The sequence below is a fragment of the Bubalus kerabau genome, chromosome 15 (genome assembly GCF_029407905.1).
Source record: "Bubalus kerabau isolate K-KA32 ecotype Philippines breed swamp buffalo chromosome 15, PCC_UOA_SB_1v2, whole genome shotgun sequence".
In the NCBI taxonomy this organism is placed as follows: Eukaryota; Metazoa; Chordata; class Mammalia; order Artiodactyla; family Bovidae; genus Bubalus; species Bubalus kerabau.
The window spans coordinates 34,377,477-34,431,630 of NC_073638.1; the positions used below are offsets into that span (position 1 = coordinate 34,377,477).

Here is a 54,154-nt window from a genome sequence, read left to right on the forward strand (position 1 = left end):
AGTTAAAATGTATTAAATATTTTACATGTGCCCAGAACTGATCCAAGCCCCTAGAACATTAAACATTTAATCCTGAAAATAACTCTATAAGGTAGATATTATTATTTTCTTCACTTTACATTGATGGAACTGCTCATGAGTCTTTCCTTTTGTCCCTCTGAGTCTGGTACTTAGACCTCAGGTGCTATTCTGTGGGGCTTTTTTTGTTTGTTATTCTGTTTTCTGATTCTTCATAGCCTTGGTATTCTCTGCTGCTGCTGCTGCTAAGTCACTTCAGTTGTGTCTGACTGTGCGATCCCATAGACGGCAGCCTACCAGGCCCCCCGATTCCTGGGATTCTCTAGGCAAGAATACTGGAGTGGGTTGCCATTTCCTTCTCCAATGCATGTCAAAGTGAAGTCGCTCAGTCATGTCCAACTCTTAGTGACCCCATGGACTGCAGCCTACCAGGCTCCTCTGTCCATGGGATTTTCCAGGCAAGAGTACGGGAGTGGGTGCCATTGGTATTCTCTACAACTTATATTAACTGTGAGAGAAAAATGGAGATCCCTTAGGTGTCTCAATAGCCTTGTCACACACGGCTTTTAGAGTAGGGGGTACCATCTAATTTCTTATGTAACCCAGGTCAACAGTAGAACTGTTTACTAACTGTCACTATTAACACCCTGGGACCATAGGCGCTAACAGAGACCATCTATGCAAACCAGGACACAGCGATTCATGGGAGACTCTTGGGAGATCCCTTTAAAGCCTGAAGATTCTGATATGGCCGAGACAGGGTGACTTTCTTTTGCAGGAAAAACAAATGAAAAGAACTGACCACCACTGTTGTCTATTATTCTAAGCATGTCCCTGCCAGGAAGACAGAGGGCATGAAGAAACAAGGTAAAGAACTTGCAATGCTTGACTTGGTTTCTAGAGGTTGTACTTGCTTTCTCTCTAATGATTCTATCAAAGAGGAAATGACTGGAGTGGCATGAGGAAGTGGGGAGTGGATTTTCAGTAATGAATGGCTCCAAACTAAGTGAAAGAGTTGCAACAGAATGTGATCACTGGCTCATGATTTCTGCCCTGAGGAAAGTAGGAGGACAGCAGAAGTGGGGTGGACATCACAGCCCCCTCTATGGAGTAGCCCCCAGTGCATGCCCAGTGCCAATGACTGTGGATGATTGACAGCATCCCTTCTTCCCTCCATGCATACTCATATTCAGCTGAGCCAGCCCAGGGACCTGGAATACCTGGACCACAGGGAACCCCATCTTTCCCAAGGAGTATAAGTTCTGTTGGGAATATTTGAATGTTACTTAGTCTTTCCCTGGATAAGAACCAGAGGGACAGAGAAATCCTTTAGACAGCTATCTGCCTTACATGTTCATCTCATTACATCTACAAGAAATAAAATATGATCCAGACCCAGGAGGAGGCCTCATCATTATTTTGAGAGGCTCTATTCTAAGACAATGATTCCCAGACACCAGAGTCACCCTCACTTGGCTTGCTTCCTCCGGGGCCAGTGTTCTTCTGTCCAATGTCCTCCACCTATTTCCTCGAGTCTGCTATTAATAACAGATTGCAAGTTCTTCACCCTTCTTCCCTTTCTGAGGGTTACCACTTGAGCACAAGTCCCATGTCCTTCTAGACTCTTATTTACCATCTCCTAGCGTCTCAGTTCCCAAGTCTCTGTGATTTGCTTGTATCTGTCTTGGAAATCGCTTTTCTTTGTCTCCAATGCATGGCTCACACTCCTTCTCTCCTATAAACACTCCAGGCAAGAATCCTGAGGTGCTGCACCCTGCACTGGGCCTTACTTGCCCTCCTGAGGCTTCCAACTCATGGGCCCACCATCAGGAAGAGCAGTTCTGAAGTCCTCTGAATCACCGGCCATCTCTGACATATTACACATGCACCATCCCTTCTCCTCTAGGGAAATCCAGTGACCTTTGAAATTTCCCTTTTGGATGAAGAGGTAGAGACGGGGCAAGGAGTTCATCAGAGACTCTTCCTTGTGATAGCACCTGCATGAAGTTTCCTCTCAGGATTGTCTCACTAAACTCACAGAATAAAGCCCAGTCCTGTTTTATGATTGAAACAACTGTTCTCTGATATCATACCCTCCCAGCATTCTTGTACTAAGTTCCAGCTTTCTTTTCATCCTTCTCAAATCTTCTATTCTGGCCATTTAACAGCCAGTGGGTCCATCCCTGATCATTTTTATGATGTGTCATTGCTACACAACATTATGGCAAATTTCTACACTATAGCTCAACATTCCTGGGGTTACAGTGATCTCTCCACATAGCCTGTCATCATGGTCTTCAGCAGTATCTGTTCATAGATACACTCGAGTGGAGAATTCCCTTTCCCAGGCTAAGTCCACCCTATGTGGGTGTTCGAAGTTTGATTTTCCTGGGTTTCTATTTCCTTCTTTCCTACTGCTGTACCCTGGGGTCCCAGATTCATCCTGAGCTGTCCTTTGCAATGGACCTATTCTGCTGTTCCATTCACCCTGTATCCTCATATTCTTTAGGCAATCAACTCTTTTTTTCTAATATTGATTACCCTTTCACAGAAAATGTCAATACATTATTATGTGGGGGAAAAACACCTTGTCCCCACCAGGAGTGAGACTGGAAACAGACAGAAAAAGCCTAAGTTTCTACTCTCTTGAAAGCTGCAGGATTGCACAATTTAGGGAAATTAGATGTGAGTGAAGAATAATACTGCTGTTTTGAATTCTGTGTTCTGGACAAGAGGGATTTCCCAAAATTTCTCTTCTTTTTTCTTTTTTTTGCTTCAAACCCATCTTATGATTTTTCCTCTAGCTGAGTTTCAGTATATAAAGCACCAGTGCCATCTCCCAGGCAGCCACACAGGCAGCCCAGCTTCACCAGGAAGCTCAGCAGGAAGACACAGACAAAGGTGAGGTGCTAGAACTTTCCAACACTTTTCCTCCTTGAAGACTCTCTCTCTCTTCACCAGCATTCTTGTGCTACAGCCCCAGCTCTCTGCTGCCTTCCTGAATCTACTATTCTGACAGTTAGCATTCACCAGGTGTGAGTACTTCAGGGGGTAGGGCTTCCCTCATATGCTTCTCCTACTTGAAGGCAGTGATGGGGTGAGCAGGTGGTCCACAAACACCAGAGTATTGTTCACCTTGTCTCATCACCGCAGAGGCGTGGTGCCCAGACTCCTCATGCCTTTGGGTAACTTGCAGTGCAGTTGGGTTTCAGGGTTGACAGAGGATGACTGGACTGGAAAGTGGTTTATGCCCATTGCAATCCTTCATACAGGAAATCACTGGGATTTCAAGGATTCACATGAAAATGAGAACTGGATCCTTTGTAATACAATTTATCATCTGTCTATCTATTGAGATAAAATTCAGTGGCATTTATTTTTGGAATGTAAGGATGTATCAACATTACAACTCCCTCCCCAAGATCTCTCATCCTTGGTTGAGTCTGCTTATCTCTCTGCAGCAGGATGAAGCTCTCCACGGGCATCATTTTCTGCTTCCTGATCCTGGGCATCAGCAGTCAGAGATGGGGAATATTCCTCAAAGTGAGAAATGGGCCAGGGGAGGCTTGTCTGCTTCCCCCTTTCCCAGGATTCACCTGAGCAGAGGCCACATTCCCACAGGGCAAAGGTCACAAACAGGCAGAAAAGGAGCTTGCTCTTTGTGGTAGCACTTTGTCAGGCTTTTCTGACCAGCTTTGCACTCTTCTTTGGGGGTCCCCAAACCTGAAGTCACATGACGTTCGGGTCCCAACTTTCAACAGGGGTGAGGAAGAGATCTGGGTTCAGGGATGAAAATGAAAGTGAAAGTCTCTCAGTTGTGTCTGATTCTTTGTGACTCCGTGGACTATACAGTCCATGGAATTCTCCAGGCCAGAATACTGGAGTGGGTAGCCTTTCCCTTCTCCAGGGGATCTTCCCAACCCAGGGATGTAACCCAGGTCTCCCTCATTGCAGGCAGATTCTTTACCAGCTGAGCCATAAGGTAAGTCCAAGAATACTGAAGTGGGCAGCCTATCCCTTCTCCAGAGGATCTTTCTGACCCAGGAATTGAATCAGGGTCTCCTGCATTGCAGGCGGATTCTTTACCAACTGGCTACCAGGGAAGCCTTTTAAAGTCACTCAGTCGTGTCTGACTCTTTACGACCCCATGGACTATACAGTCCATGGAATTCTCTAGGCCAGAATACTGGAGTGGGTAGCCTTTCCCTTCTCCAGGGGATCTTCCTAACCCAGGGATCAAACCAGGTCTCCCACATTGCAAGTGGATTCTTAATCAACTGAGCCACGAGGGAAGCACAAGAATACTGGAGTGGGTATCCTATCCCTTCTCCAGGGTATCTTCCCAACCCAGAAATATAACCGGGGTCTCCTGCGTTGCAGGCGGGTTCTTTACCAACTAGCTATAAGGGAAGCCCCATCAGGTGTTCCTTAAATACAAGTATGGCTCTGCTGCCCCCTCGTGGGCAACCAGGGGAGAGCTCATTTCCAAGTCTCTGGTAGCCATGAGATACAGGCCTCCAATGGTTGGGGAGTGTTCACACTCTCCACCCAGTTAATGCTGCTGCTGCTGTGTCGTTTCACTCGTGTCCGACTCTGTGAGACCCCATAGACGGCAGCCCACCAGGCTCTCCCGTCCCTGGGATTCTCCAAGCAAGAACACTGGAGTGGGTTGCCATTTCCTTCTCCAATGCATGAAAGTGAAAAGTGAAAGTGAAGTCGCTCAGTCGTCTCCGACTCTAGCGACCCTATTGACTGCAGCCTAACAGGCTCCTCCCTCCATGGGATTTTCCAGGCAAAAGTACTGGAGTGGGGTGCCATTGCCTTCTCCATCACCCACTTAATACTTGTAACTAAAATAACTGAGCCTCCTCTAGGCACTGTTCTAAAAGTTTTGTATGTATAGCTGAACTCGTTTTCATCCTCAGGTTTTATTCCTTTAGCCCTGAAATGTAGGTACCATTATCCCTTAACAGAGAACCCAAGGCAACAAGAGATTAAGACACGTAACAAAGTCCTTCAACAGAGCAAGATTTAACCCTGAATGGTGAGCTCCCAGACCTTGCTTTTAACGCTGGCGCTTCTACTGCCTCCAAAACAAGAGAGTTTGTGAACACACATCCTGCTCTTTATCTGAGCAGGTGACAGATGGTGGGGATGTGATGCCTTTGGAAGGAAACTCCATAGAGTTCTCCTCCCCACAAAAAATGGCACCATGAATTACCTTGACAATGGTTCTACTGAGGCTGAGACCTGGTGAGAATCCTATAGCAAGAGATGTAGACCTCACTAGCCAGAGTGAAGTGGCCAAAATTAGTTTATTTCACAAAATTATTTTTTGTGTTTTTCTTCTGTGATAGTTTTTTACTTAACTGTTTTAAAAGTTTGCTGTTAACTTTATCGAAATTCTCATAGACCCAGCTAAAAATTTCTTTTCATCTCTGAGGTCAATGTTCTTCAAAGGGTTGTTTTAGGATCACTTGCATGAGAATCATCCATGGTCTGTGGTGCTCTGTGGAAATGCCTGGGTCCACACACAATTCCTCCTGTGAACACAAGCCCTGGGGCTGAGACTGGAAATTTGGCCTTTATTAAGCACCCCAGTTAATTTTTGTACACACCGAAGCGTGCACAGTTACCTCTGGTTTTATTGTTCTTAGGTGACAAGATATGTACGTCAAGCATTTTGGAAATATTTTTATGAGAATTCTGGATTCCAAGGAGCTATTTAAATCAGTGTGAATAATAGAGATGTCATAACTCTCAACAATACTATCTTTCCAAATGCCAAACCTAACAAATATATAAAAAAGAGATAAGTTATCTCATAGAGTCACTATATAAACCATGATTATAATTCTACATTAGATTTTTCTTGTTTTCCTGATAAGCTGTATTTTTTTTTAAGATGTTGCTATTTAATTTTAGTTGACCAGATTCCTTCTGTCCATAACTCTCTGCTCCTCATCTTCAGTTCAGTTCAGTCGCTCAGTGGTGTCTGACTCTTTGCGACCCCATGAATTGCAGCACACCAGGCCTCCCTGTCCATCACCAACTCCTGGAGTTCACTCAGACTAACGTCCATCGAGTCAGTGATGCCATCCAGCCATCTCATCCTCTGTTGTCCCCTTCTCCTCTTGCTCCCAATCCCTCCCAGCATCAGAGTCTTTTCCAATGAGTCAACCCTTCGCATGAGGTGGCCAAAGTACTGAAGTTTCAGCTTTAGCATCAGTCCTTCCAAAGAAATCCCAGGGCTGATCTCCTTCAGAATGGACTGGTTGGATCTCCTTGCAGTCCAAGGGACTCTCAAGAGTCTTCTCCAACACCACAGTTCAAAAGCATCAATTCTTCGGTGCTCAGCTTTCTTCACAGTCCGACTCTCACATCCATACACGACCACAGGAAAAACCATAGTCTTGACTAGACAGACCTTTGTTGGCAAAGTAATGTCTCTGCTTTTGAATATGCTATCTAGGTTGGTCACAACTTTCCTTCCAAGGAGTAAGCGTCTTTTAATTTCATGGCTGCAGTCACCATCTGCAGTGATTTTGGAGCCCCCCAGAATAAATTCTGACACTGTTTTCACTGTTTCCCCATCTATTTCCCATGAAGTGATGGGACTGGATGCCATGATCTTCGTTTTCTGAATGTTGAGCTTTAAGCCAACTTTTTCACTCTCCTGTTTCACCTTCATCAAGAGGCTTTTTAGTTCCTCTTCACTTTCTTCCATAAGGGTGGTGTCATCTGCATATCTGAGGTTATTGATATTTCTCCTGGCAATCTTGATTCCAGCTTGTGCTTCTTCCAGTCCAGTGTTTCTCATGATGTACTCTGCGTATAAGTTAAATAAGCAAGGTGACAATATACAGCCTTGACGTACTCCTTTTCCTATTTGGAACCAATCTGTTGTTCCATGTCCAGTTCTAACTGTTGCTTTCTGACCTGCATACAGATTTCTCAAGAGGCAGGTCAGGTGGTCTGGTATTCCCATGTCTTTCAGAATTTTCCACAGTTTATTGTGATCCACATAGTCACAGGCTTTGGCATAGTCAATAAAGCAGAAATAGATGTTTTTCTGGAACTCTCTTGCTTTTTTCCATGATCCAGCGGATGTTGGCAATTTGATCTCTGGTTCCTCTGCCTTTTCTAAAACCAGCTTGAACATCTGGAAGTTCACGGTTCATATATTGCTGAAGCCTGGCTTGGAGAATTTTAAGCATTACTTTACTAGCGTTGAGATGAGTGCAATTGTGTGGTAGTTTGAGCATTCTTTGGCATTGCCTTTCTTTGGGATTGGAATGAAAACTGACCTTTTCCTGTCCTGTGGCCAATGCTGAGTTTTCCAAATTTGCTGGCTTATCCTTTTTCTTTTTTTATCAAACTCTTCCTAAGGACCAGAGAGTGATAGTGTACTGAGAACCTACAATGTTCTATAAACTAAACCTGTATTTCCCTCAGTTCTTCTGCATAAACCTCCCCAGGGAGGCAACACTCCTCCGTTTTACTGGCGAGGACCCAGAACTTTAGAGCTGGTGGACCAGTTGCCCTTTTACTGCATCTGATTACCCTGTTTCTTCAAACCTCTTAGGGAACTCACTTTTATCACCTGCTAATTGAATTTTCCCAGGTGCCAAATATGCCCAGACCACTCAGACTTACACTGAAGAAAGTAGGGAAAACTACTAGACCATTCAGGTATGACCTAAATCAAAACCCTTACGATTATACAGTGGAAGTGACAAATAGATTCAAGGGATTATATCTGATAGACAGAGTGCCTGAAGAACTATGGATGGAGGTTCGTGACATTGTACAGGAGGCTGTGATTAAGGTCATCCCCAAGAAAAAGAAATGCAAAAAAGCAAAATAATTGTCTCAGGACGGGTTACAAATAACTGTGAAAAGAAGAGAAGCAAAAGGCAAAGGATGAAAGGAAAGATATACCCATTTGAATGCAGAATTCCAAAGAATAGCAAGGAGAGATAAGAAAGCTTTCCTCAGTGATCAATGCAAAGAAATAGAGGAAAACAATAGAATGGGAAAGACTAGAGATCTCTTCAAGAAAATTAGGTACCAAGGGAACATTTCATGCAAAGATGGGCACAATAAAGGACAGAAAGGGTATGGACCTAACAGAAGCAGAAGGTATTAAGAAAAGGTGGCAAGAATACACAGAAGAACTATACTAAAAAGATCTTCATGACCCAGATAGCCATGATGGTGTGAGCACTCACCTAGAGCCAGACATCCTGGAATGCTAAGTCAAGTGGGTATTAGAAAGAATCACTACGAACAAAGCTAGTGGAGGTGATGGAATTCCAGTTGAGCTCTTTCAAATCCTGAAAGATGATGCTGTGAAAGTGCTGCTCTCAATATGCCAGCAAATCTGGAAAACTCAGCAGTGGCTACAGGACTGGAAAATGTTGGTTTTCATTCCAGTCCCAAAGAAAGGCAATGCCAAAGAATGTTCAAACTACTGCACAATTGCACTCATCTCACACGCTAGTAAAGTAATGCTCAAAATTCTCCAAGCCAGGCTTCAACAGTACATGAACCATGAACTTCCAGATGTTCAAGCTGGAATTAGAAAAGGCAGAGGAACTAGAGATCAAATTGCCAACATCTGTTGGATCATCAAAAAAACAAGAGAGTTCCAGACAAACATCTATTTCTGCTTTATTGACTATGCCAAAGCCTTTGACTGTGTGGATCACAACAAACTGTGGAAAATTCTTCAAGAGCTAGGAATACCAGACCACCTGACCTGCCTCTTGAGAAATCTGTATGCAAGTCAAGAAGCCACAGTTAGAACTGGACATGGAACAACAGACTGGTTCCAAATAGGAAAAGGAGTACATTAAGGCGGTATATTGTCACCCTGGTAATTTAACTTATATGCAGACTATATCATGTGAAATGCTGGGCTGAATGAAGCAAAAGCTGGAATCAAGATTGCCAGGAGAAATATCAATAACCTCAGATATGGAGCGATACCACCCTTATGGCAGAAATCGAAGAAGAACTAAAGAGCCTCTTGATGAAGGTGAAAGAGGGGAGTGAAAAAGTTAGCTTAAAACTCAATATTCAGAAAACTAAGATCATGGCATCTGGTCCCATCACTTCATGGCAAATAGATGGGGAAACAATGGAAGCAGTGAGAGACTTTATTTTGGGGGGCTCCAAAATCACTGCAGATGGTGACTGCAGCCATAAAATTAAAAGATGCTTGCTCCTTGGAAGAAAGGCTATGACCAACCTAGACAGCATGATAAAAAGCAGAGACATTACTTTACCAACAAAGGTCTGTCTAATCAAAGCTATAGTTTTTCCAATAGTCATGTATGGATGTGAGAGTTGGACTATAAAGAAAGCTGAGCACCAAAGAATTGATGCTTTTGAACTGTGGTGTTGGAGAAGACTCTTGAGAGTCCCTTGGACTGCAAGGAGATCCAACCAGTCCATCCTAAAGGAAATCAGTCCTGAATATTCATTGGAAGGACTGATGCTGAAGCTGAAACTCCAATACTTTGGCCACCTGTTGTGAAGAACTGACTCACTGGAAAAGACCCCAATGCTGGGAAAGATTGAAGACAGGAGGAGAAGGGGATGACAGAGGATGAGATGGTTGGATGGCATCACTGACTCTATGGACATGAGTTTGAGTAAGCTCCGGGAGTTGGTGACCGACAGGAAGCCTGGCATGCTGCAGTCAATGGGGTTGCAAAGATTCAGACACAATTGAGTGACTGAACTGAACTCAGATGTATGCAGAACCAAGTTGTCCTCGCTGAGTGTACAGGGATGAATATTTTCCCCTTTGCTCTGTTGGAACTATCCTGTATCTGCAGCCTCCCTCAGTATTGCCTTTGTTCTCAAGTTCTGGTCAGAGCCGTTCCTGTATTTTTCCAGGTAGAGGTTCATTGTACAAACAAATGTCCTTTAAAGAGCATCTGACCTCTTCTTGCACACATCACACCCCACCAGAAACAAAGTACCAACAGGCTTAGAATAGAATCAAACAATAAAACTTGCACCAAGTGTGATTCTCACAAGTTTAAATCAGGGAAGTGAAAAGTAAAGGAATATTTATTTCAAGCCAATATAATAATCTCCAAGGGCTTACTCAAAGGCTGAAATTTGGACTCAGTGGGAAGAAAATGTATCATTTCTCTATTTTGCCAAGATATTATCAGGTTCATCTCATCCTTTTCTGTTCCTTTCCAGGGGCTAAAGACATACGGAGGGCCTACTCTGACGTGAGAGAGTAGTAATAGTGTTAGTCGCTCAGTTGTGTCTGACTCTTTGTGGCCCCGTGGACTGTAGCCTGCCAGGCTTCCCTGTCCATGGAATTCTCCAGGCAAGAATACTGGAGTGGGTTGCCACTTCTTACTGATGTGAGAGAAGCCAACTACAAAGATTCAGACAAATACTTCCACTCCCAGGGAACTATGATGCTACCCAAAGGGGACCAGGGAGCACCTGGGCTGCTAAAGTGACCAGGTACCAGGGACGCTGGTAATGCAGGGATGGTTGAGCAGAGCTCGGCTGCCTTGGAGAATATGAAGGGGCCAGGCCCTGGAGAACTTCCCTTAGGGCTGTGGGCCCTCCTCCTCTTACCCACCCTCCTGCTCTGTGTCCAGTGTGAGGTCTGAGTGGCTGAAGAGCAGAATGAGGCTGGTGGAAACAGCGATGCTCAACCCTCTCCCTATGAGAGCTATTCACCCAGCACGGGGCTAAGTTGGGCTGAGGTGTGCTGACTCAGAGTTTTAGCCCCTCTTTCCTTGGCTCCTCTCAGAGTCATTGATTCCTTGGGAAGAGGAGAGATGGGGAGCGTGCAGCTGTGGCTCATCAGCCCTGGATTAATCTCCTCCCCACGCTTCTCCATTCCAGTGATGCCAGAGAGAATGCTCAGAGAGTCACAGGCTTGTGTAAGTATGGAGACAGTGGCTACGGGTGGGAGGACTCGAGGGCCAACCAGTTTGCCAATGAATGGGGCCGGAGCGGCGAAGACCCCAATCACTGCAGACCTGCTGGCCAGCCTCTGGCCAGTACTAAGCTGTACTGAGCTGCCTCTCACTCTGTGCAGGGTAGGGCTATGAGCCCCAAGGGAGCAGGGATGGTACAGAACTAAATTACTGCATTCTGTATCTGCAGTACTTGATAGTGTATAAGGAGCACAAAAAATAATTAATAAATGCTTGTAAAGTCAATTTGTCTTTGGTATTTAATACTCTAGGGCTTCCCGGGTGGCTCAGTGGTAAAGAGACTGCCTGCCAATGCAGGAGACTCAGGTTCAATCCCCTGGAGAAGGAAATGGCACCCAACTCCAGTATTCTTGCCTGGGAAATCCCATGGACAGAGGAGCCTGATGGGCTACAGTCCATGGAGTCGCAGAAGGGTTGGACATGATTTAATACTATGGGGATGATCAATAAACATCATTGTTTTTTAAAAGGAGATAATGTACTAATAAACAACAGTAATTATTCAGAGTAAAACTACAGTTATCCATTGATAACTGCTGGGGATGGGTTTCAGGACCCCTGCAGAAACCAAAATCCACAAATACTAAGTGCTTCATATAAAATGGCACTGTATAGTCGGCCCTCCACATGGAGGGCATGCCAGCTTTATGTTCAGAACACGGACCGTGCTATATAAACCATATATGGACCATTATATGGAGCAATTATCTGTCCACAACTCTGTGCTCCAAATCGTGGAAAGGATATTAGGAACACCATGAAAAACTTTGGCAGTAAAGCTTAAAACTTGATAAAAATCATCAAATTCTTAGAAAAACACAATTTACAAAAACTGACTCAAGAAGAAATGAAAACTTTGATTATTCTACAATTATTGTAAAAGATCAAATCTTCCTCCAAACAATACAGTAGTCCAAAAGGGGTCTATAGACAACTCTAACCCTTCAAAAAAGTGAATAATTATTTTTTTGTACAAACGATTCTGCTGAGTAGAAAATACTCCCCCAGCATAGGGAAGTTTGACACCATGAAAATGAAAGAAAAGTACAAGCAGTCAGAACTTTACAGAATATTATCAATAACAAGCTATGAAGCTGAAAGGAACTTTCAACTACCAATAATAATTTCCTAAAATACCAATAATAATTTTTAAATATTTAAACAACTATGCTAAAGACAAAATTACCAATTTTTTTGTCATAGAAAATGACCTTACAAGGCCATTGTCATACAAAAAGGTGATCAAAGAAACCATAGCAAAAACTATATTGAAAAAGGATTGCAAATATTCAGAGCACAGAGGATTTTTAGCACAGTGAAACTAACTACTCTTTATGATACTATAATGGTAAATACTTGCCATTATAAATTTGCCAGGGCCATAGAATGTACAACCCCAAGAGTGAGCCCTAATGTAAACTATGGATTCTGGATGATAAAGATGCCCCAGTGGGCTTGCATGCATGCTAAATCGCTTCAGTCATGTCTAACTCTTTGCAACCCTATGGACTGCAGCCCCCCAGGCTCCTCTGTCCATGGGATTCTCCAGGCAAGAATCCTGGAGTGGGTTACCATGCCCTCCTCCAGGGGATCTTTTCAATCCAGGGATCGAATGCCTGTCTCTTACCATCTCCTGCATTGGCAGGTGGATTCTTTACCACCACTACCACCAAATTTGCCAGATTCATAGGATGTACAACACCAAGAGTAAGCCCTAATGTAAACTATCGACTCTGGGTGATAATGATACCCCAATGTAGGTTCAACAATTGTATCAAATGTTGTTTATTGTTTTTGGTGGAGAATGTTGATAATGGTGGAGGGTATCTATGAGTAGGGGTAAGGATTCTATGGGAAATCTCTGTACCTTCTGCTTAATACTGCTGTGAACCTAAAACTGCTTGAAAAATAAAGTCTATTAAAACAAGAAAAAAGGATTGTAGAAGTGTGTCAGGCTGCTTATTAATAAAAACAGGTATTTTTCTGGATTTCACTTTAAGGTATTCGTTGGCTACTTTAAATTGGTGATTTGCTGTGATTTCTTTTTTCCCATTCTAAATAAATATTTCATATTGTAACTAATTTAATGTTTGTAATTTTGTAGTCTTTTCCCTAAAATGGGCTTCCAAAACTGAATAATTCAAATACCACAAAGTCTGCCCCTGAACAAAAGGTGAAAAAATGTGTATAATTATTTGAGCCTAAGACCCACTTGTATTTTATATATTAATGCAGAGTATTTTTTGCTCACTTTTAATATACTTTAAAATTTTCCATAAGTGCAATTGCTATGTAAATTGAAACTTTATTTTGTTAGAAATTTTACCATCATCTGTTCATAATTTTGAGAAGCAGGGTCCCTCAGGAACCACACCTATGTCATTCTCCATTTGTAAATATGAGGCTCACAGTAATCTGATATGTATGTGCCAAAATTGGAGATCTTTAGTATATTGATATCTTCTAGGACTGTTGTGCCTGAGCAGTTAAAACATTAAAATACATATTATTTTATTTTAAATTAATTTTATTTTTCCTTTCTGTAAGGGAATCATAATGCGTGTGTATGTTAGTCACTCAGCCGTGTCCGACTCTCTGTGACCCTATGGACTGCAGCCCGCCAGGCTTCTCCGTCCTTGGAATTCTCCAGGCGAGAATACTGGAATGGGTTGCCATTTCCTTCTCCAATGCGAATTTTAGTAGTAGTAGTTCAGTCGCTAAGTTGTGTCCCACTCTTGCGACCCCACAGACTGCCAGGTTCCTCTGTCTATGGGACTCTCCAGGCAAGAATACTGGAGTGGGTTGCCATTTCCTTCTCCAGGGAATCATATTGGTATTATTGAAATTACATGTTGAGGTTGGTTATATCATCTGTAAATTTCATTTCCTTAAAGGGGTGTTCTAGAATATTTGCTGTGGGGTGTGGGGGAGTGTGGGGTCTGAGGTTTAGTACCATCAGACTAAATAGCAGCAGGAGCTGAAAATACATCACCGACTCAATGGCATCACCGATTCAATGGACATGACTTTGGGTAAACTCCGGGAGTTGGTGATGGACAAGGAGGCCTGGTGTGCTGCCGTCCATGGGGTCGCAAAGAGTCGGACACGACTGACCGACTGAACTGAACTGAGTTGTAATACTGACATTCTTACTGGTGACTTTCGTCTTTCCCAGGATTCCGAACACACCTGGAAGAAGACTGATGTTTTTAAGAATGGCAACTGTGCCCAAGATCAGAGGTCGAATAGTTTAACATCTGTAGTGGATTCATCGTCCTGTTCCCTGCCCCCACACCCTGGCCATTGCAATCAAGCTAAGAGCTCCTGGAGAGATGGAATATGTGGTCCAGGGAGGGTGACAAATAACAATTATGAATATAACCGCTCTGGAGTCCTGGGTAGAGCGCTGGGGTAAGACCAAGACATTTGGGCTCCCCATCCCAGTGGGCATATGCATTGGGCGGGTATTCAGGCCGGCAGGGCTCCGGGCAGCAGGGGGCGCTGTGGCGGGAGCTGCGCTGGGCCTTCTGGCGCCTGGCAGTCTCGCCTCCTCCCGAGGCTTCCGGAGGAGCTCCCGCGCGCCAGAGGCGGCCGAATCATGGACCGCAACCCGTCGCCACCGCCGCCGAGTCGGGACGAGGACGAGGAGGCCGCGGCCGGGGGGGACTGCATAGGTAGCACGGTCTACAGCAAGCACTGGCTCTTCGGCGTCCTCAGCGGGCTCATCCAGGTGCAGAAACGCGCGCCTCGCGTGGGCTCCCCCTACTCTCCCCAGGCGACCGCCCCGCCTCGGGCAGCCCCCCCACTGCCCCGGGAAGCCAACGTCCCTTCGACGACCTCTCCCCAAGCCTCGGCGGCCGGGCCTCACCCCTGGCCTCCAGGCTGTCTACTCGCGGACCCCAAAACTGCCGGGCGCCACTCTTTGTGCCCCTCAATACAAAGGGGAAGTGTAATGGCAGAGATGCTGGAATGCTTTTGGTTAGAATGTTTTATTTTTACAAAATTTCCAAATATATGTGACCATGTAAATGCATTGCTTACATGCAATGCATGTGATGCAGTGGGTTTTTGCTCCCATTGCCGCTGTCGTTTCTGAAGCCCAGGTCGTAATTTATCTGTTTCGAGGACTTTCGCTGTAGTAGAATAAATAAATGGTTATTTGGGCTTCGTGCAGCTCTGATGTCAAAAGCGCGGTTTGCCCTCCGTGACTTCGGGCAAGTCACGTAACCGACTTCTTTCCTAGTTTCTATAAAGTGGGGTAGTATTTGTATTATTGTTAGGAACCTCTCAGTAAATGAGAACGTTCTTCTCATGTTTCCCTAACTTTTCCCTCTACTTTCAATCACTGTCCTCCCTAGTCCATCTTCTGCACAGCTGCCCGAATAATCTAAAAAAAAAAAAGTTGTCCATGGGAGTTCCTCATAGTTACTGTTGCCTGCAGTGGAAAACTCGTATTTCTTAGACTGGAAGCCAGGGCTCTTTGCAGCTTTTCCAGATTTATCTGCCCATGGCTCGCTAAACTGCTCATCATTCCCCACACATACTAGGCCTTTTCTTAACTCTGAACTCTTGTACTTTTCTCTATCTCCTCTTCTTCTTTAGAATGACAAACTCCGATTTCCCCTCAGATTTAGCTTCAGTATCCCCTCCTAAGAGAAGTTTGGGAAAACTTCTTCCAGACATAGGTCACTGATCCATCGTTTTGTTTTCATGACTCTGTCCACAGTTCAGTTGAATCACTTACCTTTTCTGTTGTGATTATCAGTTTATATGTCTTTTCCCCACTGGATCCTAAACTACTTGGAAGTAAGTGATTAAATCTTACTTACCTTTATATTTCTACCCCAGTGCCTAGCAGCAGTATTTCCCCAAGGTGCCCCAGGTACTAGTTTTTTTTAAATAAGCTTCTTGCAGAAGAAGGTACTTTGAGGATACTAATCTTTGTGACTTCTAAACGATTATGGGATATTATTACTGGAGGAGTGCTATGGACAGCCTTTATTCATCTTCTTCCTTTGTGTTTCTGAAGATGGTTAGCCCTGAAAATGCCAAATCCAGCTCAGATGACGAGGAGCAGCAGATGGAGCTTGATGAAGAAATGGAGAATGAAATTTGCAGAGTATGGGATATGTCCATGGATGAGGTATGGAATTGGAAATGAAACTGAAAAGACTGCTGAGTAAGGAGATGGTGAATGGTTCAGTCCTTAAGTCTCTGGATTTTGTCATGCTTTCACTAAATGTGTTGAGTTGGTCATGTGGTTTTTATTTTTGGTTTGTGAATATGAACTACATTGATTGATTTTCAAGTTACTAAAATGTAGTTTAGAAATTTCATGTATATTCATGAGAGATTGGTTTCTTTTCATTGTCTGGTTTGGTACCAAGGTAATGCTGTCTTCACAGAATGAGATGGGAAGTTTTTCGTCTTTGCATTTCAGGAAGAGTCTGTGTACAATTACTGTCGATGCTTCCTTAAATATTTGCTGAAATTCACCAGTGAAGCCATCTGATATTGGAGTTTTCTTTGTGGGAAAATTTTGTTTTTTGTTTGGTGTATACATATGTTACTTTTTTTTAAAAAAATGAGTTTTATTGAGATACAAATCATTACCATAAAACTCACCATTTAGTGGTTGTTAGTTGTGGGAAGACTGTAAATTCAGTTTCTTTAATAGCTGTAGGGCTGTTCTGGTTACTGTGGTAGTTTGTGTTCTTCAGGAAGTTAATCCACTTCATCCAAGTTATTGAATTTATTGGCGTAGTCGTATGTTATTATCCTTTTAGTATCTGTGGTGATGGTTCCTTAATCCTCACAGATTTTTCTTTGTTACTTTACTATTTTCTGCCTCATAGATTTCCACTTTGATCTTTTATTATTTCCTTTCTTCTGCTTACTCTGGTTTAATAGGGTCTTCTTTGTATAATTTCTTAAGGACGAAGCTGAGGTTGTTGATATGAGATCATTCTTTTTCAATATAGGCATTCAACACTGTAACTATTCCTCTAAATATTGCTTCAGAACTGTTGTACAGCTTCTGATATGTTGTGTTTCACTGCATTTAGTTCAATTAATACTTTCTAATTTTCCTTAATTTTTTTTGGTTAATGAGTTAGCAGTACATTGTTTAGGTTTCAAATATTTGGGGATTTTTCAGATATCTTTCTATTACTGTGGTTAGTGAACACTCTGAATTCTGTTAAATGTATTGAGACTCATTTTATGGCCCAGATTTGATCTGTCTTGGTAAATGTTCCATGTTCTCTTAAAAAGAATGTGTATACTCCTGTTGCTGGGTGGAGTGTCCTGTAAATGTCAGTTTGGTCAGGTTGGTTGAGAGTATTGTTCAAGTCTTCTCTGTTTGTCCTCCAATTGTTAAGAAGCTATGGTTTGAAAACATTTTTTTTAAGAAATAAAACTCATTTAAAATGAAATATTAGTGTGAAAACCTCAGATATAAAAAGGTGAAATAGAGCTACTGTTTGAGATCGTGGGTGGAGGGAGGGTCATGCTCTTGGTCTTCCCTTTGTCCTCTTGTGGTGGTTCTTGAAGTGCCTCTGGAGAACAGAGCTGCTTGCTGATTCTCTGGCATAGAGTCCTTCCAGTGAAGCTCATCCCAGCCTTATCCCCTGCGACTCAGTGTTTGAGCAGGGCCAGAGGCTTCCAGGCGCTTCCTGCATTCTCATGCGCTCATACTCTGCTCATGCAGCTCCCGGCACGGAATGTCCTCCACCCCACAAAATCTTCCCCATCTTTCATGGCCCAGCTCAGATGTCACCTCTCCTGTGATGTCTCCCCAGACACTCCAGGCAGGATTCCTCTCCTCTGCTCTTGTGGAACCTGTTCATTCTTGTTATTCAGTGATTGTTTTGAGCCTGTTTCTTCTGATGGATTTAAGTTCCTTGTCTTAAAAGCTTAACATCACTTCTTCAGAGATACCGTCTCTGATATATCTAGAGTAGGCCCCCTTACCTTGGTTTCTAGCACATATCATCTTGTTATCATACTTAGAATTTATGTATTAATAGATTAGTTGTTTGTATATTTATTATTTGTTTATCCCTCTAGAAGGAAAACTAGATGGGACTAAGACCTTATCCCTAGTATGTCTCCAGAGTTCAAAACAGTGCCTATTACTTGAGTTTTTCAGTAAATATTTTATGAGGATCGAATGAGTGGATGAATAACGAAGAGTTAGAGTTAATATGGTGTGCTGGCTAAGATGGAGAAGGCAATGGCACCCCACTCCAGTACTCTTGCCTGGAAAATCCCATGGACGGAGGAGCCTGGAAGGCTGCAGTCCATGGGGTCGCTGAAGGTCGGACACAACTGAGCGACTTCACTTTCATTTTTCACTTTCATGCATTGGAGAAGGAAATGGCAACCCACTCCAGTGTTCTTGCCTGGAGAATCCCAGGGACAGGGGAGCCTGGTGGGCTTCCATCTATGGGGTCGCACAGAGTCGGACACGATTGAAGCGACTTAGCAGCAGCAGCAGCAGCAGCAGCAGCTGGCTAAGAGCATGGGCTTGATCAGATTTCAAATTCTGACTCTGTTCTCCTACTTTTTGTATAACCTTGGGCAGGTTACTTAACCTCTTAAAACCTGAGTTTGCTTATTAGTGTAATGATCGTAACTACTTCTTAAGATTGTTTTCAGAATTAAATGAGATAGTGTGCAAACCACTTCTCTGGGATTTACTGCTTGTACAAGAAATGTTCATTGCTGTTACTATTATTGGCATTGATACTGGGCTACCTTGTGCTACTCCAGGAGTCATTAACTGTCATTAAATAAGTAAATCCCTGCGTGCTGCAGAGAGATGCCCACTTGACAGACAGCTTGATCACTTAGGGTGGAGAGCATCTGGTGCTGTGACTTTCAGTTTGGAGTATATCCTTGAAAATATTGTTCTGTCTGACCATGATCTCTGAATAAGTATAGTATTTCTCTCCTATCTAGCAGTCATGCAAGTTACCACAGTTTCAGCTGCTTTGAAGGATTACTGCCTTTCTCTTTGAGGGTGCTTTGAAGGGCATTTTTCATTTGAGCCACGTAGCATGTGTTATAAGTTAAACTATTGCAAATATACGCCATAGGTTTGGTGAATATACAAGGCAATAGGCAGCCAGAAGCTTAATTTTATTTCAGTATTTTACAAGGAAAATCTCCACAGCTAATTGATTTAGTTTTGGGGTTCACATTTCTAGTGAGGTTGGGCCACATGTCCACCCCCAGTTCATTCACCTGTGTGGTGTGTCCCTTTAGGCCCTGGGAGACTCTCTCGGCTGAACATGTGAAGCTGTTGCAATTACACTGTGATCAGAATTTTTTCTGTTCAGGATTTTGAAAACAAAAGTTCTGATTTTGGGCATGACCCAATAGGAGCTTTTATCTCTTTTCTCTGTCAGGTGTTAAGCTCTTAGAAGACAAAAATCATGACTTACTTTTTTCCCCTTTCTCCCATGTTCTAGCATGATACCTGGAATCAGCAATGTGTTTGAATGAATTAGAATTCCTGGTGGGTAGAAAGATCATAAGATAACTGCATCCAAGGCAGAGAAAGGAGGACGGTCCTCTGGAATATCACAGTCACTTCAGATTTGCCTGTGGAATTGTTCCATTGCCTTGAGACCGTATACCACAGTGCTCTAATGTTACTTTTGTCTGTGGACACAATTCCTAGCCTTATGCATTTTTTACCTTGTGCTTGAAAAGAAGTGTATATGAAATTCATTTTTTTTTAAGGTTGCCTAAGCTATTGGGTTTAAGGAGGAATATTCAGCATCCAAGTTAATAATCACTTTTATTTTCAGGATGTGGCTTTGTTTCTCCAAGAATTTAATGCTCCTGACATATTTATGGGAGTACTGGCCAAATCCAAATGTCCTCGATTAAGAGTAAGTATGTACCTTTCTAAAGCTGCCTCTTTGGAGCAGTGGCCTAAGAGTGCTGGCTAGTCTTTCATTTTTCTCACTTTACTGTCTGAAGTGGCTACAGATCAGTCTGCAGATGTTTGTCACTCTGCAAATGTTTATTGAACATTATCAGGTACCAGGTAATGTGCTATTTAAAATTATTACAGTCATAGAATTTTAGATTTGGGCTGGGCCAGGGAGATCAATACTTAGATTTAATAGCTGTAGACACTATAGATAGTCATAGCTATCATTATGCTGCTAATATGTGGCAGAACAGGGACCAATGCCTGGACTACGCGCTTCTCAGTTTATTGCCTTTTTTTTTTAAGTCATAAAGTCCTCCATTGCTTAAAAAAACCTTAATTCTAAACACAGCTATAGCTCAGTACTTTCCATAATTAGAATCTGATTTTCTTTCTTGCATAAAATCTGCCCTCCAGGTCATCTTCTGATTTAGCATGGCCTGTCTGCTCCTCACCTCAGGAGCTTACTGTGATCATTACCTTCTCCGGGCCTCCCTCTGTGTGCCTTCCATCTCCTCTCAGTATTCACATCTGTTTTCCAAGGTGGTACTTTTCTTCCAAGACTTCCCCAATAAGTAATCTCTCAGTGACCAGTGATGACAGTAAACACACTAAAACAGTTCTGTACTTCTCATTGTCTTCTGTGCTTTAGTGCCATTTAGGTTGCCCTGTGCTGTGTATGTTGTGGCTGATTCGTAAATATTTATTAAGTAATTATAATTATGAATGACTGCTATTTACTGGGTATTTTCATTTTACTATCTGTGAGGTAAGCATTTATCTCTTCTTTGTAAATAAAAGAACCAAGTCTCAGGTGAAGAAGTTTGTCTGGGGTTATACAACTAAGAAAGAATGGAGCTGGGATTTGAGCCTAATCTGCCTGACTTCCATGTAATTACTGTACTGTATTGTCTCTCTTTCTTTGAAATTATGATGCAAGTGGAGAATTCTATAGTATATTTTTACAAATTGAATGTTGGCTTAAAATTTTATTTCGTATAATGCACCACCTGAGTTAGGGCCTCTTGAAGCAATGAACCACTTTTTCCTTAGGTTGTTATATTAATATAAAGATTTGACAGTTCCATGACTTTCTCCTAGCTTTTTCAAATTTAGGTACTTAGTACTTAAAGAAAATAAGCTTATTTGATTTTAAGAAAATAAGAATTGCTTCTTTTAGGACTTAGTCCTGTTATTAATTATATATGTCTCTGAACCATAGCATGTTCATGGCAGTGATTCTCAGCCTTTGACACATGTTAGAATCACCTAAAATGTTTGCTTCCCAACTGCAGCGTGTCCCAGAATCAGTGATTATTGGGTTCACCCCCAGGGTCTGATCCAGTAGTTTTGGATAGGATTAAAGAGTTCTGACAAGTTTCCAAGTAATGTTAGGCAGGTTGTGACCAGGACGAGGGCCCAAATTTTGAGAAGCTTTGTCCTAGGAAGCTTCTTACAAATTGCAGGTCAGGCCATTCCCAGATCAAACAGTGTCACCAAATGTGAGGCTCCAGACAACTTTTAAAGTCCCCCCTGGTTATTCCAGTGAGTAGCTGAGGCTGGAAAACTGGGTGTTTGGTTGGAAGTTCAGTTATTCCCTCTAGTTTTTAAGGGCAAGGTGTGTGCTGCTCTTCTGCCCCCGTTTTGTTTACTGCTTTCCCTACATTTGACCACCCACATTTTACTGAAGCTCTTTACTCATTTAACTTTGGTGCCACCCCACTGTCCTGGTCTCTGACCTCTCCAGTCACTTCTCTGTTACTTGTTTTGTCTTTTTACTTTCTTCCTACATGCGTCTTTTAAGGTGTACATCAGATCCTTTGTCCTCTTTTTATACACTTACTTGGTGAGTTCATCTACTCGACATCTTTCTTTAAGTGGCAAATATGTGTTTGTGGGATGCCTCCCTTCTGATTTCTGGTGTTCTGTCTCTGACCTTTCATCAAGCACTGTCTGCTTGCATGCTACATTTTCCAATCCAGAATTGTATATGTTCAAACTCAGTGCTTGTTGCACTTATCCAGTTTTCAAAATCACATGATGTGCTTGATAAACAACTTCCCACACCCTACTCTGGGGATTCTGATTCAATAGATCTGAGATGGGACATGGAAATTGGTATTTTCAGTACATTCCCTGAGTGATTTTTATGTTCTAGCAAGTTTGGAAGCACTATCCTAACTGAATTCATTGTGTTCTTTCCTGTGCTTTCTTTTCTAATTGTTTTTGTCAATGGAACCAATCTGTCCTACTGGAGAAATAAAACAACTTGAAACCTAAGAGTTATGTTCAGTTGCTTCTCTTTCCTCCCATCATATTATTCTGGTTTCACTTGAGTCTTTCTCCACTTCATCCATTTCTATATCTGCCATTGCCACCCTCATCTTCCTTCACCTTGATTTCAGAGATGCAGTGTGAGATAGTAGTTAAATGCTCAGCCTCTGGAATTTTGTTGTTTTCTAGTAGGAGATCTTGGGCAAGTTGTTTAACTTCTGATGTTTTGATTTCCTCATCTGAAAAATGGGGATAATGATGGTACATACCTCATAAATTATTATATGAAATGGTACATGGAAAGTGCTTAGGGTAGTGCCTGGGAATAGTAAGTGCTAAATAAGTATTAGCTGTTACTAGTCAAGTTAGCTTCTTTAAAAAATTTTTCACTATCATGTGTTACACATTTTGCTGCCAATATAATTTTCCTAAAATATTATAGAGTGTTAACTACTTTCTTGAGGACCTTCATGACTTCAGATAACTCAGATTAAGTCTAAACTCTTCAACATGACATTTAGGGGCCTTAATCCTGATCCTTTCTATCTTCTGGGTTTATCTCAGGCTCTCCTCCCACCATGTGCTACTAATACTGGGTTGGCCAAAAAGTTTGTTTGTGTAAGATGTCGTGGAAAAACCTGAGCGGACTTTGTGTCTGACCCAGTAGTGTGCTAATACAGGCAGCTTTCTGTGTTAGCCTTTGTTCACTCTGTTGCATTATTCCTTCCTGCCTTGGCTGACGCTTTCCCTCTCATTTGAATGTCTGTCTTGTTTGTACATTCAAATCCTATCAATCAATTATGACTCAGTTCATCCATAAGATTTCTTCTTCCACAAACTCCTGCCTGCCTTTGATCTTTCTTTTTCATGTGTTTTTCATCTTCTCTCAAATACTACTGGACAGTTGTCAAATTAGGGTACAGGCAGTATGCTCCCGTGTGCTGCTTCCCTTTTTCTGTCCCCAAACTTGGCTCAGTGAAAGTTTTTTTTTTCCAAGTTGTTATTTTTGTATATGTCTTTCACCTTAGAGCCATTGTGACATGTGATATTTGATTTGGCAGGAAATCTGTGTGGGAATATTAGGTAATATGGCCTGTTTCCAGGAGATATGTGTGTCCATCAGCAGTGATAAAAATCTTGGGTAAGTTTTACTACATAATAACTATGTTTTTAAAAGATAGATTCATATTTCATATCCCTAAGGAAATCCTTATACATAAGAGGGAGGGAAACGTGGAATGTAGTACTTCCTTTCTCCTGGTGAGCATGCTCCAGGACTTCACTCTGTGTTGATGATGTATCTGAGGGCTTCCATACTATTTGTGGACACGATTCAGAATTTAAGTCTGTTTTCAGCATTGGTTGCAAAGCAGCCCGAATTGTCACCCACATGGGATAAGAACCAGTGGGGCAGAGCTTGGCGATGGAGCACCTGACCAGAGTCCAAAACAGTTCAGGCTCAGGGAATCCAGAGGCGCAGAGCTGGAGTCTAAAACAACAGGACTTGTTGACCATAGTCACCCTGAGAATTTTGACTTAGATGGTGGGTGAAATGGCTTGCCAACAGACTAAAGGATACAGGGTTGCCCCTGTGACTTCAAAGGGTCTCATACTTCTGCTTAGAGGATAGGTCTCTTCTAATTCTGTTAATCAGAATCTTAAAGAAATATGTGCCTACAGTAGGTTAAGAAAACTGTTCTAGGTTATTTTCAGGAAGAGCTGTAGGGCTTATCACAGGATTCAAGTACCTGGGGCCTCCAAAATAGAGGTTATTACCTCTTCTAGGTGTGGAAGGACTTTAAGATCCTAGTTTAAGGTATTTATTCTTCCATAACTTGTAATCATTCATGGAATAAACGATTCAGGATTATGTTTGGTGTCTAGTGATACCTATTATTTTGCCAACAAAGGTCCGTCTAGTCAAAGCTATGGTTTTTCCAGTGGTTATGTATGGATGTGAGAGTTGGACTGTGAAGAAAGCTGAGCGCTGAAGAATTGATGCTTTTGAACTACAAGGTCCTGAAAGTCAAGGACAGACTGAGGAACTATTCCAAATTGAAGGATTCTAAGGTGATTGCAGCCATGAAATTGAAAGACACTTACTCCTTGGAAGGAAGGTTATGACCAACCTAGATAGCATATTCAAAAGCAGAGATATTACTTTGCCAACAAAGGTCCATCTAGTCAAGGCTATGGTTTTTCCAGTGGTCATGTATGGATGTGAGAGTTGGACTGTGAAGCTGAGTGCCGAAAAATTGATGCTTTTGAACTGTGGTGTTGGAGAAGACTCTTGAGAGTCCCTTGGACTGCAAGGAGATCCAACCAGTCCATTCTGAAGGAGATCAGCCCTGGAATTTCTTTGGAAGGAATGATGCTAAAGCTGAAACTCCAGTACTTTGGCCACCTCATGTGAAGAGTTGACTCATTGGAAAAGACTCTGATGCTGGGAGAGATTGGGGGCAGAAGGAGAAGGGGATGACAGAGGATGAGATGGCTAGATGGCATCACCGACTCGATGCACATGAGTTTGGGTGGACTCCAGGAGTTGGTGATGGACAGGGAGGCCTGGTGTGCTGCAATTCCTGGGGTCGCAAAGAGTCGGACATGACTGACTGACTGAACTGAACTGATACCTAGTAAAAATCTGAATGAGTAATATTGACAAGTTTTATAAATTTAATTAAATATTTATCTTAAAAGTAATATGGAACAGTGTACATTGCTGATGAGATGTATATTTCTTCAGCTACTTTGGGACAGTTGGGCATTACTTAGTCAAATTAGAAGATGCACTGTGACCCAGTGATGCCGCTTATAGGTATATGGTAAGAGAAATTGCACACATAAATCAGGATACTCATACAAAAAGTATTATGACTATTGCTTGAAATAGCCCCAAATTGGAACCAACCCAAATGTTCATCAGTAGTAGGCTGGAAAAATAAATTGTTTTATATTCATTCAATGAAATGCTCCACAGCAGTGAATCTGCAGCTACAGGAACAAGATGGGTAGATTGTAAAGAGATGGTGTTGGGCAGAAGAGCTCAGATGCAAAAGAGTGCATACAATATCATTTCTTTCATATGAAGTTCAAAACCAAAATATATAAGTGAACTATAGGGTAAACCAGGAAAATGATTGCTGGAAAAGTCAGGATAGTAGTCATTTCTAGGTGGGAAGGAGAACTGTGATTCGTAAGAGACACAGAGTGGCTACAGAGATGCAGCTCTGTTCTATGTCTTGCTTTATAATTGTTGCCCAAATGTAGATTTGTGTCTTCCTGGTTTTTATGTTTGTAAGCCATATTTTCACAATTAAAATGTTTAAAAAGTTAAACATTCTGTTGTGATATTTGAAATGAGAGAAGTGAGGCATTTGGGGTTACCATTCTTTGTTTTTGTAGCCAGGTATTGCTGCACTGTTTGTATGATTCAGACCCTCCTACTCTGCTGGAAACAAGCAGGTATGCTTTCTTCTTTTTATGGATTCTTTATACTCACCCATAAGGGGACCCAGGAGAATAGAGTTGCCCTTTCCCTCTTGAATTTTCTTTACTGTTTTGAAAGATAGCTATTAAGCTCACATTTTTCACGTAGGTTGTTGCTTACTTGCCTTTCCCAGACAGAAGTGGCCAGTGTCTGGGTTGAAAGAATTCGAGAAAATCCAGCTATTTATGATAGTATTTGCTTTATCATGTCAAGTTCAACAAATGGTAAGTCACCATGTAATCTAGAAAAAAAATCTTTAAAATTATATTTAATTTTTAGGAAACCACCTAACTATTTCTAGAGGTCACTTAAAAACTAAATGTTAGGTGAGAAACTATTTCAGTTCAAGATATAAACTTTCTTCTTAAGCTCTCAAGATACTGATAAATCTCCCACTTGAAAATGAAGGAACACAAGCAAATTTAAACGAAGATAGTAAACAGATTGCGCTTGGAATAAGTAATGCTTTGATAAGATTTAGCTTTCTTGACATAGTTTTAGGAATTTTGATTAGACTTACTGCTTTAAAAATTTTGTTTCTTACTTCAATGTTGCTTTTATTCTCTGCAGTTGACTTGCTGGTAAAGGTTGGGGAGGTTGTGGACAAGCTGTTTGATTTGGATGAGAAGCTAATGTTGGAATGGATTAGAAGTGGGGCTGTTCAGGCTCTGGACCAACCCCAGGAAGATTCTGAACAGCAGCCAGTGTTTCGAATTGTGCCATGTGTACTTGAAGCTGCCAAACAAGTGCGGTAGGTGAGCTCTTCTGTGCAAAATGTTCTGGGAAAACCCCGTTGCTAGAAGCATCCTTATGTATGTCTTCTTAGTTTCCTTTCGGTGGGATGAGTAGCACATAGCTGATCTTTGACAGGTTTGATTCACTACTAATATTGGTGACAGTGTATTTGCTCTTTGCAAGAATCATAATGGTTGCAAAATACCTGTTCTGATACTAATATTACTTGCTGCTAAGTTGCTTCAGTCGTGTCCGACTCTGTGCGACCCCATAGACAGCAGCCCACCAGGCTCCCCTGTCCCTGGGATTCTCCAGGCAAGAACACTGGAGTGGGTTGCCATTTCCTTCTCCAATGCATGAAAGTGAAAAGTGAAAGTGAAGTTGCTCAGTCGTGTCCGACTCTTAGCGACCCCATGGACTGCAGCCTTCCAGGCTCCTCCATCCATGGGATTTTCCAGGCAAGAGTACTGGAGTGGGTTGCCATTGCCGTCTCCGTAATATTACTTAGAAGTAGGGTAAAATCTTCTGCAGTTTGTATAATTTTATATCAAATGGAAAAGATTTTCTTTGTGCTTTATTTTTTACTGGACATGTGACAACTTCTTCATTTAGTGTCAGATATCATTTGTTTTCTTGCTCCTTCCATATATGTGCCAGTCTCGGTAAGTGACTGCCTTTTGGGCTCTGGTATCTTCCTAAGAGTGATTACTAGATCTTGTAGCTCACTGAAACTGTTTTTTGCTAGTCACTAGAAAATTAATTTATAAATTGATCTGCCTGCTGGTCAACTCACTGTTAATGCTTCATGCCCTACTTTTTTTTTGGCTACTCCCTGTGGCTTGTAGGATCTTAGTTCCCTGACCAGGAATTGAACCTGGGCCTTCCGCAGTGACAGTGTAGAGTTTTAACAACTGGACTGCCAGGGAATTCCAAATATTCGACAATAAAACCTTTAAATTTTATGTCCTTTATCCAGGTGAGCATAAAACTCATCATTTCCCCCCAGACCTGCTTCTTCAGTATTCTCAATCTCAATAAATGAGGTAATCATTCCATTTGGATAATGTGGGAGAAATGTGGAAGCCATTACTGACACTTCCCTATCCCACCCTTTTCCCATGGCCAGTCAACCTCTAAGCCTTGTTCCTAACTTTTTAAAAATACTTATTTATTTGGCTTCAGCAGGCCTTAGTTGTGGCATGCAGGATCTTTGTTTGCAACACTCAGACTCACTTGTTGCGGTGCACCGGGCTTAGTTGCCCCTTGGCATGTGGGCATTGAACCGCCTGGGGATTGAACCTGCATCTCCCACATTGCAAGGCAAATTCTTAACTACTGGACCACCAGGGAAGTGTCTTTTCCTGACTTTTCTGGAACTTTGTCTGTGCCCCTGCCAGGCTACGATGGACAGTTGCACAGCTGGACAGCTGCACCATTCTCTTAACCTGAGTTCCCAGCCTCAAGGCTCGCTTTTCCAGGCCGAGACTATAGAGCTGTCTTTTTAGAACATACACTAATCACCTCACTTTGATGCTTCAGACTCTTCAGTTGCCTTCCTTTGAATGAGGTCCAGATTTTTCTGGCTTACAAGGCCCTATACAGTGCTTCTCCATCCTTATTCCTGTCCTCTGTTTCAGCGATAGGAAATTTCCTTCAACTGAACCAAGCCATTGTGACTCCAAGCCATTGCACACCATGTTGTCTCTGCCTCCAACATTTCTCTGCCCCTTTCAGGGCAAACTTTCTCTTAGGATACATTCCCTGACTCTCCAAACAATTAAGTCTGCTACTTGGATATCTTCTAGTGTTACATTCATATCACTTTACTGTTATTTATTATCCCTGTCATTATCATCTTTGCTTTTAGACAGTAAATTTCATGAAGGTAAGGGTGTCGTGTATGTATCTGTTTTCCCAGCCTCTAACATAGTGCCTGCAAGCTGTAGGTACTTAAGAACCATCTTTTAGTTGTTCACTATCTTTTTACTTAATTGTGTGGTTGAAGAACTAAGTCTGTGAGTTTAGGAATCCAGACTGTTTATCACAAAAATTATACTTACCAGGTTTTAGTATTCTCAGCTCGGCTGGTAAGATGATACTATGAAGTTTTAAGAACATCGTTATTGTCAGTGCTGGGTGCAGTGGGCCTTACAGTTCATCCTGTAGAAGTCTCAGTCACTTTTTGTCTGATGTTGTCTGATGATTCAGGTAAACCAGCATGGTGAAGTATCTGTCACCTGGTAGGTTTCTGCATTGTTACTTTCATGGGCCAAGGTCAAATCGAATTTTTACTTCTTGCTCAGTGTGTGTTGATTGTACTACATAATATTTGTTTTTTGACTATTTCCTCCATTAGAATGTAAGGACTTTGTCCTGTTCCCTTTTTTATCCTTAGCATGTAGGGCAGTGCCTAGTACCATAAATATTTACTGAATAAATGAATGGTCACAATTCCACAGACTGAGAGTTGATTTAATGCTTTTGCTTTTTGTATTTAGCTCTGAAAATCCAGAAGTGCTCGATGTTTACATGCATATCTTACAGCTGCTCACCACAGTAGACGATGGAATTCAAGCAATTGGTAAGATGTTGAATGGGGGAGCACAATAGGTATTCATTTAATTGTTTTCTGTTTTTTAATTATTATTTTCTTCATCATCTTTATCAAGTACAGTGTCCAGATACTGGGAAAGACACTTGGAATTTACTTTTTGACCTGGTGTGCCACGAATTCTGCCAGTCTGATGATCCGCCCATCATACTGCAGGAACAGAAAACAGTGCTGGCCTCTGTGTTTTCAGTGTTGTCTGCCATCTATGCTTCACAGACTGAACAAGAGTATCTAAAGATAGGAAAAGGCAAGTATAATTTTAGCTCACTAAGTTAAATTCTGGTTCATCAGATGTGTTTGTTGTTCATTTTATTCCTTTCTTCCATTTTTTTGGTGCTTTTATTCCTTGAATAAAAAATACCACATGCTCAATACAAAAAAAATTTAAATTTATAAAAGGAAATCTAGTGCTTGTAATTTGACCATTCAGAGATAACTACTATACACTCACATCCATACTTTTTTTTTTCTTGTTTTTTAGGCAGCTTTTTTCATTGAGAAGTAAAAATGAATATTTTCCTCTGCAAACACATGGTCTTTCACAGAATAATTTTTTATGACTAATACAATTAAATCCATGACCCATCTAGAATTTATTCTGGTGTTACATGTGAGATGTGGTTTCACATTTTTTCCAGATGGCTGCCCAGCTGTCTGAGCATTGCTGAGTGAATAAACCAGTTTACCCACACAGATTTGAAAGTTCATTGTTACTGTGTTTTATATTGCCATATATACTTGATTCATTTCTGTTGTTCTATTCATGTATCCATAGCAATAGTGTTTTAATTATTAAGACTTTATGTTTTGATACCTAGTAGGGCTAGTCCTCCTTCATTCTAATATTTCAGTGTGTTTTTGACTATTATTCTTTTTTTTAAACACTGAATTAGATTGACAAGTTCCAAACAAAACCAAACCAAATGTCTACTTGACTTTTTTGATTGAAATGTTAAATTTATAGAGTATCTGAGAACATGTGCTTTTCCATTTGTTCAAGTCTTATGTCTCTCAGTAATGTTTTATGATTTTTTTCATACAGATCTTCATATTTCTTATTAGGTTTATTTGCGAATATTTTGTGTGTTGCTATTGTCTGTGGTATCTTCCACTGATTACTGTTGGAAAATATGAGGACTGTTGGGTTTCTGTATATTAATTTTCCGTCTGTTGCTTAGTCACTAAGTCATGTCAGCTGTTTGCGAACTCATGGACTGTAGCCCGCCAGGCTTCTCTGTTCTTGGGATTTCCCAGGCAAGAATACTGGAGTGCGTTGCCATTTCCTTCTCCAGATGAATTCTCTTACTGTTTTTAGTGGTTGTTCCAGTGGTAATTTTGGACTTTATCTGACCCTCCTTTTAGTTTAACCTAGATATGTTTTTTCACTTTTCTGCCTCTTTATTATTTAATGGATTGCCTTGTACCTCTGGGGTTATGTAATAATGGTGATCTTTACCTTTTTCCTCACTTTAATCTGCCATGATTCTAGAGCTTCATTAATCATGATGCTGTTTTAGGCTTAAGCTATTTATGTTGTACCATTTGAGGAGATACTAATCTATTTCTATTTTATTCAGTTCAGTTCAGTTCAGTCCAGTTGCTCAGTCGTGTCCGACTCTTTGCGACCCCATGAATTGCAGCCAGCAGGCCTCCTTGTCCATCACCAACTCCCGGAGTCTACCCAAACCCACGTCCATCGAGTCGGTGATGCCATCCAGCCATCTCATCCTCGGTCATCCCCTTCTCCTCCTGCCCCTAATCCTTCCCATCATTAGAGTCTTTTCCAGTGAGTCAACCCTTCGCATGAGGTGGCCAAAGTATTGGAGTTTCAGCTTCAACATCAGTCCTTCCAGTGAACACACAGGACTGGTCTCCTTTAGGATGGACTGGTTGGATCTCCTTGCAGTCCAAGGGACTCTCAAGAGTCTTCTCCAACACCACAGTTCAAAAGCATCAATTCTTTGGCACTCAGCTTTCTTCACTGTCCAACTCGCACATCCATACATGACTACTGGAAAAACCATAGCCTTAACTAGACGGACCTTTGTTGGCAAAGTAATGTCTCTGCTTTTCAATATGCTTTCTAAGGTTGGTCATGACCTTCCTTCCAAGGAGTAAGCGTCTTTTAATTTCATGGCTGCAGTCACCATCTGCAGTGATTTTGGAGCCCCCAAAAATAAAGTCTGACACTGTTTCCACTGTTTCCCCATCTATTTCCCATGAAGTGATGGGACCAGATGCCATGATCTTCGTTTCTGAATGTTGAGCTTTAAGCCAACTTTTTCACTCTCCACTTTCACCTTCATCAAGAGGCTTTTTAGTTCCTCTTCACTTTCTGCCATAAGAGTGGTATCATCTGCATATCTGAGGTTATTGATATTTCTCCCAGCAATCTTGATTCCAGCTTGTGCTTCTTCCAGCCCAGCATTTCTCATGATGTACTCTGCATATAAGTTAAATAAGCAGAGTGACAATGTACAGCCTTGATGTACTCCTTTTCCTATTTGAAACCAGTCTGTTGTTCCATGTCCAGTTCTAACTGTTGCTTCCTGACCTGCATACAGGTGTCTCAAGAGACAGATCAGATGGTCTGGTATTCCCATCTCTTTCAGAATTTTCCACAGTTTATTGTGAGCCCCACAGTCAAAGGCTTTGGCATAGTCAATAAAGCAGAAATAGATGTTTTTCTGGAACTCTCTTTCTTTTTCAATGATCCAGCAGATGTTGGCAATTTGATCTCTGGTTCCTCTGCCTTTTCTAAAACCATCTTGAACATCTGGAAGTTCACGGTTCACATATTGCTGAAGCCTAGCTTTGAGAATTTTGAGCATTACTTTACTAGCATGTGAGATGAGTGCAATTGTGTGGTAGTTCGAGCATTCTTTGGCATTGCCTTTCTTTGGGATTGGAATGAAAACTGACCTTTTCCAGTCCTGTGGCCACTGGTGAGTTTTCCAGATTTAAGTGTCTTTTTTGCATTTGTGGATAAGTTACATGACTGAGGAGATGACATTGAGTACAAATGTGAGAGAAGTAATGAAGTGAGTCATGTGAATACTTGGGCAGAGAGCATTCCAGACAGAACAGCAAGTGTAAAAGCCCCGAGTTAGAAGTATGCCTGGTATGTTTGAAGAAGAGCAGTGAAGCTGTATATGCTTGGGGTGGTGACCACATGGGAAAGAGAAATAGCACCTGGGGCCAGAGAGGTAATGGGGGTTGGGTGGGGAGGGCCTGATTTTGCCTTTTGCTCTGAATGAGTTAGGGAACTGTGGGAGTTTTAAGCAGAGGATGGAGAGACATGAGCAGACTTTAACAGGCTTTCTGTGGGGGCAAAAGGGAGACTAGTTAGGAGGCTGCTGTGAACTTGAGGCAAGAGATGGTATAACTTGATTGAGGTGGTAATGGGGAGGTGGTGGGGAAAAATAGTCAGATTCTGATCATTTTTAAATAGTGCCAACAAGATTTGCTGACTAGTAGAATGAGAAGCGTGAGAAAAGTCAAGCTCTGTCTGGCATTTTTGTGCAAAAGAATTGCCATTTACTAAGGTAGAAATGGCACCCCACTCCAGTACTCTTGCCAGGAAAATCCCATGGACGGAGGAGCCTGGAAGGCTGCAGTCCATAGGGTCCCTGAGGGTCGGACACGACTGAGCGACTTCACTTTCACTTTTCACTTTCATGCATTGGAGAAGGAAATGGCAACCCCCTCCAGTGTTCTTGCCTGGAGAATCCCAGGGATGGGGGAGCCTGGTGGGCTGCCATCTATGGGGTCTCACAGCGTCGGGCACGACTGAAGTGACTTAGCAGCAGCAGCAGCAAGGTAGAAAAGACTGGTTTTTAAACCTGGTAAGGTTGAGATGTCGACTCCATATCCAGCTGGAGCAGTTGAGCTGACAGTCTTGAGTCTGGAGTGGAGAAGAGAGGCCTGAGCTGGACTGTAAATGTTGGAGTTGTCAGCTGTTACGCTTATTAGGTCTTCCATAAACCTTAGTTACTTCTTTTGACTTGATTGGGTATGAAAAGAGGGAAAATTAATATCTTTTACTGCCAATATGTTTGTCCTTTTCTTTTCATCATTTGTAGTTTAATGAATGTTGATGGTACATTGTTCAGTATATAGACATTCATTATAAATTGCCCATCTTTGTCTCCCATAATACTTATTTTTTTTTTGCTTAAATCCTTTTATATCAGATACAAAGTTCATATCCCCTGTTTTCCTTTTGTTTGCATTTGCCTCTAATACCTTTGTCTATATTATTTTTTTCAACCTTTCTGAATACTTTGCTTTAGATGTGTTGATTTCTTCTCAGTAAATGAGTTAAACCATTTAAATGTGTTGATAGTTATGTTTGATCTGAATATTGTCATATTATGTTTTTCATGATGTACATTTATATTGAACTACTTCAGTATATGATTTATTTGCTTTGTTTTGTAAGTATATCTGAGATTTAGTAAGGTTAATAACTTTATAACTCTCAAAATACAGTTATAATGCCCCTCATTTAAAAAAAAAATCCTTAAAATCTAATAACTTAAAGCATATATCTCCACGTTGACTATTTTTTATCCATTTCCTTTATAACTGTCTCAAAATACAATTATAATGCCCCCCATTTTTAAAAAATATCCTTAGAAATCTAATAACTTAAAGCATATATCTCCATGTTGACTATTTTTTATCCATTTCCCTGGTATTTTCAAACTACAAACTTAAATGTGTGTGTGGGGGGGGGCAGTTCCTGAATTATATTTTTTGATATCTGTTCTTTTTCATCATTTTGGGTTTCTTTTTCAATCTGTTTTATTCATTTGCTTATTTGAGAGTATAAAAACGTAAACCTCTTGATGTCTGAGGCCTTGACAATCTTGTTTACCGCCATATCTACAGTACCTAAAATACAGCGGTGTCTGGTATTAGTAGGTGTTAAGTACATGTGCAGGAATGAAGGAATGGTAACCAAATTTAACTGGCTGATTCCTTGATTTGTTTGTACAGTGGATCTTCCTCTAATTGACAGCCTGATTCGTGTCTTACAAAATATGGAACACTGTCAGAAGAAACCAGAGAACTCAGTGGAGTCTAACGCAGAAGAAACTAAAAAGTTTGATTTAACCCAAGAGGATTTCCACTTGAAAATATTGAAGGATATTTCATGTGAATTTCTTTCTAACATTTTCCAAGTGTTAACAAAGGTAGGAGAAGAGAAAAAAAGAAATACTTTTTTTTTATTTTCAGCAAAAGAAAGTATGGATTGCTTTCTGCTCTCAAATTTTATTGTTAGTGTTTTTATTTTTTAATTTTACATAAATTTGGGGAAATAGAGAAAGAAAAAACTTATCACTATACGTTTATACTCAAACTAACAGCTGATGTAAATTGGTATATTTATTTATGTGCTTTTCATATACTTCTCACCAGTTACACAATTTTTGGAGGCCGTTCTTTTCACTTAACATTATAAGCACTTTTCCTGACTCCACGTCAATACACTGAAAAACTTTTCACTGAGAACCAGTTTATTTAATACTCAATTTGCCAAAAAATCGGTTTTAAAAATTTACTGTAAACTTGTCTTAAGAAGTATTCTTCCTGAATATGTGCAGGATTGTTCGCATATTCTTTCTCTGAGCATATTCTTTCTCAGTTCAGTTCAGTCGCTCAGTCGTGTCCAACTCTTTGCCACCCCATGAATTGCAGCACGCCAGGCCTCCCTGTCCACCATTTCCTGGAGTTCACTCAAACTCACATCCATCCAGTCGGTGATGCCATCCAGCCGTCTCATCCTCTGTCGTCCCCTCTTCCTCCTGCCCCCAATCCCTCCCAGCATCAGAGTCTTTTCCAATGAGTCAACTCTTCGCATGAGGTGGCCAAAGTACTGGAGTTTCAGTTTTAGCATCATTCCTTCCAAAGAACACCCAGGGCTGATCTCCTTCAGAATGGACTGGTTGGATCTCCTTGCAGTCCAAGGGACTAGTCTTCTCCAACACCACAGTTCAAAAGCATCAATTCTTTGGCGCTCAGCTTTCTTCACAGTCCAACTCTCACATCCATACATGACCACTGGAAAAGCCATAGCCTTAATAATTTTTTATTATTAGTGAGATTGAATATCTTTCCATATATTTGTATATTATTTGCGTTTCCTGCTTTATAAACTTATCTATCTTGATTTTTGTATGAACTCTTTGGGTAATTCTATATCTTTTGCATATTTGTTACAAGTATTTTTCCCATTGTTTGTTGTTGTTTTTGGTTTTTTGGTGGGAGGGATGTAGTGTTACTTAATTTTTATGTGATAAGAATATAGGAAGAAAGTGGGCTGAGAATAAACCAGGGATATGTCTTGAAAATTCTGATATGCCATACTTAATGGAATTTGGACTTAATCTTTTTTTTTTTTTTGGACTTAATCTTGAGGAAACTGGGGAACTACTAGAATTTTTTTTTTAAGCATCAAGTCATATGACCTGTTTAGAAAGATTACTCCAGAAGTAGTAGAGGATTAGAATGAGTTGAAGCTGCAAGACAGGAGACAAACCAACAGGCTCTTGTGGCTGGTAATCCTCAAGGAAAAAGAGTGAGAGCTTAGACAGTGGAAGAGTGGATGGAGAGCAGGGGTGAGATGAGAGAGATGTAGTAGAGTAGAACTAAACCCTTAGCTGGAGGGACTGGCAGCAGAGGAGGACGTCTTGGCGCTCCCCTACATTTTTGGTTTGTGCAGCAGGCCTGGTGGGTGGTGGTGCCTTCAGTGGAGCACATGTTTGGGTTAGACAAGGAGGGATGATGGCGGGTTCAGTTTGGAACATTTGAAATGCCTGTAGGATCAGTGGGGAACTGGATAAACTGACTTGTGTTTATTCGCCAGATGTAGCTTTAGAAATTTTCCTTTTTTTGATAACAGATCTTTTTGTTTATTTGTTTTAGGAGACTATAACTCAAGGACTAAAGGAGGGCCAGTTAAGCAAACAGAAGTGTTCCTGTGCATTTGAAAATCTTCTTCCTTTCTATAGTCCTGTGGTGAGTATAAGTAAATGTATAGGTGGCCGAGTTTCAGGGGATTACTCTGTAAAATGTTTTAAGTAATAAGCACTTGATCTCTGAGGCCTTTGTGAAAAAAGATAGTGCATATACTACACATGGCCCAGGGCCTTTGTCAGATTGATGACTGCTGGATAATTCATGGCACTAGCCTGAGTAACAAAGGAATCAACACTGAATTTATAGTATCCTTTTCTGTTGTAGCATATATATTAATTAAAAATAAGATTCTTAGGTACAGTCAATAGGTTTTTATGGTCCTTCAAATTACATTGGATTTGCTACCATTAGAGGCAATTTCAAAATAATTTTTTTTTAGAAAAATGGAATGTGGAATGTGGGAGTGAGGGAGTGGGTCAGAAAAGAGGATGATAATATAACTCTGGTAATGGACCCTCAAGGGCAATCAGTAGGAGGAGAAATATTAGTTTAAAAATAAACGAGGGGACTTCCCTTGTGGACCAGTTGGATAAGAATCCACCTGACAATGCAGGGGACATGGGTTCGAACCCTAGTCTGGGAAGATTCCATGTGCCTCAGAGCAACTAAGCCATGTGCTGCAGCTACGGAGCCTATCCCCTGAGCCCATGAGCCATAACTGCTGAGCCTGAACGCCCTAGAGCCACATCCCGCAACTGCCGAGCTCACGCACGTAGAGCCTGTGCTCCACAACAAGAGAAGCCACTGCAGTGAGAGACCCCTGCTCGCCGCAACTGGAGAAAGCCCTCACACAGCAACAAAGTCCCAGCACAACCAAAGATAAATAAAAGTAAACAAAATGATAAGGGCTAGGCATTGCCTTGGTGTTTCAGAGGACTATCCAGGAAGTACTATTCTTGTCATCTGATCTGTTGACATTTCTTTTCCATTGGACTGTTTAGAAGACATAGGTAGAGCGTTTTTATAGACAGTAGTCAGTATCTTTTTAAGGTATCTTTTCCTCTACTTATTTTTATTTGATTTCTTTTGTTTAACTCACAGGTGGAAGACTTTCTCAAAATCCTCCGTGAAGTTGATAAGACTCTTGCTGGTAACCTGGAGGAAGGCTTCCCAAGTTTGAAGATTCAGACTTAAAAACTATTACAATCCTCTGCCCAAGAAATGGACTTGCTGACTGTTGAAATTGACAAATAGGAAGTATTACACCATAATTGTTTGGTATTATACTCATGCCCTTCTTCTCCAGCCTTATCTTGTTTTTGTTTGGCACTGAAATATTTTCACTACCATCAAACATCATCTCCCTCCCCTCCTTTTTTTTGGTGTGTGTGTGTTGGTTGTATAGTATTTGTCTTCAGGTAAAGAAAACAAAATTACCATAGAGGTCCTTTTTAGAATATTTGAGGGGTCACTGAGGATTTTCTTCATAACTCAATTTGATTTTTACTCAGAATTTTGTATTCATATCTACTGCAAGTGCATTCAGCTGCACTGGTAGAAAACCCTACTACAGTAGCTTAATCTGTTAACTTGTATGTATTTTATGCAATAAGAAGTCCAGAGGTGTGCAGTCCAGCCCTGATAAGGTGGCTCAGGGACCCTGACTCCTTTTATCTCTACGTGATCTGCCGGGTAGACCTTTGTGTTCATTATTGTTGTCTTTTGGTTAAAGGGACTGTAATATCTCTGGTCCTTTCTTCCACATTCATGGAAGGAAAAAGAGAAAGAGGCCCAGGGGCTTTCTCAACAAATCTTTACTTTTTATTTTGAAAAGATAGCCCTCCCTGGCCAGAACTGTGTCTTATTTCTGTCCCTAATTGCAGGTATTTGAAATCAGGTACTTTTTTTCTTTCTGGCCTCTCTAGGAGAGAAAGGCAACAGAGAAGGGAGATAGGAATGGCTTTTGAGTATACCCAGTTCATGGTGTTTGCCACAGTATGCAAACCTTTCTGTCCATTTTAATTGTATTGATTCTATGCTAGGTTGTTAGTAACAATCAAAAGCAACTAGTAGTTTAGCTTTGTTACAGTTCAGGTTTTTTCCAGTGTTTTACGTATGAAGATGAAAATGCTAACATTCTGATGAAAGCACATTAGCAAAATTCTCTGGTTTAATTTCAGAAAATGATTTTCTTGAGTGACTTCAGATTTTTAAAGTTAAGATTGAGGAAGTTTCATAACTTCTGGTTGTTTACAGACTGTTACACGTGATTTTCCTGTCACACTGTATCATTCATTAGTGCTTCCTAATGAAACGTATTCTGGGAATCAACCAGGTACACTTATAGGAAGTACCCAGTTTGTATTGTTTCAGTTACTGAAAGTGGACTTTTAGTAGATTTTCAGAAAATAGCAGTTATGAATGAAAAAGCCAGCTTTTTAAGCCTCTTTTCTTGTATACCCTCTTCTCAGTCTATTGTAGAATCTTTTAAATTTTTAATCTTTAAAGCATTAGTCTTGCCTCACCCTTTGTATTCTTTCCTTGAATGACTTTTGCTGATAAAACACAGGGTTTTCCTGTGTTGTTTGTAAGAGATATATAATTTCCAGTTTGGGGGCAATTTTAGTGTTGAAAGTACCCTGCCAAAAAGAATTGAACTGTGAAATTAAAATCTCATCGATTAAACTCTAGTTGGTAGATTTGCTTTATGTATATTTGTATGTCTTTGGTGGTGACCTATCCGCCAAGTGGAATATGACTTTAACGTGCGCTTTCAAAGGCACCTATGTAATCACTCCTACCTGCTAGCCAGTGCTAAAAATTCTACTTCTGTTATCTCTTAAAGTTTAAGGTTAAAGATGCAAATAAGCCTATCAGAGTAATACTCCAAGTTACTGTCATGTTTAACATCAGCGTATAAATTCACATTCTCTTTTCCTGAGGGCACATTTTAAAAGGGGGAGTACAGGAACCTTGGGTGTCTGAACAAAAGAGTGCCATTCAGAGTGGCCAGGTTACAGAGGGAGAAGAAAGATACATCAGGGGGAGGCTCGGGATGTCCAGGTTATTTTCTACTTCCATTTCTGCCTTGAACCTGCCTTATTGATGCTTCTTGCTATTGTAACATTATGAAGTGGTGCATATTTTCATAGTACTTCGATATGTTTGAAAACTTCCTAAATCTGTAAATTATAATAAATAGTTTTTTTTAAGTGAGCAATGTTAAAACTTTTTTTGTTTTTAATGCTACACAGTTTGAAGAGTTTACCAAAAATTAACGCTTGTATCAATTACAGTGATATTTTAAAATGGTGCTTTCTGCAGAAGCAGGTTCAGGAGTGCTGGACTCTGAAAATCATGTAACTTGCAAGGCTGAAGACCCTATTTGGGGCAGCCAGTCATATTTATTGTCTACTATGTACCAGGTGTTGTTCTAAGTACTAGGAAGACAGCAGCCAACTAAACGGACAGGATATGCATACTGGAAATTTTGTAGTGGACAAAGAGACATGAATCTGGCCAAGTGGAGCTTACATTCTAGAGTCTTCTGTAGAGTAACAGGGGAAGAAATTGGCCTGCATAGAAGAACAGAAGAGGTCACTCAACCTGGAGCAGAACAGATTATTGTTCTCAGTTCTTCACCTCTCTGTGTCCATTCTCTTGCCATGGCTTCTTGGTGACTGGAGTGTATTTCCCTGCCCTTTGATTTTGAGCTTGGCCAAGTCATTTTGCTTCAGCCAATTGAACATTAATTAAGTTAATATAAGCAGTCTAAATACACTAGTCTTTTTAAAGGCTGAATAGTATTCCACTGTGTGTACATGCCATGTTCTCTTCCCCTGTCAGTGGGCATTTAGGTCGCTTCTGGGTCTTGGCTTTGTGAAGAGTGCTGCAGTGAACACGAGAGTGAAGATCTCTCTTCGAGACCCTGATTTCAGTTCCTTTGGTTAGATACCCAGAAGTGAGATTGCTGAAGTGTAAGTAACTTAGCTAAGAGAATGGTTAATTCATCCCCTCCCCCAACTCTTTTTTCCCAAAATAATGATTTTTTTCCATCTTTGTCAGGATAAGGCTGATCTGCAGCATACTAACCCTGATCACCTTGCCGCAGTATTATTGAGATTTCACTCTCAGTTTACATTCCTACCAACAGTGTACAAGGGTTCCTTTTTCTCCACATGCTCAGTAACACTTATCTTTCATTACCAACACTTGTGTATGTAGATTATAGCCACCCTAACTGGTGTGAAGTGATAATCTCATTTTGGTTTTGATTTGTGTTTCCCTGGTAATTAGTGGCGTTGAGCACTTTTTCATATACGTGTCAGCCATTCACATCTTCATTGGTGAAATGTCTATTCAGTTCCTTGGCCAAATTTTAATCAGGTTGTTTGTGAAGTTTTTTTGCTAGTGAGTTGCAGAGTTCCCATTATATTTGAATATTAACTCTTTCTCAGATATATGGCTTGGAAATATTTTTTCCCATTCCATAGGCTGCCTTTTCATTTTGTTGATTGCTTCCTTTGCTATGCAGAATAGTTTGATGTAGGCCCACTTGTCTGTTTTTGGCTGTGCTCTTGGTATCATATCTAAGAAATGATTGCAAAGACTACTATCAAGAAATTTCCCTCCATGTTTTCTTCTCAGAGTTTTTACACTCTAAGTTTTACATTTAAGTTTTTATCCATTTTGAGTTAATTTTTATGTATGATGTAAGAGAGAGGTACATTTTCATTCTTACACACATGAACATCCAGTTTTCCCCAGCATTACTTATTGAAGAGACTGTCCTTCCCCCACGGTATATACTTGCCACCTTTGTCAAAGATTGGTTGTGTGTGTATGGGTTTCTTTCTGGGCTCTGTTCTATTTCTTTGGTCTATATGTCTGTTCTTAAAACAATCCCACTTATGGTAGCATCAAAAAGGTGGTGAAAGACTTACTAAAAAATTATAAAACACTGACAAGAAATTAAGGCAGACACAAATGAAAAGATATCCATGAATTGTAAGAATTAATATTGTTAAATTGGCCATACTATCCAACATAATCTTCAGGCTCATTGTAGCACTTATAAAAATCCTGGTTTTTTTACAGAAATAGAAAAAAAAACCCTAAAATTTGTGTGGAAGCATAAAAGACACCTAATAGCCAAAGCAGTTTTGAGCCAAAAAAAAAACAAAGCTGGAGACATCATGCTTCATGATTTCAGAATATATTGCAAAGCCTTTTAAGTTTTCTTGAATGAGATCTGAAAAGTCTCAAATGTCTGAAAATTCTGCAACCACATTTATTTTTCACTAGGGCTATATTAAGTGAAATATACCATATTTGAAATTTCACTGCAAATATGATTTGTACTAGAACATCAAGAGCTCTTTAGCGGCAGTCTTAACTATGTGCCTCTTGCTGCCTCTAAATAGGTTTCCTTGTGAAATGATTTTAAATTAACTTTTAAACACCAGGTTCCTTCTTCCACTGCTAAGGCTACAGCATGTATTTATAAAAACATTTCTGCTCACTAGGACACCTAGTTAATTACATACTGAGCTTGTATCAATATTGGGCTTGGTGACCTGCAGGCTGTTTAGAAGTGGGAGGCTTAGAAGACCATCTGCCAATCTCTGCCATTGGAAATGCTTTTCTCTATTACTGTAATGAAATCACTAAAATCATTTCCTGTTTCCAGTCCTTGTTCAGTTCTTCTATCTATTGTCAATAAGAGGATATTAAAATACTCAGGAAAGTCCACATGTCCTTTTCATCCTGGTCCATAATGTAGCAAGTGTCTTTGTGTTTTAGTATTGGAAATAATAAATAATGACGTCAAGTCTATTGTAATAAAAGAAGCCTGCTTATTAAACTCTTTCTTTTCCTTTGACATCACGGGATCTGTTTATAATTTTATGGGTTTTCCCGCTTACCATTCAGGGTTTATATGATTACATGAGAAATAGAAACATTTTAGGGAACAGTCCCTTCATAGAACTGACAATTTCCTGCTTGGTCAGGCCCGTCGTGCATGCAGACTCCAACATTGAGATAGTGGAAGAAAGGACAAGGAGGCTTTCTATATTCTGGAGGAGCTTGACTTCCTGAAGTTTGGGCTTGCTACCATGAAGGAGTGTATGTTTTGAAAGCAAGGTGTGTGGGTTAGTGGGGAATGTATATTTATCATAGTCCACAGTTCAAGAATATATATAGAGACATATGGCTTTATTATAAGTCACTCAGTCAATGTAGGATCATGTAATTTTGTTTTGAATGGCTCTTTCTGACCCTATACCATTTGAAGAAATTGGCATCTTTGGAAGTTAACTCTCCTAGGACCTGCGTCTGGGAAGGCTGGTGGCATTTGTAAACCTATGAGTGTGCTTTCTTCAAAATGCAGCTGGTGTTAACCAGGAACAAACATCGTGGTCAGTCAGCTAGCATTCACCTGGACAGACTTACGTCCTTTAATGTCCCTTTAACCACAGAGAAGCCTTGATTCTGTCACCAGTGGTAGAAAAAAAAAATCAGTCAACGTTGTGGACCCTGGAACAAAGTCCTCAAATTGAATTCTTTAATTTTTTTTTTTTTAAAGTTTGGACAGACCAGGTAACTTTCTTTTGTGTCCTGACTAAAAGTTACTTTAATTTTTGTGATTATAGTATTCAATATTTAAAGCAATTTGGAGATTTCTTGCTCCAAATGTACCCCTTTGCTTGTTGCCCCCATAAAGTGATACCCAAATGATCTTTAAAGATCCAAATTTCACATTTTCAGATCAGTCTTGAGTAATGTGAAATCTTAGTAGATTTTTATCTTTCATTTCTATTTGAACATGTTTTAATGTGGGTTGGCTATTTAGGACTGTTGCTGAAAAGACACACAGTTTTCCAGAACAACTCACAGTTTTCCAGAACAACTCACAAGGCACTCAAGGATTATTTTATCTTTTAGGAAATTGCCACAGGTTGTGCCCTGAGCACTTACAGCCCAAAGGAAACCAGGAGGATCATGCTGCAGAAGCCCTTTGGAGGAACGTGCCAGCTGCTCCGTAACCATGACTTGGCTCTCCTTTGATGGAGAGATTAATAGTTTCCATAATCATATCATCCTGGTTGCTCTGTGCTCAGAGTTTACTCAGACTTGAAAGAAATGGAAATTAATTGAAAAGGAAAAAAAAAAATTCTTCCTCTCTTGCCTCTCCTCAAAACCTGGAAAAGTGATGAGACAGATTCAAGGGTTTGTTGCCAGCTGGAGCTGGTATTTATCTTTTTGCAATTCTGGATATAGAGAACCAGAAGGAAGCAATTGGACAGTGAGGAAGAGGTAGGTACAGGAAGAGAGTCTAATGCCCAAAGGCCTAAATAATTCCAAACAGAACAGAGTCACTGGGCATTGGACCCAAGATACACATGGAAGGTTATCTGTGCAGCCATACGCATCTGCTCCTGGAAATAAATGCAAAGGGAGCAGAAAGGGGTTTTGTAGCTTATGTGATTGTCATCAAATGAATTGGGTTGGTCTAGTGATGTTTATCTGTGTCTACTACCACAGAGGCGCTGCCATGAATTTATTTGCCACATACTGAGTTTGGGAAATACTTCGGTTAAAATCTATCCTTTTCTGCTCTGAAATTTGAGCTCAGTTCTTTTAGGCTGTACCATTGCTTTGTCCCTGGTAGCTCAGATGGTAAAGAATCTGCCTGCAATGAAGGAGACCTGGGTTCAGTCCCTGGGTTGGGACAATCCCCTAGAAAAGAAAATGGTAACCCACTCCAGTATTCTTACCTGGGAAATCCATGGACAGAGGAGCCTGGCAGGCTACAATCCATGGAGTCTCAAAGAATTGGATATGACTGAGTGACTCACACTTTTACTTTGATCACTTTGGACCAGTTCTCTCACCCTATATGCTAGTATCGATTTCTGTTAACATTGCTGTTGAGCCTTGAAGTGTTTCAGTAGCAGAGGATTTAGTCTTCTGTGGGAGAACATGGATGTTCATAGAACACAGGTCTCTTTGTCACATCTCAAACCAGGGATAAACTTCCAGTATATGATCAGTAAGTGCTTTGTTGGAGTTTACTGAACCAGGAAGAGAGAAACTGAATTGTGAATAAACACTTCTCATTGATGCATGCCATTTTATGAAAGTTGTAGTGTGTTGAACTTGCCATGTGTTTAGCACGATGCTCAGTGGGATTAAGAAGTTGACCATTCAGTACAGGAAGAAAACAAAGTTAACAGGCGTTTTATTCTATCTCCAAAAATCAGATCCATGTCTCTTCTGAAACTACTTACTTTCACTTCTCAAAGTTACATGCTAGTCAGAGATTGGAGCTCTCTTGAGGCTTACATAACTCTAAGAGATATATAGGTCTCTTTGTGGGTAGAGAGCTCCCTGCAGTTAAATGCAGGCCTAACAGCAAGCTCCCTTCCACTGTTGCCCATCCGCCATCACAGTTAAGGACATCAGATACACACTTGCCCCCCTTCTCGTGGGACCACATAAGGAAAGCATCTCCAGCCCGGGGCTTGACTCCATCCCTTCTGCAGAGGGAGGCTCTGAGAGCTAACGAATATGCCAGCAGCCCTGCTGTAGCAGGACATGGTGATGCCACAGCAGAGGCTGGAGAGGACGAGGCCTTGATCCAGGAGGTTGGAGCAATGATGTGTATGTAGGAGACTCACGGGTTTGTTGCCAGTGGGAGCTGAGATGAGGCTAGTCACTCAGGGAGCGCTGTGGAGCCTGACGCAAACCCAACAAGATAAAATGCTGAGTTTACAGAAACTAGGACACTACCTCAAGTGAGGGTGAAGCAACAAGCATACTGGAAGCCAAGAGGTCCAAGTAGAAAAGGACAATCTTCACATCTACCGTGACATCGTGGCTACACCCCTCCTCTATGTGCCTGGACAGCATCTTAGGAGGCAGCTGCGTGAGACACCAGCCTTTTTTATTTCTTTCTAATTAAAGATTGCAGTCTTGAAGGACCTCTTTAAATTATTGGACCAGAGTGAATTTCATTGGAATTGGATCTTTGGTTTTTAAATTTTCCTGCTACTAACAGATGGAGATCCAGAGAAATATCAGCTTTATTATGGTAACAAAATGAAGCTGTTACTTTTTCTCTCCCTATCAGAGTACCAGTGTGAATTGAATTTTGAGACCCTGTAACAGAGAAGGCAATGGCAACCCACTCCAGTACTCTTGCTTGGAAAATCCCATGGACGGAGGACCCTGGTAGGCTGCGGTCCATGGGGTCGCTAGGAGTTGGTCGGGACTGAGCAGCTTCACTTTCACTTTTCCCTTTCATGCATTGGAGAAGGAAATGGCAACCCACTCCAGTGTTCTTGCCTGGAGAATCCCAGGGACGGGGGAGCCTGGTGGGCTGCCCTCTATGGGGTCGCACAGAGTCGGACACGACTGAAGCGACTTAGCAGCAACATGAGGAAAGAGAGGAGGAGTTGCCAAAGTTTTAGCAGATAAGTGAGAATCCTTACAGAGTCCTTTTGGAATTTCTGCAGTCAGATATACTCAGTGTTTCTCTGCGTAGATTCATTTCCAAGAAAACAGAGGAAGACAATAGATGAAAAAGATATTTCATTACATTTCAGGAGGCTTGCTGACTGACATCTTTTGTGTCTAGAATCTATAGGGACCACCTAATATGTATGGTGGAGCCATGAAGGATCTTTATCATGGGGTGAAACCCTGTGTTCCTTTAAAAGCTGGCCTATCTAAAGGAAAAGAGAAACTGGAGAGTTCCAGATCTAATACACAACCAGTCTTCTATGTGAAACAAGAGAGACTGCTTAAGTAGAGTTCATTTATTCATTCAACAAGCATTTAGCTACAGTTCAATCAAGTTGCCAGCTACATGAAGTCACAATGCTAAGTGCTGGGGATACAGTGCTTGGGATGTGACATTTGCTCCACAAATGTTAAATAAGTGAATAAAAACTATGCTCCATCTCCAGAGGGAGGCTTACCTGCTGCTGCTGTTGCTGCTAAGTTGCTTCAGTCGTGTCCGACTCTGTGCAACCCCATAGACAGCAGCCCACCAGGCTCCCCCGTCCCTAGGACTCTCCAGGCAAGAACACTGGAGTGGGTTGCCATTTCCTTCTCCAATGCATGAAAGTGAGAAGTGAAAGTGAAGTTGCTTGGTTGTATCCGATTCTTCGCGACTCCATGGACTGCAGCCCATCAGGCTCCTCCATCCATGGGATTTTCCAGGCAAGAGTACTGGAGTGGGGTGCCATTGTCTTCTCCTAATGAACTTAAATCAGTGGTTCCCAAACTGATGCACCTAGAAATCACCTAGGGGAATCTTTAAATCTTTAAAAAAAGATTACTGATGCCCAACTCTCACCTCTAGACATTCTGATTGGTATGGGGTACAAACTGGGCATCAGGATTTTTAAAGCCCCCCAGTGGTTCTCACGTACAGCGAAGTTTGGGGACCACTGGTTTAAGGACCCTTCACTTGCTTGGGCATCTTCCAGGACCATTGTATTGATTGGATTTCACGGCCAGCACAAAGTTTATGACATCATAGCATTTCCAGTGCAAGGGCCTTTTCAAGAGACACACTTGTCTTTCTACTGTGTGCCTGGAGGTCTGTACCTCACCATCCTCCGCTCCTTTTCCTGGAGGAGTTGCCTGGTGAAGCTTATGAAGCTGATTTAAAGCTCTACAGAATTCACTCAATGACTTTATTACAGAGACAAACAGTAACCATGTCTTCTGCACACGTGGGCCAGTTGGCAGAGAGCAGGGCCGTGTGCGACAATTCCTCTTCCTTGCCTTTGGCCAGGTACCCACCTGGGAGGCCACCTCCATGACTCTCAGTAGGGTGAGCACGACCACAGCCTGTAGAGGAAGCAGTAGAGCACCTCGCTGTGCAGCCGCTGATGAGAGGCTCTCAGCGGTGTTTGGAAGTGGCTCTGAACTTGCTAAGTGGCTGTGTGATCTGTATTTACCCATATCATCCAGAGGGTGCACAGGTTGCTTGGGGTTCTCTGAGGCTTCCTTTTCCTGGTCATGCTTTGGTGTGAGTCCTCTTGGCCCCTTCTGTTATTAAACACCTACTTAGCAGGTCACATTCAAGTTATTGATGCATCTGATTATCAGTGTCTTTGTTGCACTCTGAGGAAAATATTATGTAACACATAAGCCAGAGCCCCCAGTGATGACTAAAGGCAGATTAAGGGCATGGCTGCTTCTCTCTCTGTAGGGAAAGACTGGGGCTTTTTGGATTAAATTCTGCTGTAATAGCATCTATAGTCTTCTAATATCTGGCACTTAAGAAAATGTGCCCCCAACTAACCTCTTCTGGGGTGAGATCCAGGGTATAATTGCCAGCTAGGTAGATTTTCCCATCTCTCCTTTCTGACCCTGTGGAACTCCAAGAGGGGGCATTCCTTGTCTGTCCGAATGGTATACCTTCCTCTCTTGACTCTTCCAAGTGGTCACTTTTAGAGTCTTTCAGAATCTTCCTGATAATGGGAAAGCTTGGTCACACTATCTTGAGCTCAGTTGGAGAAACAAAGGAGAAGGGAGGTTAATCATCAAGTTTGCTCGGTTTTTCCTGATGTAGGCTCAGTGATACCCTTTCATAGAAGCTTCAGAGATCATTAATTAGAAAAATGGTACTGGCTTTTCTTTCTGCAGCCCCAAGCTAATGCTGTTTGACTTGTAGGAGGAATGACTAGTTGTGTTGAATGAGAGGAGCGATGATGCCTCTTTAAACAGTACAAAGCAAACATCAGGACAGCAGCGGGGGGAACCAAGTATGCCCAGGCAGGGGGGCCCGTGTCTCCAGTTGTTTCTCAAGCTGTAAGATAGTCTCTTTCGTCCTGTAAGTCTGAATAACCAGCACGACCTTGTAGTTAGTGGCATTTTTTCACACTTTGATTTATTAACTTGAGCAGGCATGCTGCTTTGCATAACTCAAGGGAGCACCATTTGCATTGCCTTTTATGTAAATCTTGCTTCCTGGATTTGGACTGTCTTGGGTCTTTCGGATGGTATTCATAATTACCTCTCAGCAATGGACTAGGAGGTTTCCATATGACTCAGGGCCCAAAGCCAAAGAAGTCTAGAAACCTGAAGAAACTAAAAAAAGAAGTCCTTTGGATTCCTTAGTCAATTTCTTTTTTTTTTTAAATTTGGTGGTACATCGAGGTGAGAAATTCTCTGGGTTAAGTGAGGTCTTGGATTCTGGCCCTCCTTTGTTGTTCCTTGCGTGACTTCAGGCAAGCTGTAATGCACAACAAGTAAAAGGTTTTGTTGTGACCGATACTGTTTGGACTGCTTTGTTCACTGTGTTAGAAATGGCCCCAAGCCAGCATCTCTTGGAGTAATGTGTTGAAGCAAGAATGTTCAAATGATAACCAGGGTTTCCAGCTGTAATTTTTATAAGTGGAATTGAGAATTGAAGCAGATATGGAATGAAACCTGCGTTAAAGCTGTGTCTCAACAGACTAGTACACAACTCTGCCCCATAAAGCCATGTGAGTGTTACCAGAGATGCGTGATCCCTGAAGACACCATGGTGTGAAGATTACTGTTTTTGGAGGGAGATTTAATAGATTTAGATCTTGAGGACTCAAAAGATTATGTGTGGCCTGATCTCTCTCATCCCTTGGCATCATCAAATGAATTCCATTTGAAAATGGATAGAACCCCATATGGCTTCTAACATCTGAGGTCTTACTACACAAAAAAGAGAAAGCCCTCCATACATTCCATACAATATACACTCAGATATGATATATTATTTAATATATCAAAACTCAAAACTGAAAATTCAGCATGACTTTGGCTATCTTAGAAGTATGTTATCTTGGGACTGCAACTTTTAAAAAATAATTGTGCAGATTGTGAATGCTATTTTTCAACTCAATAAAGTATTTGTATTAAGACATGTATTTAAATGTTCCTGTCTCTGGTGATATTCTACTTTATATTGAAGAGATTTAAAGAAAGGGAAAAAGAAGGAAACTTGCAGTTATTGAGTGCTTAGTGTATGCTGGGACCTGATCCCTGAACTGGGGAATTTACATACATAGTCTTATTAATACAACAGTTTCACAAGGGAGATTATATCATCTTGTTTTCTGGATGAAGAAAAGTTCAGAGAGGTTAAGAAAAGTTTTGATGATCACAGAGATAGTAAGTTGGAATTTGAATCAAAATTTGTCTGACTATAAAGCCTATTTCTTTACCTAAAAATTCTCCTTTTCCTGGGACTGCCATAGTATGAAATGCTCTGTGAGCTTTACTTATTCTTTTCCTGAAGAGACACATGAAATGACAAAGATAGTAAGTAAGTCTCCAGAATTGGAACACTTTTCTTTGTGTGAGTATTCTGAAAATATAATTAATACCAGACTGCAAGGAGATCCAACCAGTCCATTCTAAAGGAGATCAGCCCTGGGTGTTCTTTGGAAGGAATGATGCTAAAGCTGAAACTCCAGTACTTTGGCCACCTCATGTGAAGAGTTGACTCATTGGAAAAGACTCTGATGCTGGGAGGGATTGGGGTCAAGAGGAGAAGGGGACAACAGAGGATGAGATGGCTGGATGGCATCACCGACTCTATGGACATGAGTTTGAGTGAACTCTGGGAGTTGGTGATGGACAGGGAGGCCTGGTGTGCTGTGATTCATGGGGTTGCAAAGAGTTGGACACGACTGAGGGACTGAACTGAACTGAGGTCTTTCTAGAAAAAAAAAGTCAAGGATTTACTGCAAGAAAATAAAATATGAATTCATGGTAAATTTAGTCCTTGGTTTAATAAAAAATGGGAGGCAAGCTTCGGGTACGGTTGGTTCCAGACATTCAAACAAAGTCATTAGTCCTAATTTCTCTTCATCTTTCAGTTGTCTCTTCTTCATGTTGGTGTCCTTCTCCACTGGCTAACTTTCATTAACTCTAGGCTTTTATCCTCCAAGGTTAAAAAAGATAAGAAAGAGGATCTTTTTCTGAATTATAAATAAGTCATAGGCCTGATTTGCATGGGCCCATATCAGATCACGTTACCATCACTGAACTGATTAATCTGGCTAAAGGCTTACAATTCTCTGATCAGCAGTTTAGAGTCATGTGATTACCCTAGAACTGGCTGGAAGGTAGGAAGAATAAAATCTACCCAAAGCAAATGGACTGAGACTAGGAGAGGTATGGATCTCCAGAGGAAAACTGGGGTTCTGCTAATGGAAGAAGAGAAAATAGATGCAAAGCGTAAAAACAGTAGTATCCTCTACAAGCAATGAACCAATAAATCAGGAAGTTTGTTAGTTAATATCAAATAATCACTGGTAAAAGTTGATGGGGTGTTTGTTATAATTGTTAAGTGTTAATGTATGAACATTAGCATTTAAGTATGTTAAGCATTCAAAGATAATTACTACTGAAATAAGAAAAAAATGTGGAACCACTACTTAAAAAAGAAAGAGACCAAAGAAAATTTGATCTATCCAGCCATTTAAAGCATTTAAAAGCTGGCATACTACTGGGAAACTCTCCCTTTGGGTGACAGCCGTGGCTTGAGATGGCAGAGCAACAGGATGAAGTTGTGTGAATCCCTGAGTAACCACACAGAACCACATGGAGGGGAGCTTCCCCAGAGAGTCACCCAATACATGTTGAACTTAGAGCAAGAGAGAAATAAACCTTTACTATGTTATGATAATAAAAGGATAATTCATTACTATAGGATTGCTTACTCTGCCTTGATTATTACATACCGCCAAATTAAAAATTCACATTCTTTTCAAATTTAATATAATATCCATAAGAGATAATGTGATGAGTCACAAAAGACATCCTAATAAATTTTTCTAAGTAAAAATCATACAGATACATTCTCTGACTCAGGTGCAATAAAGAAAAAAAAAATTAGAAGGAAAAGCAGAACATAACCACAAGGAAATTAAAAAAAAATTTGGGGGAAAAGATTCAGTACTAAACCAGGAAGAAGCAGAAAACTGTAAAAGACTAATATTGACGTTGAAAAGGTAATAAAAGAACTACCCCATCTCTACTTCAAGGCAACAGAAAATGGTGGAAAATTTCTGAATTATTTCTACAGAGACAACTGGATAAGAAGAGTCATACACAAAGGAACTATGTGGTGACCGTTTAGTCGCTTCAGTCATGTCTGACTCTTGTGACCCCATGGACTGCCTGCCAGGCTCTTCTGTCCATGGGATTTCCCAGGCAACTGGAGTGGGTTGCCATTTTCTTCTCCAGGGGATCTTCCTGACCCAGGAATCAAACCCGGGTCTCCTGCATTGCAGGCAGATTCTTTACTGACTGAGCCAGAAACTATAGACCAGTCTTATTTATTCATATGGATGCAAAAATTCTAAACAAAATACCAACAAATATAATTTAACACCACATTAAAAGATATATGAATCACATGTCATTTGAGCTTCCCAGGTGGCACTAGTGGTAAAGAATCGGCGTGCCAATGTAGGAGATGCAAGAGACAGGTTTGATCCCTGGGTCGGGAAGATCTGGAGTAGGAAATGGCAACCCACTCTAGTATTATTCTTGCCTGGAAAATTCCATGGACAGAGGAGCCCAGCAGGCTACAGTCCATGGAGCTACAGAGAGTTGAACATGACTGAGCAAACACACAAAATATATATTAAAAAAACCATAAAACCATCATGATCAAGGTGAGTTTATCCTATGAATGCAAGGATAAGTTAACATTAGGAAATCTCATGTAATTCACTGCATTAATGGACTAAAAAAAGAACTCAAATCAGTAAATGCCAACAATTTGATAAAATTTGTAACATCTGTTTCTAAGAAAAACTCCTTTATAATCTGAAATAAAAGAAAATTTCATTAACATAATACCTGTAGCAGATAGGATTCTTTACTGAAACAGAAACATTTACATTAAAGTCTGGAATAAAACACGATGTTATTATTGAAAATTGCTCTGACAGCCCGACTAATAGAATAGGATGAAAAACAAATAAGTATAAGATTTAAATATTAGAAAGGGTCAAATTGTTATTTTTCATAACTTTTGTTTTTCATCAATCTTTTTCTTGTCAAAACATAAAGGCAGAAAACTGAATTTCATTGATTATTAAAAGGCAAATACTCCTGTTTCCATCGCCCAATTCAAGAAACAACTTTGTCAGCCAACCAGATATCCTAGCTCTATATGGCCTCCAAACCATTCTACTCACTTAGGATGATCTTTTTTCACTTATTTGAAAAGTACTAAGATGTTTTTCAGATGCCTTTTCAGTGGATATGATTATATACCTAGGAAATCAGGAGGCTCACCTGACTGACCTATTAGAACTAATAAGATCAGCGGGGTGGACTTCGGCTCCTACAGTTATCTTCTCACTTCCTTAAGTCATCCATTTCTTCTGCCCTATTGGATCATTCTTTCTCTATCATCTCCTACTTAAAAAAAATATATATCCCTTCCTTCACCTCCTATTCCCCTCCAGTTTCTACCACATTTTTTATGCTCCTCTCTACAATAAACCTCCTGAAGGAGCAGACATTATTTCTGAAGCCTAATCTTACCTCTGCACATACAAACTGGATTCCCTCTGCCATATATCACTGATGTTGCTTTTGTTGAGGATCCCAGTGACTTCCCTGTTGCTGAATCCAGGGGTGACACTTCTGTCCTCAACTTGGAGAGTAGCATTAAAGGCAATTGAAAGTCTCTTAAAAATTTTTTTTAAATTTATTTTGATTGAAGTAGAGTTGATTTACAATGTGTCTTTTTCTGGTGTATAGTAAAGTGATTTGGTTATATTCTTTTTCATATTCCTTTCCACTGTGGTTTATTACTGCCGAGGAACACAGGGGACCTCTAGAAGCTAGGAAAGGCAAGAGAACAGATTTTCTTCTGGAGCTTCCAAAAGGAACATAAGCCAGTTGACATCTTGATTTTAGATCAGTGAAACCCATTCTGGATTTCTGGCCTTCAGAACTATAAGATAATAAATGTGTGTTGTTTTAAACCACTAAGTTTGTTGCAAATTGTTCCAGCAACTGTGGAAAATGAATACATTTACTGAGACAGCTTCTTTTCTTCAAGTCTTGATTAATTTACCTCTTCCATAACTTCCATGGAAGTGTAATTTTCTCATTCTATCAGTTTCATATTAATATCATATCATATCTATCATATCATTTTCATATTAATTATAAGCTTTTCTAATTAGGCAAATATATATATATATTATTTTTCTCCAACTGATAGTTCTTTCTCTGTGCCTTGTCAGAGTGTATGAATTTAATTTAAATTGTTTCATTAGCTCCAGTGAAAATTCTTCTTTGGTGGAATTCCAAGCACAATGTTTGAGATGTTTTGGGGAGAGTCAGCATCACCTTAGAATTCTGTCAGAGAAGTGGGAAAGCCCAAATGCCTGCAAACTCCCAGGACTGTAGGAGCTGAGTACGTTCAGTGAGGTCCAGAGACTATTCCTGCTTCACGCAGTCCTTCAAAGTGACCTTAGATAGATTTATATCAATTACTCAAAACTTTTCACATAGAGCTAGTGCCCAAATTGTTCTCCTGATTTCTTTGAATGACTTGGCCCCATCCCTCTTCTTTAACAGAGGTGTTTCAAGCGCTCCCATAGACCCAACTTTAGGAAAGCTGTCTTTGACCACAGCTTGATTCTGAAATGTCTGTACCTGGCTAGTGTTTTTCATGGAATTGTAGTAAAAACACCAGATTTAAAGTCAGAATACTTTTGTTTAATTTGTGATTCTATTTACCAGCCTGTGCCAGAAAAGGGTCACAGAACCTCTCTGAGACTGAGTTTCCTTATCTGTAAAATGAGGATAATAATTATCTCATAGAATTGTTAGGCAGATAAAAGGAAGAGTGCACTTGAAAGCAGTAGATGTCCTGCATTTTAAAAATATATCCATAATCAGCAATGAAAAGGATCAAATTACTGATAGGCAACAAAATGGATGATATTCAAAAACACCATGTTAAGTGCCAGGAGCCAAAAAACACATGCCAGTATAATTCCATTTATATGACATTCCAGAAAAGGAAAAACTAGACTGACATAAATTACATCAGTGGTTGTCAGGGGTTGGATGTAAGGGGAGAGAAGTGAAACGGGAGCTTTTTTGAGGTGAGAAAAACGTTCTATATTCTTTTCCTTTGG

The 54,154-nt window shown here is 40.8% G+C and overlaps 1 protein-coding gene across 1 annotated transcript; it reads left to right on the forward strand.

The window, feature by feature from the left end:
• Positions 1–14,546: 14,546 nt before the first annotated feature.
• On the forward strand, positions 14,547–39,194 carry SAAL1 (serum amyloid A like 1). The gene is made up of 12 exons (XM_055548451.1): positions 14,547–14,730; positions 16,030–16,143; positions 19,817–19,900; positions 23,280–23,359; positions 25,624–25,683; positions 25,817–25,932; positions 26,279–26,459; positions 28,942–29,024; positions 29,113–29,301; positions 34,056–34,252; positions 35,985–36,077; positions 37,080–39,194. The coding sequence occupies exons 1-12, from the start codon at positions 14,599–14,601 to the stop codon at positions 37,170–37,172; spliced, it is 1,422 nt and encodes a 473-aa protein (XP_055404426.1). The 5' UTR covers positions 14,547–14,598; the 3' UTR covers positions 37,173–39,194.
• The last annotated feature ends 14,960 nt before the right edge of the window (positions 39,195–54,154 follow it).

Bases quoted from the DNA above. Each gene is read 5' to 3' on its own strand.
- SAAL1 (XM_055548451.1), top strand. From the start codon at position 14,599: ATGGACCGCAACCCGTCGCCACCGCCGCCGAGTCGGGACGAGGACGAG. The intron at 19,901-23,279 runs GTAAGTATGTAC...TTGATTTGGCAG, and splicing joins CCAAATGTCCTCGATTAAGA to GAAATCTGTGTGGGAATATT. The intron at 23,360-25,623 runs GTAAGTTTTACT...TTGTTTTTGTAG, and splicing joins AGCAGTGATAAAAATCTTGG to CCAGGTATTGCTGCACTGTT.